Consider the following 72,089-nt stretch of genomic DNA (forward strand, 5'->3'; position numbering starts at 1 on the left):
GTGTTAGCTGGGATTGGCTCCAGCAGACCCCCGTGACCCTGTATTCGGATTCAGCGGGTTAGAAAATGGATGGATGGATATTTAATGAAGAAGCATAGCAGTTTAAGCCAGTGTACTCATGAGAGCATGCACTGATACAGCACGTTGCAGCACCCACCACATGACAAACCACCTCAGGATCCCAAGTTAGGACCCAAGTGCAGCCATGCAACAGGTGACACCTCAGCACCACTCTGGTTTGAATGGAGTGGGATGGTGTAAGTCTATTTACAGAGACTGGAGGGTCAGCCCTGCCACCACTCCCCTAGTTTGACCTGCAAGTTGGAGGACCTGCTTGTAGGGCAGGATGCAGTTAATGTCATACTCAGGACAGAGCAATTGCGGGTTAATGGAGTGGAATCACTTCTGGCACTTTTGGGATTTGAACTGGGAACCTTCTGGTTGCTGGTACAGATCCCTACTCACAGAGCCACCAGTTTGTGAAGATTTTTTTAATGACATGTTTTCTAAAAAAAATACTATCTCATTTTATGGGAACAGTTTTCTTTAATTGAATCTTGAGTCTCTCGATATTCTGTCTTCACTAGTTTGCTGAAGTTAGCCAACTTAATTGTTACCTCTTTCATATTACTGATGGTGACCCTATAGTATAATCAGCTGAAGAGATAATACAGACATCGTTGGCACATGGATAGTAGCAGCATTAAAGGCTGGCATGTACAATATTCAAGTAGATGAAGCATTAGGTGGTGGCACATTCAAAATACAAGTTGTGGCAACAAATTTGTATACATAGAAAGGGTAGGCGGAAATGCTAATTAAAAGAAAGTTTTTGATAGTTGGCCACACATGATGAGAATTTTTAAAGTGGAGTTGAACTACAGTATTTATTCTTGTAACAGGGGTCAAGTGAAGTGATTTCAAGACGGGAACTCATTGTTATATTTTCCCTCGTGCTTTTGCCATTGACTTTTCACAGAACGCTGAGGTTAAGGGCTATTTATATTGATTTGCATATTCAAAGAGGTGTAATTCTGGGAGGAGTTGGGGCGGGACAGCAGGCGTGTGCACGAGCATTATTTTTCACGCTGACTGGGATTTATGTAGCAGAAGAACGTGGAAGTTGGCGAACACACAGATTTATACATCTGGATTTTTCTGTGTGTAAGCACATTTCAGCTTTTGTGCTTACGTTATGTTATAGTGTGAATTCTACACACAGCGTTATGCATGAGGCCCCAGTTGAGGAAACATAAGCTGTCCTCAAGTGTCTTAGTAAGTAAAGGTGCCATTGGGCCTTTCTGATAATAGCCGACTATGCCCAAATAGTCGTGGCCACTTTAGTTTGTCAGTGATGGCTGCTCTAAGAAATTTAAAGCTGCTAGCTCTTTCAGGCAGAAATATGGTCTGCGTTCTGCTTCTTGAAGTCTCCTTGGTTTTATTGAAATTAAGAATCAGATTATTGTTCTGGCACTATTAAGTTAGTACGTAAACCTCTTCTTTATAAGCTGACTCGTTGTTGGTGATGAAGCCTGTCATGGTGGTGTAATCAGCAAATTCAATGATGGAATTGGTAAACAAAGAGTATAGAATAGGTCTCACCACACTACCCTGTCGAGTGACTGTGTTAAAGGTTAGAATGGAGGTTGTGATGATCACAAGGGGCCAAAACTTGTCTTGGTGTATAAATACAAAGTGTATATACTGAAACGGTAACCAAACTTGGAAGTGATAGCGTTTCATGTAGATAGTGGATGAAGTGACTAACAATTCTCTCTACCAACCAGCATTCTGTAATTTTGCATTTATACAATATTCTTCTGTTTGCTATCAGAAGAATTGGATTTTGCACACATCACCGCCTCTTAACGTTGTGCTTACACTGTAATCAAGTAGCAAACTATCAATCAAACCTTCATGCTTATCTTAGTTAAGTTAAAATCTTTTAGAGTTTCTCATTTTAATTAGTGAATGTGGTGCTGTCACCATTTGTAAAATTATTACTGATATACATACTCTAAAATACCATAACGTATAAATTGCATAACAGCAAGTGGGATAGCTTTGAGAACCATAAGAGAATACAAATTCTGCATGGACACCATTACTTGGCTGACACATCAAAATAATAGATCATTGGCTGGGGCTGCACTCTTAAAGTGCTCTAAGACCCCAGGCCGCTAGTTGGCAGCAGCAATGTTCTCTTTCTAATGCTGTGTTCCAGTTGAACTGGGAAGTCAGAATTTCCAAGTTCCAAATAGGAAGTTTCAACTGGAACACCCCCACAAGTTGGATTTCCCACCTGGAAAGTTGGGAGAGCCTCAAAAACCCTGACTTCAAATTTCAAGATGGCTACACTGAACATCAATAAAAGTGAAAGCTGTAGCATTATACAGGGTATTAGCAATTCTGTCTATTTGTGTCTCAGTAAACCAGTCATAAATGAGTACTGTCCCACTTCTACCTATGGACATATTGCTATGGTGTTTATATGCGCAAAATACTGTATAATGCGCAATTATCAATTTGCTCAGTAGTAGTAGTCTGTATTCCAACAGTAGAAACTCAACAGGTTTTCCTGGTGGTTGTCACTATTGGTTTCCAAATGTTTAACTGGAACACGGCCAACTTGGGTGTGACATCATTCCCATCTCCAACATCCAATTTCTAAGGTAAATGGAACATAACATACTGCCCAGACTCTTGCAGTGGTTCCTGGGAAATGTAGTTATTGAAGGAATCTCTAGGAGATGAAATATGACCCAAAACTGCTTACTGTCAAAAATCATATGGCACTGGAATCACTGCTAGGCCTAAGATTTTAAGACCCTCTAAGGTGGATGAGCCTGGAAGTGGGAGATGAGCATCAGCTAAAGATTGCCAGAGTCAGGGTTGTGGAGGTGAAGGAGAAGGGCATACAGTTTTGTATAAAAGGAAGGTTGTAAGGTAGGAAGGAGCTTCTTAATTTGTTGCTAACCAGTACAAGTGGCCATGCTACACGCAATCTGAAATGTAGACTAGAAGAGAGTAGAGAAGGCCCAGCAGGGTATTACTTTGCTGTTTTTGTCATTGCTGTTGCACTTCTTTGCTATACTCTTTGTGTATTTGGAGTTCTCCAATAAATACCTGTCCTAGAATTTATCTGGACTGCCTTTGTTTCTTTCTGGGTGTGTGGTCTGCCACAGAGTGACCCTATCTCATCTTTACAATTTGAGTTTTCTATGGTTGCAATATGCCCAAGTTAAAATAAACTAAATCCATTTAACTTTAAAACTCACAAAAGCAATGTTTTCTGAGAAAGCTGTTTATTTCAGTGTAATAAAATTTACATCATGAATCTGCCAGAGTTATGAAGAATGGGCTTTCACTTTCATAATAGCACAGCAATGCTTGTTTATGCAGTGAGTAAGATGCTATCACCGCATGCAAAGCCTATGCTTTGTTTGATCTGCAAAATTTAATAAGCACTGCCATGAACCAATCGAGCTCCCAAGCAGTTTACATTAACCTCCAGAGCCTTGAAGGACATGTTTGTGTGCGTAACAATTTCATAAATAAGGTGGAATAGCAATTGCTTGCCAATTACAGCATACGGTAATAACCTGACTTTTTTTAATTGCATTCTGTCCTTTTGTTAATTTTGACTGTATTTTCATTAGCAAATCCTAATAGTTTCTTTTTTAATGTATACAAAGGTAATCAGAGCCAATCAGAACAGCAAAGCCTTACTACCTAATGATAAGAATTAATCAGATAAGATTCTCATTTAATGAGCCCTGCCACACATTTTGCAGAAGACCCATGAATTACAGTAACTGTGAGAACTGTGACCTTGTAGAAATCCCGTCAATTATCAAGTGTTCATCGCCTGTGTTATGTAAGAACTGCAAGACGACGAAGTACCAGAAACACTTCTTTCAGCTTTCAACTTCTATAAATGCTTTGCAGTGATCTTGTCAGGCACGATGTTCTAAATATACAATGTACATTCTGGCCTCCCTGCTGGCATGTACTGTGTTTTTTCTTAAACTTGTGATTTTTTTGTGCTTTGGGGAAAGAAACCGTCAGCTGTTACTTCATCAAATGATTGCATGATTTAAATGATGCTTAAGCACATGAAAATGCAAGCCGCATTTCTTTGAGGTTCACGGTTTAATCAGTATCTTTCTTTTTGTTTAGAAAATGTAGACAAAGCTAACAATGTACTTCTGAATTCAAAATAATTTTAAACAGCATGTCTTTACATGAAGAGTATAAACATCCAAACATCTTCTCAGCTTGCTTAGTTGTGGTGACCTGGAGCCTATCCCAGCATAGCAGAGTGTAAGGCAGAAAGGACACACTCATAGTGGCTGGGACAGTAAGAGACGGCAGTTAATCCAACATGAATGTCTTTGGGCTGTAGGGAGAACCCTGAATACCTTCAGAATGCCTGCATAGATGTGCAAACTTTACAGAGCCAGCTAGGATTTAAACTCCGGATTTTAGAATCGTGAAGTAGCAATAAAAAATGTAAAAAAAAATTCCTATTATTACAAACTTTATTAATCTCTTAAATTGCTTGTACTTATAATTAATAGCACTCTGGTTTAATTCCCACAGTATGAAAATACAATATGTGAAGAGGTGGATTGATGATGAAGAACTGGCCCAGGGTAGGTGTGAGCGTGTGGACTTCTATTGTAAATCCATTTTCTGTATTGCACCCATTACTGCTAGGGTGGGCTCTGGCTCCTTGTGACAATGTCCTGGAAGACGTAGGTTCAGCAAAGCAGTGGAGAGGTATTACTATTATATTATAAAGCTATGTTATTATTTTTGGGACAACACAGAAAATTATACAAGGTGTAGCCACAAGATACAAGCCTACTGACCACAAAGTCATGAAATTAGACTGAATCGTCATTTATAATTTATTAATAAAAGATAAAGGAAATAAATACGTTGAAGAAGAAGAAGAGGAAAGTGGGAATTGATTAAGGCAAAACTATTTCAGAACTTTAAAGAAGAAAAAATAAGATAAAAGTGTCAGTATGGTGATGAAGTGGTAAGTACTGCTGGCCCACAGATGCAGTGCTCTGGGACCAGATCAACTGCCTGGTTGTTGTCTATGCCAAGTTTACACATTTTCACCATGTTGGCATGGATTTTCTTTTGGTTACTGCAGTTTTCCCAAAGAAGTCTGTGTTATGGGTAATTGTGTTATAATATCAAGCCCTCACAAATTACAAAATGACCTGAGTCCAAACTCTAACAAGGCCTGGCCCTGAAACTCTAAAGCAGTTCTGATGCCTATACCTGCAAAAAGTGCAATGTAACGGTTAGGTTTTTGGTTTTGATAGACTGTTTTGAAGACCAAGGAATCTGGTGGTCATATATGTTTTTGTTCTCGATATATTTTAATGGTTTTGAATATAAGTACAATCTCCAACTATGCTATTTTGGGTACCACCATTTTTTTTTTCGTTAACAGCTGCTGTGCTGTCACTAGGCAAGGTCAACTTGGAAGTGTGCAATGCATAACATATTTGGGTCAAGGGTATAACGGTTGCATTATGCACTTCCTAGTTGATAGGATTCAATTCAAACTTTAAAAATATTTTCCTCTTTTTTTGTTTTGAAAAACTTCTGATTAACAAATTCTGGTTCTATTTTTTAGACTTTTTGACTCAGGCTCGGTGTGTGTTTATTGGTTTTTGAATTCCTGCCCTTGCTATTTGACTGTGACTTTTATCACAGTTATTGAACTTTGCTTTTTGATTTTTATGACCTCCTGGTTACAACTCTCTGCTTGTTAGTTTAGTTATGATTCATCTCCCAATTTCTTTTCTTACTAAAGCTTACTAAAACACAACCAAAGCCTAAAAATCCAAATGGGAGAGGGGAACTGTTAGAAACCCCTGACCCTCAAAGAAGCAAAAGGGATAAATTAGTAATAAAAGGAATACATTATCAATACATTTTATTTAAAAAAACAAAATATACCAAAAAGAGCAGGAGCTAATGATTCAGCATCAATCTGTGACATCCCAGGCCTTTATATAGGCCACAATAAGCCTCATCTCCAGCATCAGGGGAGTCCTGCCCCCTTGGAATCATTATATAATGAATATGGTAGATATGTAACAGAACTAACATACTGCAAGAAGTGAATGAAATCAAAATACAAAGTAACAAACAAGAAAATATTAACAAAACAATACATAAAAACCAAAAATATTTAGTAACATAAAACACAAAAGAATAAATAAAAAAACAGTAGACAAATAAAAAGAAAAGAAGCTAAAGCTGTTACAAACTTTTTCCTCATGTATTTATTTCCTTCTAAATGTTTTTTGGGTTGCTGAATTCATTCTTGACATTTGTTTCCAAATTAAACAATGTTTTAAAGTAGTAAAAGATTTTATGATTTTTTTTTTTACTATGACTTTTAGTTTCGTGTTTTGTCTTGATAATTTGGTAGAACTGATTTCCTGGATTATGATCTTTGCCAGTGTTTACAAGTGTTTCATGTTTTGGTCCTCTTTCATAAAAAATATTAGTCTTTCTTTCAAGTTAGTACAAAAGCCAGGGACGGAGCTCTGAGCAAGCCGTGGCAACTATTCTGAAATAAACTTTGTGTGTGTTGGGTTGTGTATGAGTGAGTCCTGCAACTGAATAGTGTCCTCTCTAGGGAGGTTTCTGTCTTGCACTCAGTGCTTTAACCAGGTTTGACAATGTTAAATTATATTATTTTAAAAAGTGACACCACATATGCACCATGATATAGCTTTTTGATTCATGATCTGATTATTATAATTAACTCCCTAATTATCTTGCCAATCTGATGATCCTTCTAGTGCCCAACTCCACTATTTCTCCATCTGTAATTATGAAAATGTTGGTGTGTCTGAAGAAGACATTATGCATGAGATACAGGATGCCCCAGCTAATGTCTCTCCGAATTTAGTGCTTGTAGTGGCTAAAGCATGTTCTGAACCACTTTCCTATGGGTAAAAATTCTTGCTGCACAGTGCATTCATGATAATTATTGTAGCATTATTGATGGTCTTTTATTTCTGAAGATATAATACAATACAGTATTTTGAAAAATTACACACTTATTCCTGATCCCATGATTTCTATTATCATCCTGCTGGTCTTTCTTATATTTTGCCTTTATAAATCATAGTTTCAGTCACCAGCTGCTTTTTTAATGACCTCATAGGATGTGGACTTCTAAATCCATAGATTTTCTAACCTTTTTTTAGCAGTGTATACTATATACTTTCACTAAAAATAATTTCTATCTGAATGGCTTCCACATACAGTAAATACATTACCTTCAATCTGAACCCAAAGTTTGTCTCTCATTTTTGGAAGGCTAAATATTCCACAGTGGTAAGCATTATCACTTCACAGGTATAGCATTCTGGATCTGAATCCTGTGCCCATCATCTGTGTGAAGTTCTGCACCCATGAAGCCCATTGTCTATGAGAAGTCTGAACATTCTCCCCATATCTATCTGGATTTTTCCTTTACCTTTTTTCTAAGACATCCCAAAAGACACACTGTATGTGTTAGGTTGATTGTCAGTGCTAATCTGACTCCATGCGATTCTGTGAGTGGATTCTTCAAAAAAGCCAGTGCCCTGCAGTGTCATGATCTGCTGTTTACTTTTATTTTATTTTTTTACAGCTTCTCTTTGACATCTACAAATAATGCATTTTGAGGGTTTTAGAGATCGATGAATCTGGTCATCTCATTGGGTTTTAATTTAAAAGTATTTCTTAAATCATAAAAATAAATCAAATTTGTCAGTGGTGTCATCTTGTTTTTGCTATGTGTGCCACAATTTTGTGACTTGTGTTTGCTTGACTGCCAGAAGGTTTCTAGACAGGAAAACTGGGCGTGTTTGACATGTGAAGTCATTACTGTGATGGAATAAATGTCAATATTGTACACTTCCATGTTGTCCAAGTTTGCGGATACTACCTACTGTAAATACCTAGCGTTATTGTTTTACACATTTAAAATAACGAGCCCTGGTTTTCTGACCATTGACTTAGACTTATTTCTAACATTTTGGCTTAGGCTTTATTAACTATTTTGGTTTCTGACACTATCGCCATGTTTCTTCAGTTATGATTCTTGTCTCATGTGCTGGCATGTGTTTCATAAATTTTGTCTTATTGGTTTTGAGCTTGGCTAGTTATTATTTTTGAACCATGTTACTATTTCATCTCTATTTGCAATAAGTACTGCAGGCGGTATACCCACTTTCGGGTTGGTTCCTGTCTTACACCTGATGTTGCCAGGATATGCCCCAGCCCAGAAGGGAGACATCCTTAGACCATTGCCTCACATAACCCACAGGCACACAAACAACAACAACAGCATTTATTTATATAGCACATTTTCATACAAACACACCTATACTCTCCCGTTCACTTAGGGATTTTGATTGAAGACTGCCGGATGAAAAACAACGGTGGTGCTACACAGTTGCCTGAAGTGGCTCCTTTAGAAGGGCTGTAACGCTCTCCTTTGTTGTGCAGTAAAATTAAATTCATTGTTATCGGACAAGTCATCGTGTCATTGTTGGTAAGTAACCATAATTAATTTTAATGTACTTAGTACATGTACGTACGTTTAGTGTCACTGTACACACATTTACTGTATACAATTTTTCTTGCATTGTATGTATTTATTGCTGGTGGCCTGTCTATCGTAATGGCTGTAACATATGTGATATCGGAGAAACTCGATATCTTTAAAATAATATTTAGGTTTTACTGTATATAAACAGTGTGTTTACATACATAATTTCAATGAATCTTACCTAATATCTAAGAAAATACAAAGGGATTATGCTGTATAACTGCAGGGAATATTTATAAACAGTGTGGGAGAGTTTATAAGGGCTTAAAATATATAAAAATAACCATACAAACATATGGTTTCTACTTCACGGATTTTCACCTATCGCGGGGGCGGTTCTGGAACGCAACCCCCGCGATCGAGGAGGGATTACTGTATCTATAAAGATTTACAGTCGATGTAGACCTGGTACCTATTTGTCAAAGGGGCAGAGTCCCAGGAACAATTTTTGGTAAGGAGCACTGCCGACTACAACCACTGTGAAGTATGCATACATCACCCACATAGGTCTAATTGACTTACATATGATACATTCATGAGAAACAGCCTTACTGCAGCAGCGGCCACCACAAACTTATCAAGTCAGGTCCATAATTATTTGGGCAGTGACGCGATTTTCCTAATTTTGGTTCTGTATGCCACCACAATGGATTTGAAAGAAAACAGTTATTTTGTGATTGAAGTGTAGGCTTTCAGTTTTATTTTAAGGAGTTTACCAGAAATACTGTATAAGCCATTTAGGACATTTTTCGAGAAAGTAAAACATTCCTCATTGTGCTCCCATAATGATTAGATCTATATACAAATAAACAATTTGATTCTTTAAAAGACCTGAAAGTGTACTAAATGTATGCTGTGTATACATCAAACCTCTCTTTGAATACATTGGACACCTATCCCAGCAATCATTAGGTGCAATACAGGAACTGCATCTGGACAGGGTGCCAGTCCATTTCAGGGTAAACATAAACACCCACTAGGGCCAGTTTAGCAACACTAATTCACTTAACCTGCATGTCTCTGGACTGTGGGAAGAAACTGGAGTGAACATATGCAAAAACAAGGAGAACATGAAAACTCCATGAAGGGAACACCCAGAGCATGAACTCCAGACTTCTGGCTGCAAGGCAGCAGTCAGAGGTGAATCTACCGTCAGGGCATTTACGCCCAGGGGCCCACCAATACAACATGGTGCCAAAATCACCAAGGGGGTCCAAACCCTTCCCTGCTTGATTAAACAATGTAGATTCCAAATGCCAAAATCACCGGGGTGGGTTGTTTGATGAAATGATGTACAGTAGACTATAAATGCTGAAATCACCAAAGGGGACCAACTCCTGCGTGATGAAATGATTGAGTTTCCATGGGCTGATCACAAGAGTGGGAAATACTGCTCAGCAACAAACTCCCAGGTGTCCGTGTGCTCGCTGCATTGTTAAAAGGATGATCAGCTCTTTGTAAAGGAACTAAGTCACCAAGGGTTGGGCCTTAATTCAGGCTTGAGAGCAGCACTGCCACTGCACCACACTGTATATGTAGTGGATGCAGTATCAAAGCTAATAATGATAATTGAAAACCATCAGATCACAGTATGCAGGCCAGTTGTTAAAAACAGAGAGTCTTACCCTTCAACCATCTATTTTGAGAGAGAGGTACAGGAGAGAAGGAGGAAAATTTATAAAAATGTTATTCTGGCATCTAATTATTTTCACAATTTCAATAAAAATAACATTTATTTGTATAGCACGTTTTCATACAAATGATATAGCTCAAAGTGTTTTACAACATGAAGAAAGAGAAAGAAAGACAAAGAAAATATAAAAGTTAGGCAATTCTAATTAACGAAGAATAAAGTAAGATCCAATGGCCAGGGAGGATAGAAAAAACAAACAAAAAAAAACCTCCAGAGGGCTGGAGAAAAAAAAATCTGCACGGGTTCCAAGGCCACGAGACCACCCTGCCCCCACTAGGCATTCTACCCAACATAAATGATCTCATGGTTTTCAGGCTTCACATGGAAGAATTAGACGATAATGGTCATGTGGACCTTTGGCCTTCATTCCATCAATATAAGGACTGCACGGTACTTTGAATCAGGTGGTGGTGGCGCAGATCACTACCACAGAAAACTGGAAAGAGAACAGCAGAGAAAGCAGGGGTTAGTATGGATTTTGGAGCCATGAAAAAAAGATAATTAAATGCATATATAGAATATCAGTATTACACTAAGAACCTATGAGAAAGCCATGTTAAAGTAATAGGTTTTAGCTGTTTTTTTAATTTCAGACATTTTAAGCTGTTAAAAAAAATGGAAACAAAAATAAAACTACATTTTAAAAAATTAATTATATTAAAATGCAAACACAGCAAGCTTTTATTTTTTGCCACTTGTCAAGCCTACAATAAACTTTACGTGTTGTTTAGTAGGGCTGACTTAGTTCCAACTCAGTAATTGCACGCTATTTGTATTGCTTCACTGCCAAATAACCATTCCAAACCATAAATGATTTGTCAACAACAACATTATGCTCATGTATGTAGACTGTAGATTTTATTCTCAAAAGGGATTTTTAACTATTGTGCAAAGTATCAGGTATAAAAAAATGCAAACACCTGACACTGAAATAAGTTGAATATTTTTTCACTTGTGGATCTGCTATCCATAAGGCATTTCAAATGATGGTTTTGTTGATCAGCACATCTCATCCTTACCCTTCTTAATTATATATGCTGAGGGCAGAGAAGCCAGCAGCTGTTTTGGTGTGAGCTGCTTGGTGCCTGGTGCAACCCATACATGGGCCCAGTTGCAAGTAAGCACAAAAGTCCCTAACTTTGCCCACTGACAAGCCAGTACACACGTGAAGTAAGAGGCATATTTATATGTGATAATATACTGAACTTGAACTTTAATCTAGGCCAGTAGTTCCCAAACTTTTTTTTATTTATGGACCAGACAAACCATGTGCAATATTTCTGTGCACATTCAAGGCTTACCGTTTAAACAGTCATCACTTTTGTATGCTTCACTATCACTAAAACTGGAATCTACCATATAATGTAGTCACTGGCCTTTTCTGAAGAACTGTCATTAACATGACACATTACTTTTCTCTTCATGTTCTGACAGCCCGTGTTCTGCCTGTCCAGCCACCACAGCTGCTCTTCATTGGAGATGAGTAAACTCAGGCAAGACGGCGTGTGTACAAGTTGTGATGAACAAGTGATTTCAGGGATAACAGTAATGAGGTTGAAGGGAACACAATCAACCAGTTTAGAGGCAGGAATATTTCTATGAAAAGCAAACAACATTTTTTATTTCATACAAGTTACTAAATTTCGAGTTCCCTGTAATCCTCAGGGGTCTGGGCTGCAGCACAGGTTAGCTCATGCAGAAGTTCGGCCATGCTAACACTCAATTACCATCCCAACCAAAAAGAGTGCTGCATCACACTCAGCACCCGTCTTCCCATGTCCCCAGGGATGAATCTACTATTAAACAAATGAAGCTTAAGCTTCAGGGTCCCTAATCCCGAATGGGCCCCAGAAGTGACTTTAGTTCACATTACTTAAAAATTTTGGGTGTCTACTGTATGAGCAGGATTTAAAAAAATAATTTATATTGATAATATAGTGTAATTCAATACAAAATAATAGTTGAAATAAATATTGAAAGGTTATTAGAGCATCAAAAAAAAATTCTGATGATCCATCGTGGAATGACCGCATTGAAGAGGATAACAGTAGCCAGACTTCTTGGCGAGGGACCCTCATAACAGTTGCCCTAGGTGAGTTGCCTCCCCCCTGTCATTCTCACATATACACCCATACTTAGCCGAATTACTGTAAAGATGCCACTTAACCTTAACTTGCATGCCTTTGGAATGTGGAAAAGAAAAGCGTACCTACAGAAAAGACCATACAGACATAAGAACAACATTCAGACAGCAAGCTGAATATAAAATTTGACCTCAGTCTCCTTGAGCTACGAAGGAGCAGTAACCACTTTACCACAGGGCTGTACATTTAACACTAGAATCCCTGAAGCCTACGAAAAAGCGTGTAATCCTGGGCCACCTTAAATTCCTTTGCACCTCTCCATCAGCGTGTTTTGTCTTGTAAATGTGGGCAGTCTTGACAAGAGGGTAGATGCGCCATCATACAGGTAAGACCAAATTCTGAGTCAGTGCTGCACTGACTGTTCACGTGGGTAGGAATGTCGTGAACGGATACTGTACTGTTTCATAGCACTTCTCAAAGTTTTCTTTGTAATGAACAAACAAAATGAGAAACTGAGTCAGTTTATGCTGGGAGAAACGTTACATCTAATATCTCATTTTCAAATAAAATATCTTTTGTACTATAAAAAGTGCTGTATTTTTTTATACAGGAACTGCCAAGCTTGAGTCACATAGTTACATGAGAGACATACAGGTGAGTCCAGGTTTCTAAGGAAAATACTAGTACTTTACTACTGTATAGAGAAGGCAAGTACTGTCTCAAGACTTCATTCAAAATCGTCCTCCTTCATCCCCCATCTTCAGATTAGAGTAACACTGTAGCTCTGAATCACTTGTGTTAAATGTTCTAAACATTGTGCCACAAGCACATTATGCAGTAAGCCTGATCCTTCAGAGAACAACCAATTGCTTTGCCCTTGGTTTAGTATTTACCAGACGCAGCAGAACAGCTACAGAGCTGTCATTGTGCCTCTGCTCTCAGAGATAGCAAACTGCCGGCGAACCTGGTCACAATAGTATTTTTCTCATATTCATTATAATTACATTTTCATTATAATAGAATATTTTTATGGTTGCATGAATTTCAGTAGAATTGGATTCCACCTGTATATAGCTTTGGGAAACTTCTAGGGACATAGGTGGAGGTTTGAAATTTGAAGTGTTAGAAGTACTACGAAAACAAGCTTAATTAGTTTGTCACTTAGCTTATATACACTCACGTTATGTCTATTGCACTACCATTCGCTGCTGATAGATAGATAGATAGATAGATAGATAGATAGATAGACAGATAGATAGATAGATAGATAGATAGATAGATAGATAGATAGATAGATTTTGTTATTTTGGATGGGAGCTTTGCACTGAAGGAGAAGCATCAGAATTGTCCCAACCACTGGTTGAAAGCTATTAAAGAGCAGGTTAATGCTGACAGACATTTATCCACCCATGTGCCTTTAAATTAATTGTAAATGTATTTAAAAGTGAAGTTTTTCATTCCTGATGTGGTTATGGTTGTTTTTTCCAATATCATCACTGTGTGAAGTAGCCTATTGACAAACACAGATCAAACTTGTTAACAAACTTAAGTTTAGAGATTTTGCAAAAAACTTAAACTTGGTAAGAGTGTTTCTTGTAGATCACACAGAAAAAAGGGAAGGAGTGTGGGCTGTAAAATCTTTAACTACTGATGACAAGGTGAAGAGCTGTGATTATGACATAATATGAAAGACTGAACGAAAACACAAAACTTAAAAAGAAGCCTTTTAACATGCAAATTGTCTCTGATATCATGCTATATCTGGGATGATGATTATGAAGAAAAGATTAACATGATGAACTGAGATGAATCATCAAACTGCTGCAAATGGTTTGACAGGTGCACAATATAAAAAATATATGGTAGCATTTATGAGGCATTTATACTATGACAGTGAACAAAAGAAACTAACCAAATCACATTTTATATCACCAAAGTAAGTGGGACAGGTCTTGCAACAATAACATGTTTAAACAGCTTACATCAAAGTACACTAGATATAACTAGTATTATGTATGGGTGCTTGAGAATCATCTACTGGGCACAGACCAAGCAGGTAATACCATTTTGGGACACAAGGGGGTGCTGTCTCTAACTGTCCTGTCTTTTCTCCTGCAGTTTAGAGAAAACTGGATGGCAACCTAGTATTTCAAGATGATATCCTGCCAAGCAAATGAACAGGTGAAGACCTGGCCACCCAGAATGACGTGACTGATTTTGGGGATGCTGACACTGCCTCTGGTACAACTCCAGGTGCGTTCCTGGCCCTGGACTCTGAAGCAATGACAAATGCTTGAATTATTATAAGGGAGACAGCGGTGAGGAAAGCCACAGCCCATGGTTTAGTCCCATTGTACTAATGCCAAAGCCTGATAGGAACTGGTGCTTCTGTAATGACTTCTGTCGGATTAATCTGGAATCTCATTTTGATGCCTATCCCATGCTGAGGGTGAATGACTTTTTGGAGTGCTTGGGGGGTGCCAGATACCTGTCAACCCTCAACATAAACAAATGTAGCAGATCTCCCTGACCAAATTTTTGAAAGAGAAGACCGCCTTTACCACCCTTAGTAGTTACTGGTAGTACTGCATCTTTCCAGTTGAGCTGCACAGTGTATTGGCAATCCTCTAGCCTCAGGTGGAAAGACAGCTTTAGCCCCACAATGCCTATAAGTGCTACCTACATTGATGACATATACTCCAGCACTTGTGAGTAGCACATCTGGCACATATTGGCTGTCCTCCATGCCATCTGCATAGCCAATCTACGGATCAATCCAAAAAAGTGTTGTTTTGGATTGACCAATGCTAAATACCTAGGCTATGTGGTGGGGTTATGATGAGTCAAACTGCAGGAGTCCAAAGGTGCAGCCATTCGGAACCGGTCCCGTTGTAAACTAAAATGCAAATCCAAGCCATCCTAGGTCTTGCAGGTCAATATTAGAGCTTTATACCACCATTCTCCTAGAGGGCTACACCTTTAAAAAAACCTGACATAAAAACAAGCTCCAAATATGGTGGTGTGGAGCACAGAAACAAAAGCTGCATTCTGTTAGATGAAAATGGTCCTAACGTCAGCTCCGATATTGATGCCCCCTTATTTCTCATTACCATTACTCCTCCAGACCAACACCTTGGACACCAGCTTTGGTGCTGTGTTAAGCCAGGACATTGACGAAGCCAAACACACAGTGATGTACCTCAGCCAGAAACTGCTGGACTGGGAGTGCAGAGATTGAGCAGGAGGCTCTGATAATTAAATAGGCCTTAACCCAACTCTTGGTGCACTAGTTTAATTTGGTGACTGACCATGCCCCCTGCTGTGGCTGTTATCACATGAAGACTCCAATCTGGTGTCACAAGATGGTTTCTGAGGCAACAGATCTACAAGTTAACAGTCTAACACAGGTTTGGGACCCTCCATGTCAACACTGATGCTCTATACTTGGTCCACAACCTCACAATAAGGTCCGACCTGGTGGGGGGAGTAGGGGTGGTGTTGGGCTGTGTCACACATGTGTACTTGAAGATCATCTGGAAGGCTCGGACCAAGCAGGTAATACCATTTCGGCTCCCTTATCTCTTCCTTCTGCTGGGAGAAAGCACATGACATATACAAGGTATACCCTGTCCCTTTTGGTCCTGGTGTTATAAGTTGATCAACCCCAGAAGGAGGTGTCATTTCTTAGACCTGAGCCAGTGAGGATGGAACTCCAAATTACTGACCTGCTCTTAAGATGTGCTTAATTACAGAGATTTCCTTAACAGGCGTTAAGTGTAAGCCAGAGATGGTGCTTCCTTGTTCATGTTTATGCAATGTCATCCCGCACTTGTTTATTTCTCAAATGAAACAAAGAATTATACTGACCTCAGTCCTTTTTATAACATAAGTGGGCAACACATGGCATGAATTAACTTACTAAACAGCTAAAAAAAAGTCTGGATTTCACTAAAATACATATGTGGAAAAAGAAAAAGGGTTAAAAAAGAAACCACAATGCAACACTGATATGTTTTGACCGTTCAGCTTAATTTTGTAGAGAAGTTACTTTTTTAATATGGATGAATAGATAAACAATTTTTTTTGGCCACTCAGAATGATATTTTTTCTATATTCTGTCTAAAAGAGGGCAAAGAAGAGACCAAAGCTGTGAAACTGACAAGAAATGGAAAAATATTTTTAAGATCTATCAGTATGACAGCTCTCACAAAATAAAATTAATTAAATAAGACTTTCTTTGATTAAATATGCAGTTTACAGCAGAGAGAGGACCTTGAAAAATCACATGCTCTTAGACCCCATCAAGGAAAGTGGAGATGATAAAAACAATAGAACTGCAATGTTTGCTAAGTTACTTAAGGTAAGAGATATCAACAGCAATAAGAGTTACTTCAGTAAGAGACCTCTCCATGAACGTACTTTTATTAAGAATCAAATTTTAGAAAGGAACTGTTTAAATGATTCTCTTTTAAAATAGATAGCTAAAGTAGCTATGGGAAATAAGATCAGCTTTATATAAATATATATATACACTACAACAAAGGTATTTGAAAATGCAATGCAACATAACCTTGTACATTCATACATTTATTTGAACACTTTTAACTTTAGCAACAAAAGAAAGTCTTACACAAGCATTGCTTTTCGATGTAATCATCAAATTTGTTCAGGCATTAATTCCACTTCCACACAGAGAACATGCATGTCAAGGTACTGTAGCCAACATGTTGCAGTGTCCTGTACATCACCATCAGTTATCCCAAATTCTTTTTAAAGGAGCACTGACACGCAAGTCACTTGGTACGAGAGGCAGGCTATGAGGTGAATGGTCTTGCACCAGCCATGCAAAGTGCCATTAACAACTGGTGGTTATGACAGTGGTGATTTTGTGACATCACTGATGAATCATACAGTATGTCCCTTTTAGTTGGTAATAAATTTCAGGAGAAGTTGTGACCTTGGCATTCAGATATTAAAATATACAGTAATCCCTCGCTATATCGCGCTTCGACTTTCGCGGCTTCACTCTATCGCGGATTTTAAATGTAAGCACATCTAAATATATATCACGGATTTTTCGCTGGTTCGCGGACAATGGGTCTTTTAATTTATGCTACACGCTTCCTCAGTTTGTTTGCCCTGTTGATTTCATACAAGGGGCGCTATTTGGCTGATGGCTTAGAAGCTACCCAATCAGAGCATGTATTACAGATTAACTAAAACTCCTCAATGCTATAAGATATGCATCCCGCGCAGAGCTTGATTGTTTGCTTGTCTCTGCCTCTCTCTCACCCTCTCTGACATTCTCTGCGCCTGACGGAGGGGCTGTGAGCAGAGGTGCTGTTTGCACAGAAGCTGTTTGCCGGCCTAGTGGATACGGACGCACCTCTAAGAAATGCCGCTTTATCGCGGTGCTTCCAAAAGCACACTTATTGATTTTTTGATGGTTTGCTTTAATCTCGCTCTCTCTCTCTCTCTTCTCTGCGCCTGACGGAGGACATGTGACCAGAGGGGCTGTTTGCACAGAGGCTGTTTGCTTAGAAGATACTGACGCTCCTCTAAAAATGCCGCGGCAAACTTAAAAGCACACGTATTGATTTTTTGATTGTTTGCTTTTCTTTGCGAGCGCACTCTCTCTCCTTCTGAAATTCTCTGCTCCTGAAGAGAAGAAGATCTATTTGCATTCTTTTAATTGTGAGAAAGAACTGTCATCTCTGTCTTGTCATGGAGCATAGTTTAAACTTTTGACTAAAGGGTGTTATTTCATGTCTAGAGGGCTCTAATAATGTTAACAGTGTGGGAGAGTTTATAAGGGCTTAAAATATATAAAAATAACCATACAAACATATGGTTTCTACTTCGCGGATTTTCATCTATCGCGGGGGGTTCTGGAACGCAACCCCCGCGATCGAGGAGGGATTACTGTACTATGCATCTCTATATTTCATCCTGTTTCAAGATGTCTTTACTGCTTCAAAGTGACGAATACAATAGACATCTCTCTGATGGCCTGCAATGTTACCACATTCAGGTAGTAACAACTATGTTTATTCATACTCACACTAGAAACATTAAAAAAAAGAAATTTGGTAAACAATTTGTATAAAGAATTCAGAAACGTAAAAAATTACATAAAAATCTTAATTCATTAATATCAAATTACAGTAAGTCAAAATTGGCAGATTTAATTTTCATCTTATTACTGTGCTTCTAATGTGTGTTAGCACTGATAGAAAAGCTCCACAATGTATTCCACATTTTATGCTTATGTAGGTGGCTGGTTCTTAAATATTGGGAAGATGAGATTTCAGTTGTGCAGCACATGTTCTTCTGTTTGCCATTAAGGTCCCTTTTTCTTTTGACCATTCTTGCCTTCTCATTGTGTGTCTCAACCTCTCGCTCACTCCATGCTAAGGGAGATACAAGGTGGTTATGAAGCAGCTTGTCACATGCAGTTGATTCTGCCCTTTTCCATTTGTTTTTTAGCCATTTCAGTTCAATGTGTAAAATGGGTAATAAAGTAAAAAGGAATCTAAATGGCGAACAGTTTGAACTTTATTCCACTACTATCTGTGTTACCTGGCTTCACCTAGGAAATTTTCAAAGTCAGTGGGCTTCAGTCTTAGTGTCATTGGTTAAAGGGATGTATCAGAAATCTCATATAACTACTTTTTTGGTGATGATCGTTCCTCCCTCACACTATGCAACTCTTCAGTTTCACCCAGGGGGTTAAATGTTAACATTATACAAAGTTATTGTTTGTTATACCTGCATTTTTATCACTCTTTAATTTAATATTGTTCTTTATGAGTATGCTGCTGCTGGAGTATGTGAATTTCCCCTTGGGATTAATAAAGTATCTATCTATCTATTTTTTTAAATTAGGAGCGAATATTATTAGTTCACTTGATCTGCCTACTGTTGAACATGCTACATACAGTCCTTGGTCAAGTTGCTTTTTAAGAGATTGTAGTAGAACTCTGTATTAAAACAGTATTTGGTGTTTTTACAAAGATGATAAGTAGTTGATTCATTCAAAGCCAACAAACTTACAAACATCCTGACTCTCCATTAGCATCAAAGCCTAAAATTTGTCCAGCCTCAGTATTTAGTGGTTTTGAATAAATGTCTACCAAGAAAAAAAAAACAAAAGTTACTAATTACTCACTCAAAGTACAATTCTGTTCTCTTCTTATTACATTCTGTAAAACAGCTAAACTGTTCAATTGTGGTCTGGCTCCATCGATTCATTTGCATTGATTTTGTTTGTTCTTTTTTTGCTTCTTTGTATTTTTTAACTTCAAAAAGCACTTAAAGCTGACTGTTGATTGGTGTTGTGAAGTTAATGATGATATGCAGATGGACAACAGTGGTGGCTTTTTCAAAAATGCATGGCTATTCACTGATTAAAAACAAATACAGTGTAATCAATTTATCTCAGATTGACTGTCACATGTGACACACCCTTAGTCCACTAATGCGATCGACAATGCCGAGCAATATTTCATTTCATCAAGGGGACCCCCTTCTTCCTCCTCTTCTAATCGCAATCAGTTCACAAATGGGGAAAGCTTTACTGCTCGTCAAATGTTGTCTGTACATTGTCAACGAACTTAAAAAGTTAAAAACTGAGTCCAAAGGCCATTAAGGTCGAGAAACAATATAGTCTAGGATGACAATAAAAAATAACAGTGAAAAAAATGCAGCAGTTGCCTACCTTTGATGACGCAGTGCTTTTATCAGTGCTCTTATTTAAACATTGGGAGTGCTGATGAAATTGTCTGGAGTAGTGCTCTGACTAATGGGAATTGTAGTCCCCACTTTGGCATTTGCACAAGGTTGCAGATAAGATTAAGAGGGTGGCGGGGTAATATATATATATTAAATATCTTTCACGTTAGACCAGTTGATTAAAGCTGACTACGCTGATAGCCACAACACCTGGGAAGTACTTATTAAATGTGTAATCTTCGAAACTTTGCTGGACTTTGCTCCTTTCACTTTACTCTCCAGATGGCCTTCATTTGATAAAAACAACGCACCCCATTTCTCCATGTGATCATTGTCAGTTCTGTGGCAAAACAAGGTACATGGTGCATTAGAATGTCTTATTAGCTAGAGCATAATTAATAACAAATATCAATAAAAACATGTCAGTTAATTTTATTTTTTACATCACCAAATTTCAATCAAATCCGTCATTTTTGAGATCTTGGTATTTAGTATTTCATGTGCAGGTTTTTTTTAAACCCCTTAAACATGCATATCAAAATATCCTTTCTTAGTGGATGCCTACTGCCCTAGATGTACCATCCTGCCAAATTTGAAAAATAGTGTTTTTTTTGATGAGTAAGTTAGTTAACTTTGCATTATATGTATCCACCTTAATAAAAGCATAAGCATCTGTGTGTTTGTCTGTGTGTCTGTCTAGTTGCAATTTCTGTCCTTCCAAAAGATGGTGCATCACAAACATTTTTAGTATTGCATTTGTCATTCCAATAGATGGCACATTATAAATATTAACACTGTGTATATGAGCCCCATCGTGCACTGCAAACATCAGCGTTGATTACTTACTGTAGATTTCTACCCATTTTAGCACAGCTAGCAACTCAGAGTACGACAGACTCTCATTTACATGCTCACACACTCACCTCTAATACAACAAACTAAACGTACAAATGTTGATCAGTCTTTTTCTGAGGAATTCTAAAAGAATCTGTTAAAAAGTGTGTAGTGAATAGCAGCAAAATGCCGCAGTGCAAAGGCTAAACCCACTGGGTTTCTTCCTGAAAGCACTCATCCCTAATTTCTCCAGTCCATGCATTTTAGTCATCCGCCAGAGTTTCAGGGAGAGAGCAAAAGTTACTGAGCGAAAGACCTGACATTAAGAGAAAAAGAAAGCTAAAGTGGCTGTTATCCATTTCGGAGCTCAGTTGCATAAGGTAACTGAAGCTTAATAATTAATTTGCAAGTTGTAATGAATGTTGTAACAGTGGATACACTCACACACACTTAGACCACCGCAGCCACTGACTCCACACATTTGAGAAGTGCCTCTCTCTGCTATGATATCTTTCTGTCACTTTAACTATTTTATCACTATATAAGCTTAGATAAGCATTGTGGTTTATGGATATAAAACACAAAAGTGTTAAAATGCTATTGCTATTTTATCATGGAATTTTTGCATTTCCAATAAGACAGTAATGTTCTATTTCTTTAGCTATGCGTTTAGATGTGCAGTCAGAAGTTGGATGGTTGTGCAGCCTCATCTGGTGTTGTTAGACAGATTTGTTGATTCGGGTCTTTTGAGTACTGAAATCGGCATCCCCTGTGACTGTTGTTATCAGCTCTCTTAACGGCAGGTCTTTTGACAGAGAGTGACACACTGTTTACTTCAATTACATATTTTGCATTTCATATTTTCATGAATATAGCTGACAGTTCTTTCAAGCCTACATTCATTCCTACACTATCGACATAGCACTAAACAGCAGAAAGCACCCACAGCTCCTGCGAAAACATATCATTCACTTTTACCAGTTATACATCGATGTCTTCAAATGCCAATGTATAATGTGATGTTACAGAACAGTTTTTCGCTTACAACAGATTATGTTTAACATGTGCAATGCTCTCTTTGCACATGTGACAAACATTTATATGTCTAATAGGATTTTTTAGGAGACTTTTTGACTGTTCATCATAATCAGAAGTTTTCTGTCAGTCAGATCAGGTTAACAAGAGCACTACTCCTCTTTGCAGTTCAAAATCACCGCCCCTACTTTGAACGCCACCTTTATGAGGCATCAGCTTGGTTTCAAAATGTGACACTCAGTGAGCACTCTAAATGTACATACTAGCTGCAGTCACATTTTGCCAGTATAGTTTGACAATTTAGATTCAACTTACTCTATAAAAGAAAGATAAAATGCAGACACAAAAATTACATATGAGCTCCTGGCCACTTATAATTGGAAAGCCAGGCTTTTGTCACTGTGCAAGATGAAACAAAAAGAGAGAAAACTGGCTTAAAAAAATAGAAAAAACTTATGAGCAGAAAAAGGAGCTCAGCTGCAATAAAACCGCCAATGATTTTAATTGTTAAAGCAACTAGATCTCACTGACATTGACAGCCACTATACAAGCATTGCTTATTGTATTCACCATATGATGTCCCCAATCCAAGAAGTTCTGGCATGTTTTTTTAGTGTAATCATAATACTCATAATACATACTTGAGTGTCTCAGTCTCACTAAATTATGTTTTCTCTCTACTTTCTTTGTTCGCTGTTTGACTATAATCTCACTGCTTGCTTTTTTTGGCTGTTTCGTAAAAGCAACAAAAGCTGTTGTGGAAATACCTAATGTATACCTAATGTAAGTTCTGATCTTGTGCATCATTGGACCTCACAAAATGAGGTGAGCTGACAAGTCAAAATTCCAGAATTCAAATTATTATAATACTTGATTTCATTCAGTTGTGCAAATTTGATGTATAGATTCGATTTGCAGTTTGACAAGGAGGCTGCGCTGAAATCTTGTTTTCTCTGTTGTGATTGTAGGTAAGAGGGGATGGTGCTAATTTATGTTTCTCCTAAATGAAACCCACAGTCTGCGTACAGTGTATATCTACTCTACATATATAAAAATCATAAGCCTAAAAGTGCAACGATTTTCTGCAGCGATTTTATGTGACTTTTTCTGCCACTTTTTTGTCATGCTCTAAATTGGGCTTATTTTAAAACCTACATATATATGTTTGGTATCATTCTTTTCAGAGTTTATTGAACTTTAATGTGATGTTGTTAGATTTTCAGATTCTTATTCCGTTTTTAAATTATAAAGTAACTTAAAGTGGTTTTTATTTTTGATTGTGTAAACTTTCTTTCACAGGAACAAACTATTAAAAAAAAAATCTATTCATAACACCAATGTTTGTATTTAGGTGATTTAGTTAGCTGAAGGTCGAGGCGCCGAAGATGCCAGTGGGGCTTAAACCCAGTATGTATATATATAGTGGACGCGGCCCGGACACAGACAGGCAGACATGTTGTTAAACACCACCACACGTTTATTTACACTATTATTTACAATTTAAAGTGCTCACACAAACCCTAAACACAGTCCTGGCCACACAATGCCTTCCTCTTCGGGCCGCCTCCACACTCCTCTCCTGCTTTGTCCTGCTTCCACCCGACTCCAGCCTCGAATGAAGGGAGACGGCCCCTTTTATATCATCCTGGACGAGCTCCAGGTGTGTCCTGGCATTCCTCCCTGGACACGCCCCAGTGTGGCGGAAATGCCGGCTGTTCTCCCGGAAGCTCTCCGGGTGTCCCTCTTCTTCTTCCCCCCAGCACTTCCTGGTGTGATGGAAGTGCTGAGGTCCAGGGTCCCCAAGGCATTGGGGCGCCCCCTGGCGGTGACCACGGGTCCCTACATGGTTGGGCTTCCAAGCCCTCTACCCATGGCTCCCAAAGCAACCAGGATGGCAGCCCCCACGTAATCCAGGGTGGGCATTGACCCTCTTCCGGTCCCTCACGTTGCCCCTGGCATCCCTGACATTATATATATATATATATCTCTCTATATATATATATATATATATATATATAGTGGAAGATCAGCCTTGGCACAGACAGGCAGACACCAATGGTTCAAAACCCACAACACGTTTATTTACAATATGTATAAATAATCAGTCCCGCAACCAACCCAGTGCCCTTGCACTACACACCCTCACGTCCAGGCCTCTCCAAAGTTCTGTCTTCACTGCCTCAACTCCTCTCCTCCGAGCTTCATCCTCTTCCACCTGACTCTAGCTGATGATTGAAGGGAGACGGCCTCTTTTATGCCCACCCGGACGTGCTCCAGGTGCCTCTGGGTGTCCCTGGTAATACTTCTGCCAGCAACTCCGGGTGTGGTGGAAGTGCTGACGTCCAGGGCTTCACAGTCTTCTGGGCGCCCCCTTGCAGTGACCACGGGCCCTCAAGTGGTCCGGGGGAGGCATAGTCCATCTCTCGATCCTTTTCGGTGTCCTGGCTGGGCACATCCCCCATATATATATAAGGCCATTATGTTTTGATGTTAAACTACTTCTAAATGCCATAATTTAAACAGGGCTCTAATGCTATTCTGTTAGTTTTTGAGACTTTCTGAGAATTAGCCTTTTCACTTTAATTACACAATTACTACTAATTATACTTTTTCACTGGCAGTGATTTTCTTTTTTATGTCTGTAATCTAAACATTAGGATGAGACAGTTGCATTTTTAATAGCTCATCATTACAAAGATTCTTTATTATAGTACATGGGAACCTTTCTGTAATTAGTTTAAGAACTGCAGTTACTTTTCTTGAAGTCTATTTCTATGCATTTTAATTCAACTGAGGATTTTAGCAGAAACTGGGAAAAAGACAGTCCACATTAACATTTTTTGAAAGTGCTTTGCATGTAATCTTTGCAAAATTCAAAATGCTGAAAGTCAGAAATGATAAGTTAACATGAAGGCAGGTCAAAAAGCATTCACATCTCTTTGAGGTGATTGACAGGACTTCTGAATTCACAGGCAACAGTGAGCATGGCAACTCCAATGATTGTGATGAACTTGGCCTATCCCTCTAAATCTCTTTTAGTATTAATGGGTTCAAAATGAATGCTCTACTTATGAAATGCAGCAAGAAAGAGCTGTGGCTATTAGCACAACTCAGTGAAAATGTTCATCTGTAGCAATAACTGTATGAATGGAAAACTGTCAGTGCGTGGGCATGCTGATTATCACCAGCAGGGAAGTAACCACTGATGAAGTGGAAAGCCAAGCGCTGATACTTCACAGTTTGGGCTACATGGCCATGGTGTAGTAATGGTTGACTACCTAGCCAAAAATATCTTTTTTATTATTTCTGTATAAATAGCTGATGACTTTATCTAAGGTGATGTGAATGATTTGGATACAGTACATTTGTGCTCACACATTTTTAAAAATTGGCACACAGGCATGCAAAGTGACTTCCTAAGGGTCATATGATGAGTTGGAGGTGTGAATTCAATCACCAGCCTTGTGGTTTCAACTACATTGCTTTACTCACTTCACTGCAGTGCCTGTAGCTGTGGAAACAAAAACCAGCCTATACAGCAGCTAGAAGTTCTCACAATATAGTAATTTAAATTGTAATTGCATTTTAAAGAAATTTTAACCAGGCTGTAAATACCATTTGGTAGTGGGGAACATATGGATGACTGCAAACATATTTGACTGTCCTTTTAAAGTGTTTACTATGGCGATTAGGCTTTTTTTAAATTGAGCTCCTCTTGCATTGATATTATTTTCAACATGAGGATCTTAGTTGATCCTGAGATATAATCCTCCTGCTAAAATTACTTACATAATCCGCCTGATGTATCTGCTGAGAACATAACTGGCAATCTAAAGTTTCCACTTATAGAAAGTTTCTTTTTCACCAGTACATTTTCTATGCTCAAACTTTTTTCTCTATAGTGAAAGAATTTATTGGTTAGTCAGTAAAAGCAGAATTCGTATAGCACTCTTCATCATAAACTATGAGGGACTCAGCATAAGTTCACTGTTCTTCAGTCATTATAGAATCTTTATCGATCCTTCTGATTAGTGAGTCTTGCTTCTTTAACCCCAGAATAGACTATTCTAGGAAAGGTGATGTGCTGTGCCATTCAGCACTGAAAGGAAACTGCTTTTCGGTTACCACATTGAGCCAACAAAATGGATCCAAAAGGATGCTGCAGCTCCTGCACCTTCAGTAGGGTGAATGTCTCCTGGCTAATGGAGTTCCTCAAAGTGTTCATCCCATCCTTACTGATTTTCTGACCTTCTGACCCCTCGCAAACACTTCAAAACTCAATTCCGCTATTGATGCTGCTGCCTTTCTCGATATACTGAATCACATTTTAGAAAACATTGCAATGAACACTTTCACATGAAACTACATTTCAACCTAAATTCTTTGCAGCCACCTCCTTAACAGAGGTCTTGGGCAGAATCCATTCAGTCAGCATGTTTCTGACATTCCAATAACGCAGGAAAAACTCATTCCTAGGTGAAAGTTAAACTTTTCTATAACAGAGGCATCAACTCAGTGTTACTGCAACACCCTCAATACCCATCTGGGTTCCTTAGATCTGTCCAGATGATGCCCTAGCAATCTAAGGCAGCTCACCACTAAATAATCAGATAATTACTCAGGAATACACTTTAGCTTAATTTCCATAACATATGGCCTTAGATGAGATGAGGGTGAAAATATGAAAAAAGAGAGTGGAGGTTAAAGGATGGAAAGAAAGGCAGGAATTGGAGAGAGCCAGTGTGGGAGATGGGGGCAGGTAGCCATGACTAGAGCCCCTTGAAGGAGCGTGAGGCAGATGCTCAGGGGCTGAAAAGGGTCACTCTTGCTGATCAAATCTTCGGAGAGTGCGGAGTGATCTGCTGGTTAAACGACTCTCTGCATAAGTCTGAGCAAGTCAGAGAGAGGAGGTTTGGAGTGCCCAGCTACAAGGACCTGAGCCTAGGAAGAAATGAGGTTTGCTGCAGCACCCTGGTTGGTGCCATGGAGAGTAGGGACCCGAACCTGGGACAGAAAGTGGGCTGTGTCTGTCAGCAGGACGTATACTAAGCCTGTAGGATCCCGAACGGGGTAAGCAGAGAAGATGTCAATTTTAAAGGAATGCACTTGGGACTAGATTGTAAAGAGAAGTTTCCAGCCTTTGAGAATTCTTGATTTTATAGATTAATTATTGAGTGATTTTAACCTCAACTTTTGCACCATTTTTATTGGATTAATTATTTATCAATAATTTATTGATAATCAGTGTGACCCGTAAGCAAATTCATGAACTTCCTGCACTCTTTTGATCTGAGCCAGCATGTTAATCAGCCAACACACAAAGGAGGGCACACATTGGATTTAGTGATTACTAAAGGATAAAAGGTTGATGTGAGGCAGATCGTGGATATTGGTTTTTCAGACCATATTCTTTTACTATTTAATATAGAAATATTGATAGATAAAATTAATGAGAAGCATATTGTTAAGAAACACTTCTTTGATTCTTCTGCAACTTCAAAGTTTACAAACATTTTAAGCAACCAGTCCGTTTGTAATGCTTACTACAATAGTGATAATAATGTAAATAGTAAGGTGGAAAATTTAAATACTAAAGTGAGAGCTGCCACTGACATAGTTGCTCCTGAAAAGACAGTTAAAAAATCCTCTAGCACTGTTACTCCATGGAAGACCCAAAGAGTGTCTGATTTAAAGAATACATGCCAGAGAGTTGAGCGTAAAATGGAGAAAAACTAAATTAATTATCCACTATATACAGTATATTTTTATGCACTGTACATGCATTTCATTTTTTTTTTCAAATCCATACTAACCCCTACTTTCTCTACTGTTCTTATTCCATTGTTCTATGGTGGTGATCTGCACCAGCTCCATCTGATCAAAGCACCGTGCAGTCCCTACATTGATGGATTAACACTAGAATTACCAGAGCCTACGAAAAAACTCATAGATCTGGCCCACCTTAAATCCCATTACACCTCTCCGCCAGCGTCCTTTGTCGTGTGAATGTGTAGATAAAGACAAGCTGCAAGCAGCCGGCTATTCCATTCCCCCACCGACTTAGAACGTGCATGAACTTCTCCCAGCTCATGCCTTGATTGATTATCTGGGAGTGAAGTGGAGTTTTAGAGTAGAACTAATAGATCATTATTTGGAACACATGCATTTCATGTGTGTTCCGTTTCTACAGTAATCTGTGTAAACACATTGTTAAAACAGAAACTTTTTCATATTTTAGTAATAAATGTTTCAAAATGTAGGCATAAACTATAAAATGTGTGAAAGCCTGAAGTCCAAACATCAAATAAACATTTTCACAAAAGGTTCAAGAATGATACAACTGCTTCCATGGCTTAGTGGTAAGATTTACTGACTGAGAAGGCAATAGGTTTGCTGTGCCTCAAAGACCTGAGTTCTATTCCATGTTGGGGAGAAATTGTTACATTTTTTTTCTTTTTAATCTGAAGTGGACATAAAATTTATAAATTGGTATGCACTGTCAGTTTATGACATTGTTATATTTTCATGGGGGATGCTCCTTTTAAAATATTTTTTAACAATTGAGACTGCAATTAACATGAACAAGTGTCCTTATAACTGTTATTTTTAAGATCCATAGCTCACAGACAGACAGAGCACTGCGTAATAGAGAGACAGACAAGCAGAGAAGTCACTAGATATATAAATAAACAGGGAAGACACATGTACTGAAAAAAAAAAGTAGATCAACATGTGTGTTGATCCTGCTGCACAACGCACATGCACATCCAACCACCCCCCCGATCTGACTCTAAGTAACAGCACAAGTACAGACGCAAACCCTAAGTGTATGTGTGTACTGTATAATATTAACAAAAAGAGCAGCTTACTACTGAAAACATCAAATGAGTGGGGTTTGAACCAGGGACTCTTGATTACACTTGGTTTGCGTCTGTACTTGGGCTGTTACTTAGAGTCAGATCGGTGGGTGAGAGCGCGTAAGCTTATTCAGTGCAGCAAGATCAACAACATGTTGATCTTTTTTTTTCTTTCAGTATATGTGCCTTCCCTGTTTATTTATATATCTAGTGACTTCTCTGCCTGTCTGTCTCTCTATATAAAATCAAGCCTGATTATATAAACTCAGTGTCGGAATATATAAACTCATTTTTGAATGTATAAAGTCAGCGTTGGAATATATAAAAATATTCCTGAAAATATCAAATTTCCGTGCTTGTCATTTCACTCGTACACTATAGTGATAAGTAAACTTCGACAGAAGCCACTCTGAGTCGATCAGGCTTGTGAGGTTCATCCAAAAATGTGCCCATACAAAAAGAATAAATAAATATAGTGTTCAAAATGCCGGGCACGTCCATCATTTTGAATGAATTAAATGAACAGTGGTTTTTTTTTAAAATATTTTTCTGAAGATGTTTTTGTTAACTTAGTTCATTACATTGTATTAGGAACTCATTGAGTTTATTAACAATGTGCCTGAGTCGTTTCAATCAATATCAATATAATCTGACTTTAAATTTATATATTCAGGAATGAGGTTATATATTCCAGCAGTGACTTTATATATTCTGACGCTAACTTTATATATTCAAGTTTTGACTTTATATATTCGGGAATGACCTTTTATATTCCAACATTGACTTTATATATTCAGGAATAACTTTATATATTCCAATGCTGCCTTTATATATTCAGGAATGACTTTATATATTCCAAAAATCATTGTAATTGCCTGTGTGAGACCCCATAGGCACTGTATAATAGATATATATAAAAACAGCTAAGGGGATAGATAGATAGGAAGGAAAGGCACTATATGATAGGCAGACAGGGAAGCTGCTATATAATAATAAAATTACTGTTATTACTATATAGATAGACAGGGAGTTCAGGCAGGCAGAGTGGTGAAGATTAAAAAGAAAAAAAAAACATTTTCTCCCCAGCGGTGAATCAAACTCAGGTCTCTGAGGCACGGCAAGTCTGCTGTACTCTGAGTCAGCAAATCTTAACACCACTGAAGCTGTTGTTTCATTCTTGAACCTTTTGTAAAAGTGTTTATTTGATGTTTATAGTTTATGCCTACATTTTGTAACATTTAATAAATGTAATAACAGTTATTCTCTGTTAAAGTCTCAATTGTTAAAAGATATTTTAAAAGGAGCACCCCACATGAAAATATAACGATCTCATTAACTGACAGTGCATACCAAGTTATAAATTTTATGTCCACTTGAGATTAAAAAGAAAAAAAATGCAACAATTTCTCCCCAACGGGGAATCAAACTCGGGTCTTTGAGGCAGAGCAAGCCTGCTGCGCTCTGAATCTGTAAATCTTACCGCTAAGCTGTGGAAGCTGTTGTATCATTCTTGAAGCTTTTGTGAAAGTGTTTACTTGATGTGTGGACTTCAGGCATCACACATTTTATAGTTTATGCCTACATTTTTTAACATTTATTATTAAAATATGAAAACGTTTCTGTTTTAACAATGTGTTTACACAGATTACTGTAGAAACGGAACACACATGAAATGTGTGTGTTCCAAATAACAATCTATTACTTCCACTCTAAAACTCCACTCCCAGATAATCAATCAAGGTATGAGCTGGGAGAAGTTTGTGCATGGTCTAAGTCGGTGGGGGGATGGAATAGCCGGCTGCTAGCAGCTTGCCTTTGTCAGCACATTTAAATGACAAAGGACGCTGGCGGAGAGGTGTGAACAGATTTAAGAAGCGATTTAAGGTGGGACGGATCTACAAGTTTTTTCATAGGCTCTGGTGTTAAAGGCCAGAGGTCCACATAACCATCATCATCTAATTCTTCCATGTGAAGAATTGATTGAGATCATTTATGTTAGGTCAAATGTCTATTGGGGTCTGGGTGGTCTTGTGGCCTTGGAACCCCTGCAGATTTTGTTTTTTTCTCCAGCCATCTGGAGTGTTTTTTTTTGTTTTTTCTGTCCTCCCTTCCATCAGACCTTACTTTATTCTTTGTTAATTAAAATTGCCTAATTTTTATATATTTTTTCTTTTCTTCATCTTGTAAATCACTTTGAGCTACATCATTTCTATGAAAATGTTCAATACAAATAAATGTTGTTGTTATTTGATGGATGCCCTGCACTATTTATTTGGACACTGTTTGAATTTAGAATTGTTTTAAATAAGCACTATTCACTTTTGCACCTACCCCATGATGTATGTGTGTGTCCTTATTTGCTGGGCTCATGTCGGTTATTACTGTCAACGATCAAGGTTCAAGAAGCTCTCCAAAGGCAAATGGAAACATGGAGGTAACCCAGACCGTCACACATGGTTACAAATTTGATTGTCCTTTTGCCCACGGTGACCTGTTACCAGGCACACCTAAGCAATGCAGTTACATGTCCTTTATTCTGCAGTTGACATACTGGAATTAGCTTATAACTCAAATACAGAAGACTACTCAGATTGAAATGAGGCAGTCGTGTCCATTCAGGTGTCTTTCTCATTCCCTCTGTGAATCTTCCAGTACAGTCAGTCCAAGTACAGTTCGGGCATTGCACCTACTAAATCCCACAAAGTCTAAACCGTAGTTTCTGATAAATGCAAATTAACAAAACAGATTTCGTTAGACCTTGCTCCACATGAAAATGTTAAGGGGGGCATCTGAAATACTAGGTAGGCATGTTGTAGTAAAGTCTCAAAAATCCAAAAACTAACAATATACTTGAAGGCATGGATGAGGTGCTGAACATGATATTGGGTGAGGGGAGCTTAGCACGGCTAAATCACGCACTGTAGCTGGGCCTAGTTTTTGTCTCTGCAAATGGAAGTGTCTTTAAACAAAGACTCTTTTTTGTTATTCATCTACCTGATTTAGTTGTTTTATGTCACTAGGAAAATGTATGTCATAAGGAACTTGTAAATATTATAATACTTAATTTCATAATCCTAAACAACATACACTCCAAAGAAAAAAAGAAATATTATTCAGCACTGACCTGGATGGTATTTGCTACTGCAAAGCAAGAGAGCAGATGTTGTTGTTTTGGGGTTTTTGTGATAAAAGGAACATTGACACTGTTGTCTTGCAGAAACAAACAAAAAATGTAGAGAAACTAAAGACTAAACTAATTAATCAGTAGGTATTGTTTGTAAGAACGTTTGTTTAAATTAAACCTGTCAGGATTCTTGTGATTTGATTTATTATTGATTAGTTTTAGCAATTTTCTTCTATTTCAGGGTGTTGTGTTTTGATGACATTACCATTTTCTGCTAAGTCCTTCAGGTAACATAGATTTTGATTTACATAACATACCTGAATCAAGGATTTACATCACAACTACTTTATTTAAGAACAAATTGTATGTTTACTCACTTCCAAACATCGTTTCAAAATAAATGATGTTCGTTAGCCAGAAGATCAAGTGTATTGGTTTTGTATCAATATTCTGTCTGTTTCTGAAGTTTTCAGTTCGTGTTGCCCCTTAAACCTAGCTGCCTGTCTCTTTCATATTTTTTTTTGTGCTGGCTCTCTAAATGTACCTAAAAAGGCCATCAAAGAAAACAAATTCTAATACATAATCTGTTAGCAAGAGCAGAAATAATAAAAAAAAAAAACAGGAAAAGCACAAAAAACAACACTTACTATTAACTCATTTACACTACATTACACCACTTCTGGTTTCTTTCCTATTGGAGGATTGAGAATAGGAACACCAGGGTGGCCCCGCCTTCTGCGGCTTAATACAAAAAGCCCATGGAACGGCTGAACATTACATAATTATTACATAATTACAAACATAGTAGAAAAAAACATTAAAGTAAGCATTATAATCGTTCAGAAACAATAAAAATAACAATAAAATAATGAAATACAAGCCTGGGAGAAAACTCTGGCTGTAACACAAAAAATCAAAGGTACTGTATAAATGGAGCTCAGGAGACAATTCAGTATAGCACCTTCCCAGAAAAAAGATCTAAATAGACACTAGGGAATAGGATACTGTGGGCATTAAAAATGACTTAAATGATAATGGGAAGAACCTTTCAATATTTCCTAATAGATTTCCTCATCAGTCAGAGGAAATGGGCACCAAATTGATTGAAGGCACAGCCAAGATTAGCAACAGAACTAATTTACTACTGAAAAATTACCCGACACAAAGACCTAACTGGCAAGACAAAGCCCAGAGGTAAGGAGCCAAATAATCAGAAAAACTAACAAAGGGAAAATCCTTGGCCATCTGAAGTGAGAATCCATTACTTAATCACTGAGTCAAAGATGTTGGTGTAAGTGTCAGTGCTGAATGAAATGAGTTCTTGGAGCAGTTTTGCCAAAGTTCAGAATTGATCTCATGGCTATATAGCTTTACAGACTAGTGACTAGTTAAGCCTGATCCTAACCCTCAGAAAGGCACACAAATGTTGAACTCTGCTCTGAAAATCTCAGCACTGACGACTCTGCTTAGCAGAGCATAGCAGATTTGTAGCCAAAGATGCATAAACAGCCGTAGTCTATATACTGCAACCTTATTCTGCCATCTGCCCCAGCAGTGTATGTCTACCCCAAAACCAGCCTATATGCAAAAAGAAATTGGCATTGGAAACCAATTTTGATTAGAATGTAAAGGGTTAAAAGTGAAACGACTCAAAGGAGGCTCACCCAGCAATCTAATTATTTATGGATGAAGCAGTAGTGCTATGGAATTGGTAGTAATTTGTCCCATCTATACTAATAAAAGGCAGATCTATACTCACTGACTGACTCACTGACTGACTGACTGACTGACTCACTCACTCACTCATCACTAATTGTCCAACTTCCTGTGTAGGTAGAAGACTGAAATTTGTCAGGTTCATTCCTTACAGCTTACTTACAAAAGTTGGGCAGGTTTCATTTCGAAATTCTACACGTAATGGTCATAACTGGAACCTATTTTCGTCCATATACTACAATAGACTGCAGCTCGATGGCCGTGGGAGGCGGAGTTGCGTCTCACATCATCACGCCTCCCACGTAATCGAGTGCCTGCCCATATAAGGTAAATATTCACGGGTCAAGGACTGTGCTTAGCATATTCATAAGTAAAAATATCTGAATCACAAACTGATGTTAATTATATTTTGACTATGAATACTTATTAAATAATTCCAAATAATCTGTCTGCTTCCTTTCATAGCTTTTCCGATGGTTGTGCTGCTTCCAGGCATGTATTTTCGTATTAAAGCATTTAACCAATCACATTTGTTGCCAGGCAGAGAGGCCCTAACAATCCGTTGTGCAGGCACTCTAACACAGAATAAATGTCGATTAACCTGTTGCTTCAACCAATCAGATTTTGAGTTGGTGTCAGTAGGGCCCTCTAGCAGGCGTATGGCAAAGTTACTGTATTCAGACCCATTGATTGGATAGAAGCCGATATGAGAAACTCTACGAGGCCATTGAACGCACCGCAAGCGCTCCGAGCACAAGATCCTTGCGCACACTACGGCCAACTCCATGGCAGGATTCTGGACAATATTATTTGCCAGACACAGACCAGATTTCAAGACCACGAAAACCTGATATTTGTCGCGCTCCTCGAGCCCCAGAAGTTTCGGGAATACAAGAAAAATTTCTTCGCCTCTAGCAAAGACGTCCGAGGTTCGATTCCCGAGAAGTAAAAAAAAGTAAGAGCAAAGCGACGGTGACTTATTGAGGCAGGCAGGTGAGAGCACAATAGCACGTGGGCTCGATGTAGTGCGCGTCAAGTCAATCTGAAATGTATGATCAGATTCGAAAAAGTAGATCTTTTCAAGTTCTACTTGGATATAAGTAGGTTCTATTTAGTTGACAGAAATATCTTTGGTAGGAATGTAAGTTGAATTTAGTCTTTAAATTTCTATGGTGAAGAAAAATTTATGAAGTGATAACTAAATTCAACTTACATTCCTACCAAACATACTTCTGTCGACTAAATAAAAATTACTTATAAATAGTAGGGTAGGGTAAATAGATGGCACAAATGAGTCTACTGGCCTCCCGACAGCGACTCCCAGTGGTGTCCAAGGTATCCAGCAGGGCTGCACATAAAAACTACATAGTCCATGAGGCCCTGCTGGAATTCAGACCCGTCCATGCTCCCAGGAGAGCTCCTCCTGGCGGCCTGGGGGTGAGGGCCGGAATATGAAGCCGGCCATCCATCACAATATATACGTGTATATGTATATGTGTGTACGTGTATATATATGTTTATATGTGTGTGTGTGTGTGTGTGTACATACATATATATATGACAGCAACACTCATAACAGTGACAAAACAATTACATTGACAATCATGTTACGTTATTTTCAAAATGTTTCCTTTTCTTTTTCATTACTTCTTTAACACACTACTTCTCTGCTGCAAAGCACAGGTATTTTGCTAGTAAGAAATAAGACTGATGAACACTCAAGCCAAGATAAACTAATGTTAATTATGCATCTCTTTAAAGTATTCTTGGTAAAGAAATACTGTCGATGATCTTTGTAGCTTTTAGGGATATATAACGCTAAAAGCAGAAATCAAGAATTCATTTGGTTTGTTCTACTGTGTCATTGTTTTGTGTTGTAAATGACAAAGGTCACACTGATTGTAGCTGCCTTCTGTGTGGCAGTTATCTCTTTGCTTGCTTGGGTTCCTTCTCTAGTTCAGAGATATGCAGGTTAACTTGACTGACAACTTAAAATTGGATTTATATGAGCAAACGAAGGATGTATTTGTGAATGTTCACAGTGATAGACTGACATCCCATTCTGGGTTTCGATCCATGCTGTGACAGTCTTAGAACCCAAAACTATGATTTACAAAAGTGAACTCAGAAAATGAATGGATGGTTGGATGAAAGGTAGAAAGGATAGACAGTGATTTAAGAATGAAGAAATAGATGGTTGGATGAATACTAATATTCTCTCCGGTACAGAAATCCTAGAATCCCAGAATGAGAAATTTGTATATGCTAAAATTAGCAAAGTGCAGAAGAGCTCCATCTCTGCACTACACAGGCAGTCTGGTACCCACAATTGACATTAAGTGGTTGTAAAAGGGGTGATTTTGTGCAATTAGTTGTCCTAATGTGGAGGACTAAGAGCAGCATGGAAAGACTGGAGTGAAGTGGAGAAAAAGAGCCAGTCATGGAGACAGAGTGATAGAAGAATGCACAGTCATAAAGTGAATATAGGACAAGATGTCCCAGCATTTTATGGCATTGATGTCATCCCTAAAGCCCTGACAGCAGGACTGCTGATAGGACACGCAGCAGTTCAGTTTGTATTTAATTAGGGTGCATAATTGTCAATGGTGGTTTTTTCTAAAATACAAAATTGTTCAACCTGAAAAGATTCTCTCATTCCTTAATGCAGCTATAAAGTCTGTAAAAATCATGTTCAGGATTCAGCAACTCTCCCATAGTTAGAAACACCAAAGTGGGCATAACAAAAAAGCTGCAAAGAGTCCTGCTCAGTGTGTATCTTTTTCGTCCATGTACAGAATGTACATGATAAAAAAATAATTATGAATTCACAGGATACGCCTTCTTGTCACATTTCAAGTTATGTAAGTGTCAGACGGCAGAAAACAGTCCACTAAGCACTACTGAATTACCCAAAACTGTTGACGCAAGAAGGCTTTGACAAATGGTGCATATCACAATATATATATATATATATATATATATATATATATATATATATATATATATATATATATATATAATAAATAAAATTGTGAAAAGTCATTTCCTTCTCACACCAGAGAGGCATCAGTGCAGAACGTGATGTTCCCTGTTTTTCTGTCGGCAGCTTGATTGCCAGTGGCAGCCACTGATCCAGCGCTAAACAGATTCTACACGTCATGCTATCCATATGTGAAGGCCCTTCTGGGATGTGTGAAGCCAGAGACTTGACACCTTTACCACTTCTCCATTGCACAAGTCCTTTCACGGGAGAGTAATGCCAATTAGACTCTTTATTTGTGTGTGTGTTACTTTGACCAGGCAGAAAGCAAAGGCAAGAAACAGTGTGTAGTCTGACCAAGTAAAACATCAGAAAAATGGCCAGTAAAGTGTTAATGGAGAAACTCATGACTCATAATATGCAAAAAAACATCAATTAATCTAACACAATCAGAGTTTTATATAGTTGCATACACAAGGCACACCAGAATGCAATATAAAGGAAAACAACAGAATGTAGATAACAACATTTTACAAATATAAGATAAAGTACCCAGAGACAATCATGCATAAAGAAAAAAATATATAAATGGGAGTTTGCAGAAAAGAGCTGCAAAAAGGGTCTGTTTAAAAATAATTCACTTAATGAATAGCAGGACAGAAATGCATCACAGAAGCTTCAGGCATAATTTAAATTTTATGATTGACTGAGTCCCCTCAATCTGCTGTGTTAAATTCTGACCAATTTTACTTCCTTCAAGAATTTAGAATTAAAATGTCAATAAATAGATAGGGCCGAGAATGAACAGATGGAATTACAATGTAATTTCTCTTTTGCACCTTTTTAGCATATATACTAAGAAAGAGCATCCTTAATACATCAAAGGAACAAAACAGATTGAATTGTGACGTCATTTCATTTTATCTAAAGCAAACCAGTCACTGCAAGGTAGTTTGAAATTCTCCCAGGGAGTGCAAACAGCAGTACATGAGAAGCGTAATTAAAGAAGGTGCCCACTAAGAAGCAGACATCATCTGCTGATTAAGAGATTAGCTGTGGTGAAAACCTACAACCCCCATGACCTCCAATGGAGCACCACTAGGTTAGACTTGCTCAGCCCCCTGCTGAACTTCACGCCACACTAGCACTTAATTTTGTCTCTAGGTGGTATCTCTAACAGGCCAACTGGATCCTGAAATCATGGTCTATAAAGCATGAAGGAAGAGGGCCCAAAATTTACGTAAGGTACTCATAAATGCACTCTTGAATAATACAGTATGTCATCTGCTGAATGAAAAGATGTCAGCTTACCTCTCTGTGACCTAGGACCTAATTAAAAGAAGCATTTTTTTTCAATAGTAACAAAGAATGTACGCTGATGATAAAGCCATAGACTAAACAGTCCTAAAACAACCAACTTGAAATATGTTTTGAGTATAGAAGTAACTACCAAAAAATGATCCCAGATTGCAGTGCGGCTGGAAATCCTACAATAAGTACTTCTGTCTTACAAACTGTACAACTAAACAAAATATTTTCTTTTGTTTCATACATTTGTTATCTCATTACAGAGTTGTAGGATACAGAACTGTAGTCAGGTAGCATCAGGTAAAAGGCAGAATTCAAACCCCGGAGAGGACACCAGCATATCAAAGAGCATGTTTCCCAAAGCACCAGTTTAGAGAGTTTAGAGATACTGCACTAAATGGGGAGCACACATGCAAAAAAAAAAAAAAACAAAAAACACTGAAAATGTCAGACCTGTCCTTGCTTCAGGTGGAGTTTACTGGAGTGGCCTCACCCCAGGCAGCCCGACCCCAACACAAAGGGTAGGCTTAAGGCCTGGATCAGCCCAGAAGTGAATCAAAGACTTTTGAAGTTCAAAAATGCCCTTTAAGGAGAAGACGAGAAAAAACTTCCATAAACTCTGTGCCAATTGACAAAGAAAACAAATTTGATATCCAAAGAATATTTTTTAAATATTCAGATAAGAATAAAAGTCAAGTGAGATAAAAGGAGCAAAAAAAGAATCGTTATGCAAAGCCAAACAAATCAAGTGAACTCAAATCATAAACAGTCTCTAAAATGAAGCAGGGGTTGCAGCTAGAAAATACACATACAAAAAGAGTAGCAAAATTACAAGAAAAGGACTAGAAAAAGAAAAAGCAATGCCAAAGCTCCAGATTAACTTCCTTTTAAATACTATTATCAGGTGGCCCTGCTTCCTTTGGCTCTACATAAAAAAGACAGGACAGACAGACAAATAAATAAATTATAAATATTAACATAATACAAAATAAATAATAAACAATACAACAAAAATAAAATTTATACTATTACATGTATACACCAAAAACAAAACCAAACCAAAAACAGAATTTATTACATAATATACACAATTATATTTAACTGATAACAAAAGGATTGACAAAAATGAACACAAAATAAACTTCAGACATAACCCTGGCAGAAACATGATATATCCACCATGAACTTCTTTTTAGGTGTACAATGTAACCACATTAGCTGCAGGAAAACCAGCACCGTTGTGAGTATTAGGGTGACTTTCGCTAATTCAGACTTTTTTTGATTTTGATTGCTCCCTATGATCTTTTTGCCTTTCTTTATCACTTTGACTTTAGCTGAGCATTTTTGGATGTGCTATTTTAGTCATTTCTTTTTTTGGTAATTTCTCCAGCGTAAATTATTCTGCTTTACCTTGCTCCTTGTCTCCTTGTTACCTTTTTAAGGATGAGCTTCCTCCATCATGCACAATAAAAACTAACTAGATATGAAAAGTTATTTTTGAAGGAGTCTGTACACCATGCAAAATACACAAACTGTTTGATATATGAACCATGTGAACCTATATGGGGCTGAATTCATGTCAGACGAACATTGTGTCTTTATAATAGGCGAACAGCTAAATTTAATGTCTAAATAATTATATTTTCTGACTAATTTTATAAACCTGTAAGGTAAAGGTACTTTTACAAACAAATAATATTGACCAAATTTTCTAGTGATGTATGGTAACATAACAAGGAAAACAACTGTTGCTTCAATTAAACATAAAGCAAATATAAGGTATGTCATGGCAGAGAGTTCAGAAAAGTAGCACAATATGGTGGAAGAATTGTGAAAATGAAGGTGAACAGGAGCTACATGTCACAAGAATTATTGTAAGTTTAGATAACATCCAGAAGGTAAGTTAATGATGGAACTAGGCAAAAAGAACTGCCAACCTGGGGTGATGTATTTTAGCTCTTTTCTATAATAAGATACCATTAGAAAGTTTAACTAAAAGATACTAGTCTTCTAAATTTCACAGCGCTGAAATCAGGCTGGCCAATACTTTTAAGAGGTAATACCATCATTAATGAAAAATTTAGATTTGGGGATGTAATGAAATGAGGAGCCACAAGGGGTCACTGTGTCTTGCAGTCCTGTGAATTTGTATGACTAAACCTTGAGAATAGATAGTGTATTAGCAGTTTGTCCTTGTCACTACCATAGACATAGAATTACTAGACACCACATGACCAGCAGCATCGTACGTCAACATCACCACCATATTGCGAGTGGCACTGCTGCGGAGTTTAGTAAAGGATAAAGATGCCTCACGCATCCCTGGGGGATTACATTTCATAGGTAAGGCTGAACAATTGGTTTGGTTATATTTGGCCATTAGAAAATCATGTTTTATAATCTTAACATTGGCTACACCAGGCTAATCTAGCGAAGCTATGGATTTATGTGCCCAAATGAGCCTCCAGACAATGTTTTTGCTAAACGTATTTAATTACTAACGATGTAGATTGTTGTTAGCTGTTAACATTTCTCAAACTTTGAAGGTTTCCCAAAGAAATCCACCTCAGGAAGCAGTGGGAGGTGGCCTTTAGACAGGATTTTGAGAAAGCTGTCCTGTGATGTGTGCCTTGCTTCTTTGGTAACAGATGCTCTACCGGCATCATATGATCAAAGCTACCACTTGCTCACATTAAAAAACAAAGGAGGTTTGATGATTCCTTCTTAGGGTACAGTCAAGGTGGTTAAAGTAGCTGAGCATGTTATCCAACAGTCGACACTAAGGCAAGCTGTCAGTGTATCTTTGATCAATCAGTTTGTTCTGGCTGCGATTGGTTCAGATAATATGTTTTTTCTCAAGGAGCACATTGAGGAAACACAGTTTGAAATTGACAACCATCTTTTCATTCTCATGTCTTTAGTTGTGCCTGTCTTCCAAAAACTAAGGCTGCACCATATTGCCAGACTGAATACTCTCAAATTACAGAGTGGCAACACACGGAAAAAGCTATGTAAGACAGTTCTGTTTCAAGGATTTTAGATCTTATCCTGCATATATGTAAGTAACCACATTGTGTGTGTGTGAGAGAGAGAGAGATTGAGAGAGGAATGTGTGAAGTGTTTTCAGAAATTGTTAAGCCAATTTGTATACAATAAACTGGTTTGTTTTTGTCATTGAGTATATCATTTCACTCTTAAAAGAAAGACCAGACTGCCAGTTGCAGTCTTACTATTTTGACTTTTAGACATTGGTCAAGTTTTCGTCTCAATAATTAATAATAATAATAATAATACATTTTATTTAATAGGCGCCTTTCTTAGCATTCAAGGTCACCTTACAATAAAATTAAACAACATTAGTAAATTTAAAACGAGAATGATAAATCAAAAAGTAAAAATTAGCAAAACAACAAAGATAACTGGCAGTAACATTGCAAAATCCACAATTGGTACGCCAGTTTGAAAAGGTACGTTTTGAGGACAGTTTTAAAATGTATTATTGAATCGAGCTGACGTATATGAGATGGAAGAGAATTCCAGAGTTGAGGAGCACTAGGAGAGACTCTCGAGCTCACATAGAATAGAGTTTGATGTGTGGTACAGAAAGTAAGTGTAAGTCTGGAGGAGATCAGTGAGGTAGGGGGGATCAAGGTTGTGGAGAGCTTTAAATGTTCAGAGCAGTATTTAGTTTTGTATTCTGTAGTTAACAGGGAGCCAGTGAAGTTGAGAGAGAATAGGTGTAATATGTTCAGTGGATTTAGAACAGCTGGTTATTATCCTGGCAGCAGAATTTAGAAGAAGTTGTAAGCGATGGATACGTTTTTGTGGGATGCCAGATAGAAAAGCATTACAGTAATGTATACGTGAGGTGACTAGGGCATTAACCAATACTTCAGTACTGTGTTGCGTAAGAACAGGACGAAGTCTAGAAATGTCTCGGAGATGGAAGAAGGCAGTCTGAGAAATGTTACTTATATGGGAGGAATTATTATTATTTAATAATTGGCATTATTAGTGTATACATGGATATAGATAATTGCATTTAAACGATTCACCAAAATCTGTTGTATGTAAACGATACTGTTTTAAATGTTATTGTTTTTTCATCAGAAAACCCAGTTTCCACATCTACCTGTATTAATTTAAATGGCACTCGCAATATGGCGGATGCGCTGACGTATCATATGGAAGACGAGTTTATCAGTTTCCGGAGCAACCGCGGGCTCCCATTGCGGAAGCGGCTCGCAAGAAAAGCAGATCTGAGTCGATCACGGGCACAGTATAATTGCTTGCTGTCGATAGGTGATGCAAGGAACATTATAAATGCAGGAAAAAGGATTACCTGGCCACTAACCTGGCCACGACCTTGACTGGTTGCTGTGTCTGTGTTTAGGAGAATTAGGTAGGTAGATTCTGCTACAATAAATAACCATGCTGTTCCTGTTTTCATGCGGAAAAGTACTGAGACTCAGCCTCATGTTTTGGGGTGCAAGACAGGGACTCACACGTCACATGGTACCAGGAGTGGGGTCCTTGCACCGATAGATTCCTAAGAAATACAGCAAAACCCAGAGCAAAATGAGGCTCCACTGTCGCGGCGAGACCACGAGATGTGCTGTCGAAGATGGCTCCCTTAGACGACCCTGAGTGTTTCCATAGTGAATGAAAAGACAAAGATTAAGATTTGGGGCACCCTTTAGCAAAACTGGTATGACTAAAACAAAATAACAAACATGATGTTAACATTTAACTTGAGAAATATCTTCACAGATGCAAGTCTACAACTAGGGTGAAGGCAAGATGGTGGTGGAGCTGGTTAAGAGGTGTGCAAGATGGAAGAGGCAGGATCAGGAGACTGGAACACAGAAGTGATGTCATCTTTCCATCGCTGCTCGTCAGGTCTGCGGAAGAAAGGAGAGGAGAAGCATTACGCAACAGTGTCAACTCTTGAACTAGGGTGGAATTATCATAAAACAAACCCTGATGTTGACTCCCAAGCTCACATATATTATGTATATACCAGTAACGGCGCGCTGCACGATAACGTGCAGTGAATACACTCGACTTGATCATTCATAGTTTTCATGCTCTTTGTCTCTATGTTTAGCATTTGCTTGCTCAGAGGTTGATGCACTTGCTGCTTCCTGAGCAGCTCTTCTTTTCTCCACCCTAGCGGCCCACTTCTTCTCTTCTTTTCGCAATAAAACTGATTAAGTCAGTGTTTGTGTTGCAATTACAAAGTATGTTTTCTTTAATTTTTCACTAATGCTGGCACTTAAGTCTTCAATCTGCCTGAAAAATGATTTAAGATTTGAAGAGGCAGGGGAAGTAATGGCGAAGGTGTTTGGGAATGAGAAAGGCGCCCGTACGCATGCGCTGCATGGCCGCCCTGCTGGCCGCTGCTGAGAGTTGATTCTACAAGAAAATAAAATAAAAATAAAAAGAGGAATAATCTTGGAGGTTAATCATCACCCCGAAAGCGGATAGCAGAAGTCACATAGTATATGTATTCCAAATTTCAGGCCAATAGTTCAAACGGTTTGCGAGCTACAGGTGATTTAAAATCCTGGACAGACAAACGAACAGCCATGGTAGCGTATTATATAAGAAGATAGGTTCTGGCTATCAATTTGGATACCTTCATAAGGAAGTATGGTGCAAATATAATGTTCTAATAAAAAGAATGAATCATAAGACCTCATGTGCATTATTTAAGCTGCTTGTTGTAGAGCCTCACTCACCCAAATAAGGCCCATTGATTGCAGATCATATTTTTGGCCTCTTCGATTGAACAAAATGAATCATGATTAAATCAATGAGAAAAAAGAATGCCAGAATCTGCTCCTGAAGCACAAGTACTGACATGGGATAATGATTAGGCAAAGCAGGGTCACAGCAGGGCTACTGAGACTGTCAGCGTTTCTGTGAATGAGTCACTGGGTAGGAAGAAATGAATGTCAGCTAAGCATTATAGTCAGGTTAGTAAACAACAAAGATGAACATTTAGCTGTTAATACGTGGCAAACCACAAGCCACACAAGCTGGGCATGAAATAGAAAGATCAAATATTGAGTATTGGTTTTGCTTTTTTGCTAATAATGTTTAAATAAAAAGAGCAGGAAACAGTATTATCCCGCTATTTTAAAAATTATTTAAAAAAATTAACCAAATGAGTAAATTCTGTCTGTTATATTATATTATTATTATATTGTATTACTACAACCACTCTGTTAGTATATATAACTCACTATAAACTGTTAAAGTAAAGAAGTACATTAATGATAACCTTTTAAACAAACTATAAAAAACACACATTTTCACTTGTTGTTGACACCTTCTGTGTATTTGTGAGAGTAATTACAAGCTTTTTAAAGAAAGAATCGTAAATAAGGTGCTTTCCCCTGTGAGCACTTACTGTGCTTCTCTACAAAATAGCAATTGCATTAAGGTTTGTAAACAGCAAAACAGAAATTGGGAAGATGCAGTGATTGTTTTTTTTATTTAATCTAGAGAAAATGTGTGCCTCTGACAGGCACAGACATTTGATTTTGGAAAGTAACACTGTCAACATGACCTCTTAATGTGTGAATCATATTGGTCATATAGGATTAATAAACAGAGACAAGGACTGTGGATAAGAATTATAATTATTTTGATTTAACTTAAATATTGGCATTTAGTATCTTTTTTCCACCATTACCACTGGAGCTCAAGGTTTCTTTGATACAGTATATCATTTATGCATGGCTGGCTGCAATTCAACTCTATGAAAACTGTATAAACCTCTTGGTGGGCTCTACATCATAGTTCTGTTGTCTGTTTTTCTGTCTTCAGGGGTTAGACAAATATTGTCCACTTAGGACTGCTTTCTACATTGCACATAGTGATCCTACAGAGCCAAAAACTTGTTTGAGTATGTTCAGATGGGGGATGAGTACATAGATTAATGGAGGAATGGCCACAACATCAAATTAAAGGCCACTAAATTAATCTTATAATTTCCCACAATCCCTTTTCAGGTTCCACATCTGTTGATATGACAATAAAAAAGGACTCTAGGCAGACACAAAGGAAAGAAATATGCTGCAATATATGCGCAATTAGAGAACATCCTGTATTCAGATTTTTTTTTACAAAGAGAATCCAATGGAAAGCATCTGTAATCATACAAATATATAAAATAACAAAAATTGAAAATAAAGACACTAAAAATGGAGACCATTCAAGAACTACTTATGTATGCAGAAAAATCTTTTTAAATAGTAATTCATTTCCCTCAGTAAAAGTTCCCAAAGGAGGGGATTTCATCCTCGAAACACCATGATGCTAAATTATTTTGCTGAGAACAGTGCCATATTTCCGATTACTCAATGCAGATAAACACTACTCAAGTTTCCAGAAAGTTTGTTTTGGAACTTAATTGGGGGTAATACACTGTCTAAATATGATCTGGAGCTATATTTGACAATATACTTGTGGAAATTCTCATTTGCTATCTTCTTCTTTTTCCTATTATATATATAAAAATTAAGGAACACTTTGAAAACAAATAAGATCTTAATGGGGAAAAAATCATGCTGGATATCAATACTGATATGGACTGGGTAACGAAAGGATGCCACATCATTTGATGGAAATGAAAATTACCAACATACAGAGGACTGAATTCAATGACACCCTGAAAATCAAAGTGAAAAAATTATGCAGCAGGCTACTCCATTCTGCCGAAATTTCATTGCAGAAACTGAAAATCATACTCAATAGTTTGTATGGCCCAACGTGCTTGTATGCATGCCTAACAATGTTGGCGCATGCTCCTAATGAGATGGCGGATGGTTTCCTGGGGGATCTCCTTCCAACTCTGGACCAGGATATCACTGAGCTCCTGGACAGTCTGAGGTGCAACCTGGAGGCGTCGGATGGACCGAAACATAATGTCCCAGAGGTTCTCTATTGGATTTAGGTCAGGTGAGTGTGGGGGCCAGTCAATGGTATCAATTCCTTCATCCTCCAGGAACTGGCTACATACTCTCACCACATGAGGCCAGGCATTGTCGTGCACCAGGAGGACCCCCGAACCCACTCCACCCGCATAGGGTCTGACAAAGGGTCCAAGGATTTCATCCCGATGCCCAATGGCAGTCAAGGTGCCGTTGTCTAGCCTGTAGAGGTCTGTGCGTCCCTCAATGGATTTGCCTCCCAGACCATCACTGACCCACCACCAAACCGGTCATGCTGAACAATGTTACAGGCAGCATATTCTCCACCATTTCTCCAGACCCTTTCACGTCTGTCACAAGTGCTCAGGGTGAACCTGCTCTCATCTGTGAAAAGCACAGGGTGCCAGTGGTGGACCTGCCAATTCTGGTATTCTATGACAATGCCAATCAAGCTCCACAGTGCTGAGCAGTGAGCACAGGGCCCACTAGAGGACATTGGGCCCTCAGGCCACCCTCATGAAGTCTGTTTCTGATTGTTTGGTCAGAGACATTCACACCAGTGGCCTGCTGGAGGTCATTTTGTAGGGCTCTGGCAGTGCTCATCCTGTTCCTCCTTGCCCAAAGGAGCAGATACCAGTCCTGCTGATGGGTTAAGGACCTTCTACTTTCCTGTCCAGCTCTCCTAGAGTAACTGCCTGTCTCCTGGAATCTCCTCCATGCCCTTGAGACTGTGCTGGGAGACACAGAAAACCTTCTGGCATTGGCACATATTGATGTGCTATACTGGAGAAGCTGGACTACCAATGCAACCTCTGTAGGGTCCAGGGGCCTCATGCATAATGCTGTGCGTAGAATTCATACTAAAACATGGCGTCCGGACAAAAGCGGAAATGTGCGTACACACAAAAAAATCCAGATGCATAAATCTGTGTATACGCCAGTCTCCACGTTCTTCCACCAAATAAATCCCTGTCAACATGAAAAGAAATGCATGTGCACGCTCCTGCTGTCCCACCCCATCTCCTCCCAGAATTACACCTCTTTGCAAATCAATATAAATATCTCTTCCTCTGACAGGACACAGAATCCATCACATTCAAGATATCAGAGCTTGCTGAACAATTTAAATACTAAGATGTATACTTGATATCATTTTCATGATTATAGGAATTAAAGCATGTATTAAACATGGGAACACGGTGGTGCAGTGATAGTGACGAACTGGCCACCAGTCCTGAAATTGTTCCAGCCTCCCGGAAGATGCTTGCTACACCGTGTGCGACCTTCAACGAAATAATTTATTGCAGTAGTACTGTCTCTTTCAAACGTACTAACCCCCAATTCCTGTACTTACTTTTCTTTCTCCAAGTAACTAATCGCCACACAATCAGCTCTGTAATGGATGTAATGCCATCTGTAAGCTGAGAACGCCTATTCTTCAAAACTTTTAAGGAACATTGAAATATCTTTATAGTACATGTTTAATTATTCTATCCACCTATCCATCTGGGGTTGTGCCAATCCCAGCAAAAACACAGTGCGAGGCAGGAACAATCCCTGTACGGGGTGCCAGCTCGTCGCTAGCACTGCGACACTGTGTCCTCACATGTTTAATTATTAACAATATAGATTATTTAAATGATGTTAAAATTTTATCTGTATAATGTAATTAACATACTTTGCTGTATTTTATCTTAAATATCATCATATATCTATACTAATAAAAGGCAAAGCCCTCACTCACTCACTCACTCACTCACTCACTCACTCACTCACTCACTCATCACTAATTCTCCAACTTCTTGTGTAAGTAGAAGGCTGAAATTTGGCAGGCTTCTTCCTTACAGCTTACTTACAAAAGTTAAGCAGGTTTCATTTCGAAATTCTACACGTATCGGTCATAACAGTCGATAACGGTTGACAACGTACGCCATTTTGAACTTTCTTATTTATGGCCCCATCTTCACGAAATTTGGTAGGCGGCTTCCCTGCGCTAACCGAAACCGATGTACGTACTTATTTCAATGGTATGACGCCACTGTCGGCCGCCATATTGAACTTTCCAACGTCACTAATTTTCCAACTTCCCGTGTAGGTAGAAGGCTGAAATTTGGCAGGCTCATTCCTTACAGCTTACTTACAAAAGTCAAGCAGGTTTCATTTTGAAATTCTATGCGTAATGGTCATAACGGTTGACAACGTTCGCCATGTTGAACTTTCTTATTTATGGCCCCATCTTCACGAAATTTAATAGGTGGCTTCCCTGCGCTAACCAAAACCGATGTACTTACTTATTTCAGTGGTATGATCCCACTGTCGGCCGCCATATTGAAGTTTCTAATGTCACTAATTCTCCAACTACCCGTGTAGGTAGAAGGCTGAAATTTGGCAGGCTCATTCCTTACAGATTATTTACAAAAGTTAAACAGGTTTCATTTCGAAATTCTACGCGTAACGGTCATAACGGTCGACAACATCCGCCATGTTGAACTTTCTTATTTATGACCCCATCTTCACGAAATTTGGTAGGCGGCTTCCCTGAGCTAACCGAAACCAATGTACGTACTTATTTCGGTGGTATGATGCCACTGTCGGCCGCCATATTGAACTTTTCAACGGTCTTTGTTACTTATGGGCCCATCTTCAAGAAATTTGGTACGCGGGTTCCCAATGCTAACTGAATCCTACTTACGTACATATATACGTCCATAGCCTGCAGCTCGGTCACCGTGTGAGGCGGCGTTGGGTCCCCCATCCCAACGCCTCCCACGTTGTTGGCTGCCTGCCTATATAAGTCCGTCCGTTGCTCCAGTCTCTACATTCCCTTCCTTGCTTCGCCACAGGATTCACATCTCCCTGCTGATAACTACAGCGTTTTTATTTAATCCACGGCTTCTCTGCTGTTTTATTGTTCATTTATTACGATTATAGTTATTGTGTAGGTATTTTAGACTTACTTTACATTGTTCAGGTACCCATTTCCTTTATCATTCCAACTGTACCCCCATTAACATGTCTATTGAGGATTTCACCATCGATCAAAGAACTGTCACTTACCGAGTGGTTTCCATGCCCGGAGATGGGACCTACCTTTTCCATTCTCTTTGTTACATATTGCACGGCCATATCAGGCTCACTCTTGATATCCGGAGGAACAGTGTGTCTTATGTATTGAATGACTGGGACAGGTTCAAGGTGTGGACTGATGACGGTACAGGAGATAATTATACTACACAGGAGCACTATAAGAGTGAAATGCTTAAGCCCTTCACCTATGCATCTGCATGTGAGTTGATGGCTGCCGCTGAATTGTTCGATTGTCGCTTTCAAGTGTACCGAAATGGCCAAATATTTTACACCTTTCGACAACCGCCAATGCCACTTAAGCATCTTAGATTGACAGGTGACGATTTCAGTAGTGGACACTTTGATGTTTATGAATGTTTAAACTCTCAAAAGCTGGATGTGAAGTTATCGATGAAACCGGTTGTATACTTACAACGCTTGACAGATGCCGAATGTCTCTTCAACACAAGTCCTACAAATACTGTCGTAATTGAAACAAACCATGAAACTCATGCTCAAGAGTAAGCTCAGCGCACAGCTTGGTCATATTACAACCGGAGGGCTGAACTCACAATGTGTTATACAAGGAGATCCTTAACAAATAATTATTGGTATATTATCTCTCAGTTTAAAAAGGTTTCATTTTCTTCTTAATAAAAATTTTAAGACAGTACTTCGCCGCTGCGAAGCACGGGTATTTTGCTAGTTATATATATATATACTAGGGGGCTTTGCCCCCTACTTACTTCACTCGCCTACCCCCCAACCCCTCTCTCCAGGGGTGCGCTTCACAATCGCCACTTCACGTCTCTGCCGCTTGCGTTGTGAAGGGGGGTGGCTGAATGCATGCTGAGGAGATGCGGATGAGTCAGCTGCTGGTTTGCATTTAAAAACCTGTACAGCAGCTGCTACTACCGAGCTGCGTGTTCTGCATGTTGTGCTGCGCGACAATCATTTAAAAGCCTGTACAGCAGCTGTCCTTTTGTCTCACTCCCTTGTGTCCCAGGACATTAAAATATCTCTGAGAAACTGTTTGTAAGTAGGGAGTGACGTGCAAGTAGTCGTTTGGGACTTCAACGTGTCTCCCGGCGATATCTATATATAGTGATCCCTGCCACTGCCATCACGATAGCTGGTCTGCCCCTTCTCTCACCTGCCACCGGCAACTGCATGCAGACACATTGTTATACAATAAACCAATGGGAAACTCCCACAACTGCCATCCGAACACTGCCTATTAGAATAAATAACCACACTCTGCGGGATCAGCTGTATGCTTACCATGTATTGAAGGTCATTACACAATGCTTAGAACATTTAAAATTGAGCTCTGTACTGCCTTATTGCTCTTTCTCTTGTCCTCTCTTCTCCAGACTGTGTCTGCCCTAGCCAGAGTTTCCCAGTCACTGAATCTGCTTGAGGAAGAAGGCTTTGTGAAGAGGGTGAGCAGAATATTACATTGTGGGACAATGGATGAACTGGAAACTGTGTTTCTTTTTAGTGCATTCTAGCTTTATTTGTAAATTCACTTATTTTGTAGTTTGTGAACAAACAAAAATCGAATTTTAGTGATTTTATTTCTCTCCCACTCTTTCTCTATCTCTCTCTCTCTCTCCCTTTCTCCACAGGCCATCTCTTTCTGCTTCACTTGCATATTTCTTAAAGATCAAGGAAGTCTTCTGCCCTGTCAGCTGCACACAGGAAATGTTACTAAGCCAACAGTTTGCAGCAATGTAAATGCTAACAGATATCTCACAATCAGATGATTCTTGGAGTTCCTGTCAGTTAGAGCACTTACTACAGTAAATGCCTTTAAATTAACAAACACAGTTGTTGGATATTTTTTAGAGAATAAAGTGTAAGAAATCTAGGACGTATGCTAAAAACACATATCTTTATTCTTTTACTAAAACCAAAAAGCACTCTATTTTTTCACACTGCCTGAGGGCTCACGATGCTTCATACAGCACTTTACACTGGGACCATGGGGCTTTCATCTCTGGAGGTTCATGTAACAGTACAGTACGTCTCAATGTGAGCACTGATTATAAACAGTTAAAAATTGTATTCTGAGAAGGATCCTATTCTTCTTGCTTCAATCAAATATCCTACTTCGCAGCTTGTACCAGAAAACCTACAGTTTTTCTTCACTCAATGTACTTCTGCTCCTGTTGTACAAAATATACTGTAGTATGTCATTTTCAGCACACCACCTGCATTAGCACTGGCATGCAATTTTCTGGTCAGAATTTTATAGTAGGCTGAAATTCATATAGCTGTTCTCTCTGCGAAGCAATCACTCCTTTAGGTTCTTTGAAGTATATCCATCAATGAAATGTAACAATTCCTAGTTAATTCCTAGTGAAGCAGAAATTATTCTTTATATTTGACAAGACTCTGCTCAATGCATTTTTACAATATTATCAGAGTGCTCCTTTGATATAACTGCCCAAATCCCAAATTTTTGATGTTAAGTAACCAGCATCAGTGCTCAACTGAACACTCCTTTCTGCTCATGTAATGTTTTTTACACACTCTTCCATGTGTTTATACAAGATGCTCTTCAGTTGTCACTAAGGCTTTGTCGTGGGACTGCAGTTGTTGTCAACTCATCCAGAAATACAATGCAATGAGATAGCATTTATTGAGCTTATTTAAACCTTTAAAGTCAAGGTAAGAACCTAGAGCTCAAGTGTTCTTCCTTTCATCCTAATAATTTAAGGGTAGATTTCACAGAGAAATTGTTTATAAGAAAGAAACCATTCTGCTCAAGAAGATATTTTTTAAACATTCAAAATCTTGAATAATTATTTTAAGATTCAACCAAGCTTTTGCCAATGACTGCCAGTTTGTCTTCTCAAAATATGTTTGCCATCTTCTGATCTTAGTTTATGAACCCTTGGCTCTCTGACTGTTCCATGAAAATTACCTTTAGAGAATTTCCGCTGCTCTGCTCAGACCCATTCGTGCAGATGAGCTCAGGTAGACTGGTATGGTCAATGGCAGTACAAGGGTCTCCTGAAGCCATGGAAAAATGGCTTTTAAACTCAGGTAAGAGTTTCCACTGATTTTTACCATTTTCTCTGGACTGAGACCTTCAGTGTTGCCTTTATAAACTACACTAATAGCAATCCTCCAAAAATGACCTCCACACATTTTGTCTTTCTGGGATCTATCAATCTTTTGGTAATTCTGAGACCTAAGAAAGTAATGAAACAGGAATGCTGGCACTGAGAATTGCAGGATGGCTGTCATATCTTTAGTAACAGACAGAGTACTAGAGTGTTGTACCATTTCAGCTATTATGGATGTAAAGAGAAGTTAAGCAAAATGACACCTTTTATTGGCTAACTAAAAAGATTACAATATGCAAGCTTTACATCTTGCGTGAAGAAGTGGCCTGAGTTGCCTTGAAAGCCTGCATGTTTTTTTTAGTTAGCCAATAAAAGGTATAATAGACACATGAACAACATCATGGGAGAACCAGAGTGTTGTATGAAATGGTCACAGTATTCACATCAACATACAATTAATTAGAAAATAAAAACATTTAACAAGAACTAGCTTTGAGCTGGAATTGCCCATTAAAATGGATGCTTTCAAAATATGTCACACATACTTCCACTCTTAGTGCTTTTTAATTTTGATTGTACACCCATTGAAATTACTTTTTGAACTGAAGATTCATCTCCCCTCCCTTATTCATTGGTGTCTGCAGTTCAAAAAGTCATTCCAATACGTCTTTAGGTTTTCTGTTTGATATGTGCTGATAATTCCAGAAGTAATTTTAGCAATATCTTAGCAAAAAGCATGTGTTTTGCATGTTTTAAGCATACAACACGATAACTGACATGTGAACTGTGCGATGCAAGTAATGGAGGATTTTTTATCCTTTTTTCCATGGACACACCGTTTGCCATTGTACAGCACTAATCACCATTTAGTTCTATTACATCATAAACTTTTTTCTCTGCATTCTGCATGAAAAGATTTTCTTGGCCATCAATACAAACTACATGGGGTAAGTAATATACAAAAAATATGTTTGGGTGGAGTATTCCTTTAGTATCATTATATGCAATAAACACTGATGGATTACTCCAACAGACAGATTCAAATTGTGTTTTCAATGTAACAACTTACTGACACATGCTGCACCCTAAAGTACTGTTAATGGGAGAGATACCTATTGATAAAAAACCTAAATCTTTTGTTATATAGTGCATTTCAAAGTGCATACATATGCAGTATGAAGCAGTGAACAATACAAATGTTGAACAGGGACATATAAATTGTTCTAAATAGATGGGTTTTACTTAGCGTCACTCTATCACTCTAACAACAGAACAAATGGGCTATTTAGTCTGTGTATCACCTTTAGTAAGCAAAATGTCCTGAGAGCACTTTATAAAATCAATGAATAGCTGCCGACTTTTATGCTGAGACAGTATTGTGATTTATTTGGAAATAAACACAAGACTATTTGTTGTGCATATCATCCCGCTTCTTAAGAAGAGAAATTTAAGGCCATTTTGAATAAGTTGCTCTTTCATCTTAATTGTGAATATAATTTTATTTATTGATTTAATTTATACAGGCATGTAAGCAGGCTAGTATGGTGCAGTCTAGAGTTTGATTGAAAGTGCTTGAGCACTTCAATACACAGCCGAGTCCGGCTCAATCTTTGACCTTTATCATGTCAGTTAAACCCTTATAATACTTGTCCTTTAATGGATGTATAGAGCACTCTTAGGTCATTTTATTTGAAAGGCGCTGTATCAATTAAAAATGAATGGTGAATACCTACAGTAATTACTTCACTTGAATCTCTTGGTTAGTATGGCATCTAATGGTCCTGCAATTTCTGTGTCTGGAAGGAAAACCTTTTTTGTAAGCGTCATACCATTTTGTTGATCTGTTCTACAATTGTGGTGTCATTAGCAAACTTAATGAAGGAGGTAAAGCTGTGTTTGACCACACAGTCATAAGCAAACAAGCAGTACAGAATTGGCTCAGCACATTACAACATGATTTCCCTGTATTGAGCATCAGTGTAGAGGAAATGATACTGAGAATCCTCATATACTGGGGTCTTCCAGTTAGGAAGTCCAAATTCCAGGTGCAAAGAGTTGCAGTAAGTTTCAAGTTGAGGAGCTTGGTGACAATCCATGATGGCACAACAGTGTTAAATGCTGAGCTGCAGACTAATATACAGGCAGGTGTGCCAGGATGTTATGGAGTTCAAAGGATATGGTTACAAAATGACACAGAAAACAAAACTAAAACTTGTCCTTTTAACCCTTGCTTTTCCCCCTGGCATGGTGACTTTTAAGCAGCATTCCAAGTCAGCTGCTTTGGGTTAATCCCAAAGTCAAATCCAGATCCTAATGATGTTCCTGCACATTTAAGCTATTGATTCTCCTAAAAGGAGCCTAACTTGGTATATTAAATGTGAAATGTGGTCCCCATGGCAGTCTAAAGGAAAAATGCAGGCACAACTGCTTCAAATTCTCCCAGCTTTCCTCTCAAGTGTTGTTCTCGATAGATCCGAAGGTCTTCTCTTTTTCTCTGAGGCCACACAGTCTTTATGGTGTCCTTAGTGGAGTTATGTCTAGAACATCCTTGACACATTCTAGAAATATTACTTTTTTGTGGTAGTGGAGCACTCTCATTACCAGTGTGTGTTTTCTCCCTGCATTAAACCATAATGGGCCCTCCCTTTATTTTATGTGCTCCATTTGTTCATTTAATCTCTGGCAGCTATTTGTAGATCAATTATCAGAGTGCTCATTTGATATAATTCACAAAAGCATGCTTATTAGATGAGCTACCAAAATGGAGAAGTTAACTTTATAATACAAATGAAACCAGAAATGCAAACAACAACAATGGAAGGATAATAAAAGAGTACATTTTGGCCTGAAGGTCCTTTAAGTTGACTTGTAGTGTAGGTGGGCATAAAAAGATGTAATTATCGGTGCTGCTGGTACAGATAATGTCTATGTAGATTTTGCACATTTTTCTCATATTGGTGTTGATTTATTCTGTGCACTTATACTCCCTCCTACAATATAAAAGGATTAGTTTGATTGGAAACTCTTAATTTTTAGTTGTTTGTAAGTCTGACTGACTGAGCTGAGACACTGTCCTGAGTCAATCCTTGCTTTGCACCAAGGGCTCAGGAACTTCATGATCTTGCATTGGAAATAGCACATTCAGAAAATGAAAGGATGATGTACTGAAGATAATGTTTTTCATCTTCTTACAATAGACTTCATTCAGTGTCCATGCAGCATTTAAGGTGTTGCACCAGAGGAGATCCATTATTATTCATCTCATAAGGAGGACAAACAAAAATATAACAACCGATGCAAAATTCATCTTTAAAGTGAACCCTGAATAAGGGAAGATTTTGCATTTATGAAACTTTACAGCAAGCTCTGCAGACCCCCAGAACACATATTTTTATGATTGCTTGTGTTCCAGCTATTCTTCTCCTGTCACTGTGGAGAATGTGTGTCATCAATCATTATTTGTGAATTGTGTGAGCCCAAAGGCATGCAGCCACATGGGAGAAGGTACCACCCGAATTTGATAACAATCAGATCTCACATTTTGTAATGCCAAGCAATCTTACTAAATTAACCTCATTACATCAATATAATGAACATATGTTAGTGTTTACAAATAAAAAGAATAATGTCAATATGTTATTCCTTTTATGTATAGTAAATGTAAAGTCATTAAAATAGCTGTCATATTGGTATAACAACAAAAACACTTTCAAGAGACTACTTGAAAGATGATTGTCTAAATCTCTCTCTTTTTCCCTGTTCCTCAACTGGTATTGTGCCCAACATATTTCAGCTCAACTTGGCCTTTCAGGCTAAGAAAAGGTTACATGGGTTACCTGGCCACCATGTGCTTTTTGGCAAACACTTCTTAGGCCTGGTTACAGCAGTGGGTTACAATATTTGTGTCACAGCTAATTGTTGTGTAACTCTATTCAGAATTATTATTAGAGTTGTTTTTTATGTATTATTCTTTGTCTGACAACTTCTTTTAGAACCTGTTTGCCACTGTAACCCTATAAACCCAAATAGAATAGCTCAAAGAAAGTCCAGACAGAAGAGCTCTAAGGAGCAGAAATGCTATAAGCATTGCATACTGTACATGTGTTTTGGTTAACTCTCCCTTTCAATGTTAAGTGGAAGATAGATTTTTTTGTTCACATTTGTATAAAGGGGAACATACAGTAAGAGGTGTTCTGTTTACCAAGGAATCACACTCCTCAGACTGATTGGTAAAGCCTTTTCCATAATGCTAGAATAGAGACTCCATCTGATAGTCGACCATCAAGCCCAATGAAATCAATACTTCATATTAAGTTGAGTTCAATTTATGTAGGTGGGGAGACTATGTCAATAATTATTTTGTCTCATGTTTTTTTTACTTTTCATGGATAGGATATTGGGGTGCAATCTAAAGTATCCATTTATACTGTTTGCAGATAATGTTCTGCTCGTATCCCCATGAGGCTCTAATCTCTGAAGTGGTTCAAAACTGTTCATGAGATGGTCAGGATGAGAATTAGCAACTCAAAGCCTGAGTTCATGGTCCACTTCCAGAAATGTGTAGGATGATTTGAAGGGTATGAGGCTACACCATGTGCATGCCTCATCTGAAATGAAGGTAGAAGTGTTTATGATGTTAGCTAAGAAATTAGTGCAGCTATGGCTGTAGTGCATCAAACTGTGAGGGTGAAGTGGAAGCTAAGTACTTGGAGGAAGCTTTCAATTTACCTGTTTGTCTTTATACTAATCCTCAAGAATGGTTGTGAGTGCTTGGTAATGACCATAGGAATGACATTATAAAAATAAACAAACTACTGAAATGAGGCTTGACTTACTGTATGTGATGAGCGCAGTAATATGGGACAGACGTACACAAGAGAAGATTTTTCCTCAGATCAAGAAGAGCCAGTTAAACTAGTTTATGCATGAACTTAGAATGTCCACTGAAGGTCTTCAAGGCATGACATACTAGGAGGAAACCCAAGGACAAGATCAGATAGATATATAGATAGATAGACAGAGACCTCTGTTTACGTGTTTACGAACGCCTCTCTTCCCAAGTAATCCAGTATACAAGCATGTTTCCATCATAAAGTTTGTCTCCGTACACGAGTTGTTACTCAGAACCCAAGCATTTTCGAACATGATCAAACATATATGCTTTGCGCAGCGTCGGTTAAACAAAGGAATCTTGAGTCAATCTGAGCTAGTCTTTCTCTGAATTGATACGCAAGTTATTTCATTGCGAACAGGTTAGCAGTTTTTTGTGTATTTTACTGTTGATTTACGAAAGTGTACAACCAGCATAGGGCCAAAGAAAGCATTAAAGGACGTACCAATGAAGAAATTAGTGAAAATAATTAAAGAACCCAAAAAAGAGATCATCAAAAAACACAAAGACAGTGTTCGTGTAGCTAATACGGCAAAGCAACGTCGACAATATCTACCATTCTTAAAGAGAAAGATGGATTCAAGAGTGCTGATATAGCAAAAGGTGTTTAAGTGTGAACTAAACAAAGACCTAAAGCAAATGATGATGTTGAAAAGTTGTTGCTAGTGTGGATAAACCAGAAACAGTTAGCAGGTATAATATGTGAAAAAGCAAGGGAGTTGAATGCTGATCTCATTAAGAAGACCCCTGGAACGAGTGATTCAGAAGCGGAATATTTAAAGTGAACAGGGAATGGTTTGAGAAGCTTAAAAAAAGAAGTGATATTCACAGTGTCATAAGGCATGGTGAAGCTGCGAGCTCAGATAAAGCAGCCGCCAAGAGACACATCAAGGAGTTCCAGGAGTTCATCGAGAGTAAGGGGTGCCTGCCACTATATACAATGCATGTTTATCAACAGTTCTGGGTTGTGGAACAGATTCATTAAATTTGCATTGTTTCTTATGGGAAACTTTGATTCAGAATATGAGCATTTCTGTTCATGAGTTACTTTCTGGAAAGGATTAATCTTGTGAACCAAAGTTCCACTGTACTAGATTTATATATCCCAGAAATAGCTGTCGAGGATAGGAAGGCCTGATCTCTACAGCTCAGGATGTTGCCATCATGACTCTCACAAGGACAAGAGGATCAAACATAAATGAAATAATTTTGATGAGATCGACACTTAGTGACACAACTAAACACAATGCTGTTTCAGAGTTTAAATGCCTTTAAGTTACCAGGGACTTTCCATCAAAGTCTAAAACCACTTTTGCATTTTCCATGCACCTTATCACCTCACATTACACTCATTAAGCTGTTTCCAGTTTTTCTACTTGTGCAGATCTCAACGATCTTCAGTGCTGTTTCCCTTTCTCCTGAGAATATTACGAGAGCTTTTAAAGCCTCCAAAGTGATAGTAGGGGTTTTGCTTCTGTTGATTTGTACTGTATGGTCTTCCTTTTTTTTTTTTAGTAACATTACTTTTTGTTCTTTATATTCAATATTCATTATCCTGGTAGTGGAGGAGTGCCAACAGGGCTCAGTCACATGCTAGAGCTGATTAAAACAGTGTATGAATGGATGGTGTACCTGAGCTCCTATAAAAACAATTATAATCTGAAATTAAAAGTTTTTATGCTAACAATATAATTAGAAATATTTACATTATGCTATTAAATGTTACTGTATGTTATTTTAGATTTGCTTTGGAAACAATTATTTTAGTCTGAGTAAATTTGATTTGATTTTAATTATATGAAATTTTTGGATGTTCTACAATATGTTATGTATGCAGTGCAAAAGTATTGGCTGCTTACAACTAAATAATAACATGGAATGATGAATTTTAATTAAATTGCTCCTGGCAATATAATATTTGTAACAGTTTTGCTTTCAGCTCATTTATATTTTGTTTACAGACATTCCAGTTCCAAAACAAAAATAAAAAATCACTGTGGCAGTTGTGACAACGGGACAATGGATTATTAGACCAGAGCAGCATGAGGCTTCTTGTAGGCACACTCAGTTTATCAGTTTAGTGGAAACAGACACTGAAAAAAGTGACATCTAAAAATAAAAAGGAATGTTAATTCTGCTTGTAGCTTTTGTAAGTTGATCTTTAGCATGCAAATATTTGGCTTTGGTATGTAATTCTACCATCTTTAAAATGTGCTACTTATTAAATTACAGTTTAAATACTGCTACCACTGCTGTACAGTATATTGTGCCTGATATGGTCTAAAATACAGACTGCCATTTATCCATCATAAAATGTAGTTTAAAAAACTTAGATTTAGTCTGTGAGTTTGAAGAAAATGTATCATTTACTAAACCCAATTAATCTTATTTTGAAGTTATGGGCAGCAACCCTGGACACAAACTAGTGCATCACAGTGCACCTATTGGATTTAATGAAGAATCTCTGGCATTTATTCAAGCATTTGACTCCAAACACTTACTTAAGCAAGTAAAATGAAGTACACTACACAAACTGCATAAAACAGAAATCGTAATGGCCTTAACTGAAGAAGTAACCCTGAATTAAAACAAGGCAGATGCTAATTAAAAAACAAAAGATTAAGGACAGAAAGAGGCAAATTAGAATTTGATCAATATAGCAGGAACAAGAAAACATAACTAATTATCAAAATCCAAAAATGCTAATCCACAAATGAAATGTAAAATGTTCAGGCATGATTTCAGGAATCAGAAACAAGCGTTTGCCAAAAAATTATTTTTGTTATATTTATGTTATAATTTGCATTTATTTTCTTTGTTATGTTAATATTGCAAATGCAATCTAGTTTTTCCAGTTGATTGCTTTTGGGAGTTATTCATTTCTAGTTTTACTTTCTATGAATTCTTTCATTTTAAGGTAGCTAAAGTTAATTAAGATTTTCCTGTGATGCCATCTTGAAATTCTTGCACATTGCTATTTTGTGTTTATATTGGTAAAGCGGTACAACAGAGTGCCAATCGGGACATAACTAAACATTTTGTCAAAGGTCAAGGAGCATAAAGTTCAGTCCATTGGGCTCCCATATTACCTGAGTTTATGAATACGAAACAAAGCATACTGTAAATGTGCGTGTTAAATACATTGACTGCTAAACCATTTATTACCAGGATGATATTGTACACTCATAAATTAAAATGTAAAGAAATGTATTATGAAATAAATGGTTTTATTATTAACAATAACTTTGTCAAAAGTAAAGACACTGTTAATTTCTTTATTTTCACCAGCAACATGACTAAAAGTCTGCATTTGAATTAAAGTGCTTGAAGCATGGCACCTTGCAGAGTGCAGGCTTAGAAGAGCATGCACCCCAAATGTAACACATTTCTTTGCACTGTCCATGTTTGTTGCACACAACACAATTGGTACTTTCTTTGAGTGGGTAGCAGAACATCCATGTCGTGCTCTCCTGATAGTCGTGACAAGTTGGATGCCTTATGATGAAGAATAACTATTGTATTTGCATTAGACCCAGAGCCTACAGGTTCCAATTGATTGTCACTATCTCGATCCCTGTAATTATCCTCAAAATTTTCACCTTGCAGCAAATCTAGTTGTTTCAGAACATCAGCAGCTTTATATCTTTTTCGCGATGACATAACTATGGACTGTCTGTTTATAGCAGTATTTTTCTGCAAGTTGTTGCCAAGTAAAAAAAAAAAGTTCCATTTCTATCCACTAGATGGCAGCACTAAAGTAGGTAACTGCGACACAGCAGCAAAGCTTGGCTGCCTCTATAGTGGCTGTATAATGAGATAGGAGTTCTCTCATAGCTCATGTTTGACAGGCTCAATAAGATACAACTTTACTCATAACTCACATTCAAAGTGTTAAAAATTTGAGTTTATGACTAGTGCTTTTGTTTCTCAGCTGTGAGTTAGGGTTTTGCGTTTGGTTTTGCCAGTAGGCTTTTAATTTTTTATCTGGGTGTTGATTCCCATCATTCTCCCAACCCCTTTTTTTCCACACTTGTGATGTGCCATTTTCATTGTAGGCACAACAAAGTTGCACAGCAGCATTAGTGCTCTGCCATCTTATATAGGTGGGCTGTAATATTACAATATATGTGCCACTGGACCAGCAACAACCCTAACAACAACAAATACCAAATTACTCCCAAAATGCCAGCAAATTAATTCAAATCAAAACAAGTGAAATGGCATTGTGATGACATTAATATAACAAATATATTGAATAATTCTAAATTTGTGTAACAATTGTAAAGAAAGTAACATCTGTTGTGACAGAAATTAAGAAATTAGATTAATCAATTAAATGTATATGAAAATACTCAATTTATAATACAAGTAATAAGTAAGTTAATACTGTCTTCCAGAAAACTGTTGTGTGGCTGGTTAGGAGAAAACTTGTCACTGTATGTTTTTATATGGCGACTAGCGAGGTGAACGTTATCAATGTAGACCTCAGTGGTAACATTTACAGTTCACCATGAAATGCCTATGTCTTTGTTATGTGCCATTTAGTATGGGATTTGTAAAAGCAGTGTTAATGTTTGTGATATGCCAGCTATTTTCATACAAACAATGCAGCTCATAGTGCTTAACAAGATGTCAAAGAGAAAGAGAAAACATAAGATTAGGCAAGATTAATAAAGAATAAGTAACCACGAAAAACCAATACCATTATGTAAACCTCTAAAGATGAGGTTGGATGGCTGGGAGAACAGAACAAAAAAAAAAACTCCAGTTAAATCTGAAGAAAAAAACAAAATCTGAAAAAAGCCAAAAGACTGCCCGGCACCCACTGGAGATTCTACCAAACATAAATGGTCTTAATTCAAGCACTTATCATTTTATTAACATGGGGAAAAAAAGCAGAAATTTTGTGCAAGTTAGTGTATTTATGATTTCATAACATGTTCACGCTGTCTTCTGAGTGTGTGTGCTCTCCGACTGATCTGGAGCTGTCAGAAGGAATATCCTGATCAGATTTAATCAGCATTTACACTGGGACCTTATCTAGATCAAATGCTAGTGGAAGTGTTTTAGAGCATAAGTATGTCTGCTGTCTTCACTTATTGTCATTCCCTTTTAGTAAATGGGGTACATTGTTTTACTATAGGCACCATTTTTGAGATGACATCAAGTAATCAAAAGGACATTGAAACATATACAGTATAAACATGTATACAAATGAATGAATGAATGAATGAATGAATAATGAACGAGCAGCACCAAATGTCTTATCTAGTCAGGAAGGCGTATTATTTCAGCAAAGGCAGTTTACAGCTTCTTTTGCTATGATATGTTGATGCAGGACCAGCAGGATGTCGCCACCAAAGGGTTAGCTCTGTGAAATAGAGAGTGAAGTGACTAAACAGGTTAAAGGCATTGCAATAGAATTTAAGGAACTATGAAGATTACAGACTACTGCTCTGCAAAGTACTTGTTTGCCTTGTCTGAGTGAATGAGAGATAAAGGCACAAAGGTGCCAGTATCTGTTTGCATACCTCCTACTATGTGGTGGCTTAAACTCTTTTCTAACTATGGTTTATTTTAGCTCACAACAGGAAACGTTTGTGAGAAAATCTCAGGTTTCTTTTAAGTTGTGTAGAGGAGGAATTTTAACAGTCTTTGTGTCAAGACTAGAATTTCATGCAATGAATAATGTATATTTCCCCAACTGTTTTGCCCAAGGCTGTTAATAATAATTCTTTGGTGGCTACCTAACCAATCTGTTAAAAAGGGCTCTGCTAATTGCAACAAAATAAACAAATGCATTGTCGTTTAATATAAAATCTACAGCGGAATATTAAAATTCTCCACTGGATATAATTTTCATGTAGAAAAGAATTACATGGTATTAATTTTTAATGTAGCATGGAAAATTCTTTAAAAAACAGCCGTTGAGTGTGACTTAGAGATTGGGGGCTGTCAGTAGCAAAGGAGAAGGAGGAATACTGAAACTTTTGCCAAGCTATTCTTTCTTTCTTTCTTTCTTTCTTTCTTTCTTTTTCTTTGCAGTTACAAGGACATAGACTGGTGCGGTGGGCTGGCATGTCATCAATCCCACTCCTGTTTGCTGTCTGTGTGGTGTTTGCACCTTCTCCCTGTGTCTTATTGGTTTTCTCCCACATCCTCAGGTTGATTACTGAATTCCTAATTGGCACTGTGAGTATAAGGGGCTCTGTGGTGGTCAGGCTCTCTATTCAGAGCTGTTTCCAGCATTTTATATAGTGCTTCTATATACTGTGGCCCCCTGCCACCATGAATTGGGTTTGAGAAAAATACAGTATGCAAAACAAGTGAACAAAGTGAAGTAAGGAAAATTCTTCATGGACTGCATACAGTAGGGTAGAAGGTGAGCTGGAGCGTGAGCTCTAAGGTGTATTGTGTTTTGCATTTACACTCTATGCTAGTGCTCACTGCCAGACTTATTTGGATGTGTCATCTGTTTATTTAAGTTGTCCCTATTGTTATCTCTAAATGAACAAATGCCTCAATAAATTCTAAAAAAAGTTGGGTTTTTTTCACATTTGATGTATCCCAGTGAATCCATAAAGCCCCTTGCTTAAAATGGAATGGACTGCCAAAAACACTAACTGTATCTTTACCAACCACAGTCAATAAAGATGTTGTGGAAGAAATAGCAATAAGCCCATCTGAAAAAGTGGAGTGGCAGCCAAGATTGGATAACTCCAAACATTTACCACTGTGGCGGATGGCCAGGAATATTACCCGATCCCCACCTGGGTTGAAGGACAGAGGGAGAGACCATGTTTAGGACAGTATCTTCCTTGGGACACTAAAGGATAGTCTCTCTGAATTGCTACAGCACCATGGATTCCCACAGGGTCTGCTAGGACTTGTAGTTTGGAACAGCCCTTTTGGGTTCCGTGGGTGCCACCAGGGGGTGCTGCAGGTGCATCTGGATCCTCGGAGGAATCTCTTCTGCCATGCCTGGAAGTGCAGCCGGAAGAAGATCAAGAAACACCTGGAGCACTTCCGGGTGTGCTATAAAAGAAGTCGCCTCATCGCTAATAGGGGAGCTAGAGTCAGGTGGTGGAGGACAAAGCTGTACGGAGGAGTGGAGGCAGAACAGAAAAAGAGGAGAAAGAAAAAAGAGAAATTAAAGGGACTGAGTAATTGGGGTTTTGTGCACTGTGTGCTAAAGAAAAAGAAAATAAAAGTGTGTTGTACTTTTGGGACTTGTCTGTGTGTGTGTTAGGGGGCTGTTCCACCCCCGATCTTCCACACCACTATGACTTGCTTCAGCAATTTAACTTGCTCTTTTGCATCTAGCTTCAGCTAGCCATTTTATTCTGTATGCTTTAGTATAATGATTTGATCAGATAGCACTGTACATCAACCTGAAGGAACTGAAGAATTACTTCTCAGATTAAACTTGAGGTTAAAAATTGAGTCCCTTTATAACAGATGTTAAAAGAACTTTTTTTTACTTTACATAGTAGTGGTATAGCACAGAAAAAGTTGAGGCTGAGAAGGAAAGAGTTCAGCTGACATCACCAGGATGCACTCCACTCGCAGTTTTCAGAAATTGCCTCAACATAGCCGAGACAAACAGTTCTCATTTTCTCTCATGCTGTAAGGAGACTTCTTCTGAGCCATATGTCACAGGTTTGCAGCTGACCATCGACAGTTACTGCAGCATGTGAACTGGGATGCTTTGTTGTGTGAGATCACGGCAATACACTTTGTGACAAGAGTGGAATTTACGCTGTGGACATGTGGAGCATAGCAGAGGTGATACACCTGATCTCCAAGTCCTCTTCCATAACAAACTGATACATTCTTGCACAGCCGGCAGAAGTGTCATAAGCAGAATCTCTTTTAGCTATGAATATTTTTTAAATATTTCTGTTGTCTTTTGAGTTTTTATTATTGCTAACTTCTTTGTGGGTACCTTCATTTCTTTATTATTTCCATATTTTTTACAGTAACAATGTCGTTTGATGGTAACAGGACCTTGGCATAACATCATGCTGCCATTATAAAAGACACACTAGTGCCTAAGCTTTCCATCTTTTCTAATAAAAATGTGATTTGCAAGAGTTGTAAGGAGTAATTACATGCAAGTAGTGTTAACATTTTGACATAAATTTTAAAATTTGAACTTTTAATATTAAGTATATTGCATTTAACTTTGTGTTCAACTCCTGTCTGTTTAGAGATGAGTCTAAAGAAAGCTTACCATTTCCTTACTTAAAATTCTTTAGTGGCTTGTTGCTGCTGTCATGGTCATAAGGAGGAATAGGAACATGTGAAGCATCTGTATCATCATCAGGAACCCCTGAACCATGACACTTACACAGATCAGCGGCTCTTTCAGATAAAGAGAACAGCAAAGTTTTACCAAAATGAAGTAGCACAGGTTGGGCCTAAATTTTGTTGAATGTTTGTGTGAGTGAATGCTTTGGTTAAAGGCACTAACAGGAGTCATAATCAGTAATGGTCTGAGAGCCAGGAGAAAATAAAAACATGTTTGACATGTTTAAATGTATAAAGGGTGTAAGGCAGAATGCTTGAGCACTAGCCAAAAGATGTGTTCAATTTTATTTCTCCTCACCTTTCTTATTATGTACCATAACAGCCAAATGAAAAAATTGCCCAACAACATAATCAGATGCTTTACAGCTAAAGGATTTTTCTGGATGCTTTAGTATTATTTTGTTGTTGCTGTTATTGTGGTATTTTGCCATTTTTTGTCAACTGCCTTCCATATTTGCTGTAGTGTCACCACAGTGATTGTTCAGCCGTTGTCTATTATGATAATTTTGTGTGTGCTTGATAAACATGTGCATGCAGGGGCTATGTTATGATTGTCATTCTGTTGTGACATTGTAGCAATCAATGAGCAAAAATATAATATCCGTGGCAGGTGAGATGTCACCTGTTTTTCTGGCTGTATTTGAACTGATGCGTGCCATTTTTGTGATGCTCCTAGCTGAATGTTCCAGAGGTTTATTATTATTTTGATGGTTCTGATGGTTCATCTTGCCTTTTACTTAAGATTTACCTAGTTTTTTTTTTCTTTTCTCCTTTCACTTTATTGTCTAGATTTTCTTTGATTGGTGTTTGTCTACTCTGTAAGGTTGGTGCGGTGAAACTCTTTGTAAGACCCTAACTTTTCCCTGGTGAGATTAGAATCTGGGTTATTAGAGTAGAAATATACGCTGTATGGCTCACAATGTAACTACAAAGAAATAAGTTGCAACTTTATTTTTGTGCCATTTGATTCCTGACACTTTTTCTTCAATCAAGAAAAAGCAGGCAGCTAATAAAGAAATTGGCCACTGCAAGACAATCACTGACTGTATGTGGTTGATGATGGCAAATCAACCAGAAGTGCAGATAGAAATCAAGAAACCTCAACTGTTTTACTAAGCAGGATGCCTTGGAATGCAATCCTCATAGCTTCAGAAGCGTCTGGTGCCTCAAATGGGTATCCTTTAATAAGGGGCGTAAATAAAGGTAAGCTTCAAAAGGGCGACCTCAATTGAGCGCAGCGAATAAAGGCGTTCGTAGATAATTTAGTTCAAATAGCTCTGGAATATGTGAAGAGCAACAATAATAATACATTTTCTGTAATAATTTTGTTGCGTTTGCCTTTATTCGCTGCGCCCAATTGAGGTCGCCCTTTTGAAGCTTACCTTTATTTACGCCCCTTATTGAAGGATACCCATTTGAGGCACCATTATATTGTTACAGAATGATTACAATAAAGTGAATAAAATTTTGCAAATGATATGCAATTAATTTCGGTGGACTTGCTAAATCCCAGATCATGGATGCGAATTTAAAAAAGAAAGGGACACCACACAGAAACAGTAGCACTGCGTTATGCCAGGTGCTGCCCATTTGCAAAACTGACCAGAAAATCTGTACACCTTCCATGAAAATATGCATGGCTTTACAGCGAGTTTAGTTTTTATACATCTCTAAGTGTGCGTGGACGCAACCATTTTCTGCATATGCACCGTTTATACATGAGGCCCAAGGACACAACACTGGAAAAAGCCATGAAGACACTGGAGAAATATTAACACTTCACATACTCAATAACAAGGAGTGAAACCCAGGACACTGGATCATGCGGTTGCTGTGCTAGAAGTAATTAGATAACAAAAAAAAGCTAAATGTTTGCATTTACACATTTATCTTAGATGACGTACAACAAATGAGCTACCACTGGTTACATTTCTTTTGTTTTTCCCATTGGAGCACAGGCAGCGGAAGTGACTTGCTCACGGTTACACAGAGTTAATAGCAGGATTCCAAAGTCCAAAGCCTCCACCACTGTGCCACATTGCCTGCCTGCTATGATTAGCGTGTGCGTATAGCAAATTAAAAAACTTTTGAGAAATGTGACTGATTTGTTTATTTATCTACAGTAACTCAAGGCAAGTAAAATTACTCTTACTCACACATATTAAACTGTTTTATATCTGTCTCCACCTTATTTTTTTCGTTTCTCTTTGCTTTTTTTTTGCTTTCTGATATTTTTGTAAGTGCATTGTCTGTGCTCTTATTATACTGTGCCATCTGTCAAAAAGACAATTGTGTTCAATTGTTTCAAGAATAATATACTCCAGATGACAGAAGTCCCTTTAATTGTGTGGAAGCACAGGTGAAAGCAGAGAGGAGTGCTTTGTTCTTGCCTTTCAAAACCTAAATTGAGAAGTTTAGCTGGGAGACAATCATTATTAAGAAAAAGGGGAAGTGACCTAGAAGGCACATTTCAGCTGTTTCAATAATTGATGAAGTTCACTGAAGGATTTTAAATTTAAAATATATAGAATAAAGATGCATCGAGGGATTTAGAAATATGTAGTTGTGTATAGTATATGATTTTGGTTTGAGTTTTATATTTGCCCCTGCTCTACACTACTGCAATTTTTAATAATTATTCACTACCTTTGTGACTCATAATCAGTGTGATATTTCCAGAGATTTGCTAAATGATTTTTGAAAGTAAATATTGATATTTTTCATCATAAAGGCAGAAAATGAATAATTTGTAGAGATTTGTTTCCTATCCAAAAATGATTTTAACTTGTTTAATCTCATATCTTATATAATTTTTCATATGTTTCACTCAGATCCTACGAATGGGGATCACAGAAAATTACATTTCAGACTCTTTTCTGTTTGTAATATAGATAGCTTATTGCTTTTTGTTACAGCACCCTGGTACATCACGACCTCAAAAAGACAATGCTTCCAGGCACTGAAAAACAGAAATGATGGCTAAATCATTAAGCACAAGTGTGCGGTGGTAGAGAGGGAAGTCGCTTAACTGCTAAATAATCAACCTCAGTCACGGCTCCTTGGGCTCTACTGCACATGGAATTTACAAGCATAGCAGCTTACATGAAAATCTCAACCTCCACCTCTTATTTCAGTTCTTTTCTTTCATGACACCTCTTCCTTCCACCAGAAAACTATTATCTGCCTCCTTGTGACAGTTCATTTATAAGTGACCCACGTTACTTTAAAGGATAAATTCCAGGTTAAATGGTCACTGCAAACAAAAGACGAAAAATGGGAAATGGAATCCAGGGGTGATGACTTGGAAAAAAAAAAAGTAATGCGGTGGCAACACTGGTGCACCTTTGACTTTCATTAGTCACAAATGATGACATGTAGCTGATCTGGAGATGAAGGGCAGGATATACACAGGCTAACAGGATCTCTTTAGCATCATTGTTCACCTCATTTCAACGCAAGCAACTAATTCTGGAAAGTGACAGTTCAAAAATAGGTAGGGAGATTTAAGGAACAAGAGATTAAAAGAAAACACAAAGCGAGAAATAAGCAAAAAGCCAGTATGTCACGAGATATAACCATAGTATCAAAGCCCAAAATGTATGCCAAAATAAACACTTTGTAACAAAGTACTAACTCCCCAAAGTATTTTGCCCTAAGGTTGTTGATACAAGGTTCAATAACAACCTGTTTAAACAACTTGTTTAATCACATTACATATTGCAACTTCCGGCCTCTGCTTGGTGCTAATAGGACATTTTTGCCAGCAACCATATATAAACAATAACAACGTGTGCAATCAAAAGCAAAATATAAAGTGGCAACATGACAACATTAATAAACAAATCCAAATTTAGAGCCAGAATTAATGCAAAAATATAGAATACACGTAAAACCCAAAAACCACAAGGGTTACTACAGTGAAATCACCATTATGGTATTTTGAATGATGGTTTTGGATTTGGCCATTACTCTTTTGTGGGATATTTTGATGGCCACAGCCTTTGTTGTTTATGGTCATGGTATCCATTGCTGGTCAAGTGACATGGAGATTGCTATGTTATCACATTCTCCTATTTAAGTTGGAGCCACACAGCTGCTCCTTATTGAAGGATTGGATCAATGTCATCAAATAAATCTAAACAAAACAACTTGATTAGTGTTAGGAGCAAGAAAAACAACTTAGACTTAGAACGTTGCCTCTCCTTTTACCTTTGAGTATGATTGTGTGTTCTGGCTTTGACATGTAGTGGGATTAAATCTTTTTGATACTCCATGCATATTTAGTACACTTTGATTCTGTTAGTTCCCTTTTATTCTTGTGTCTCCTGATTTTTTCCCTCCATTAACAGAAGTAAATTATATGAAGCATCGTTTTCATTATGCAGTACAACGTCAAAATCATTTCCCTATGCTGACATGCACGTATGACATCACCCTGAAAGTCCAGTGGACTCTAAGCAGCATTACCTCTCACCTTCTCAGCTAAAATTCCACTGTGCACTCATTTTGAGGACCTTACAAGGCTTTGTGCCCCTTCCTGATCTGTCCTAGATAGTATAAAAAAATCATTGCTTCACTTTTACAAGCAAATATGTGCAGTTATTGTATAAGAAAAATATTTATTTACATTTTGTACATTTTCAGCATTTCTAGTCCTAAATGATGATAGATTCATAGCATTTTGGGAGGTAATAAATGATAAACCCATGTATTTGTGCATGATGACAAATCCCACAAAGCAAGTATGCATACACCTGGCAATTAGCATAAAGCATTGTCTAATAAATGGCAGTCAAAGAGAGAGATCTACATGTCTTCATAAACTGCAAGATTTTAAATAAGAGGAGATAAGAAAAGAATAAAAAAGACACGGATTAAGGTGTTTTGTAGGTAGAGAGATTAATTGTAGACAGAGGTGAATTATAATCAATTATCAATAACTTATTGTTGCCTGTGATTTTAACTGTCCTACGCACATATATGTATAACTTCAAACCATATGCATATGTATATTTAGCTTGCATACTACATGGGACATATGAGGAAAATGTGCTTTACTGGAAACTAAACTGTAGATGGTTAAGCAGGGACTTACCACTAAAATGCAAAGTTTGGTAAGCTACATTTCAGTGAAATGTAAAAAAATGTAAACTCAATAATGTTTGCAGATATGTGTGTAGGAGGTGGAAAGATTACTTTGAGACTGAATGGTCATCTCTCAATGTGATTTGTTGAAAATGTGTTTGTGTTTATTTGGTATACCTTTGGTGAAAAAGTGACTTCCCTAAGATTATAAAAATAGATATCATACCTTGGACAGGATGAAGCTCCCATAATACACCAGGGGGGCATTACCACTGCTTCTGCCTAGTACAAGACCTTCATCTTGACTAAAGAAGGCACAGGAGGTCACTGGAGACTCAGCTACAACATGGTGTTGTTCAATAGGTCTCTTTTCAGTCCAATAAACACCAGTCCTTCCTTTATGTTGAGACATCAAAACCCTATACAAACACCTGCTTTTTAATTTTAATAAAACATTACCAGATTGTAAAATTGTTGTGCTGTTCCTTTCATTAAAAAAATGTGATCTTTTCAAATTTTAAGTTGATTGGAATTGAGTATGATAAGAAATATATTGTGAGCCGTGCAATGTAAGCTCTAATAATGGATTTTTCTTGACAGGCTATTATCCCCTTGGGATTAATAAAGTATCTATCTATCTATCTATCTATCTATCTATCTATCTATCTATCTATCTATCTATCTATCTATCTATCTATCTATCATATCTGCTGTTACTTAAAATAATGTTATCAAAGGATTTCATTTAATGGTGAATACAAAGTTATCTAACAAATAAAGACTCTGTATTTTGTCTTTATGGTTTGAGTATGAGGTATTACCTACACACATGTTTTATCGAGGCAGGTGCTATATGACATAATTCACAATCTGGGTCTTGTAGTGGATATATTGTGGGTAATCCTAGTTGAGATAGATGCATTTACCATACAATTTATAGCTGAGTTAGACAATACTTTTCGCAAACTGATGAAGAGTGTATCTTGTCCTGGTTTAAGATACTAATTAAAAGGTACTACTCCGAACATTCCCTGACGTCATCCAGGGATGCACTCTTTAACATACGCTAGTAAAGACTTCATTGTCAATAGATAGTGCTATAGTTTCAGCTAGGAATGTTAATTAAATATTTGGGACATTGGATTGTTTCTTTTTTTTCACAGACCTTCTAAATTGCACATATTAAAAGTACTGTGTTATTGGATCATTGCATTAGAAGTTCAAAGGTTGCAAACTTATAACAGTCTCCAAAGGTGCTGATAACAATTAACTTCTGTGAATTAAACATGGTATAGGGTATTAATATAATTATTATGTAACTGACAATGGCCTTTTGCGTTTAGAACATTTTTGATATTGGCACTACGTTTTGAGTGAATGCTTACCAGATCACTGGTAAATTTACTATAATTAGCAAGTGCAGAAGCACAAGGGTTTGAACAGAATTTCCTTTCCATGGCTAACCAAATAGGTACAGTTTCTTACTGCATCCTTCCATTGTCTTAGATGCACACAATATATCTGTGACCAGGTCATAACAATAGAAATTAGTCAGTGCCATATCCTCTCTACTTAAAGACTGTTGCAAAAATGTAGTTTTTATAACTTCTGTGTTCCTACAGTTATGTATAGTTAAAAAAACATTTATACAGTTTTATTCTGCAAAATATAGGAAATGTGGAAGGATAACTATAACTACCACATTTCTGAACAGTACTGT

General features: G+C 37.8%; 1 long non-coding RNA gene across 1 annotated transcript; it reads right to left on the minus strand.

The window, feature by feature from the left end:
* Positions 1–10,628: 10,628 nt before the first annotated feature.
* LOC120531832 lies at positions 10,629–42,479 on the minus strand. Its single transcript, XR_005634165.1, has 3 exons — positions 42,358–42,479; positions 38,457–38,586; positions 10,629–10,770 (listed from the first exon to the last, which is right to left on the minus strand). It is a non-coding gene; the product is annotated as an uncharacterized LOC120531832 (long non-coding RNA).
* Positions 42,480–72,089: the final 29,610 nt, after the last annotated feature.

This window comes from Polypterus senegalus, chromosome 1 (genome assembly GCF_016835505.1).
Source record: "Polypterus senegalus isolate Bchr_013 chromosome 1, ASM1683550v1, whole genome shotgun sequence".
Lineage (NCBI taxonomy): Eukaryota > Metazoa > Chordata > Cladistia > Polypteriformes > Polypteridae > Polypterus > Polypterus senegalus.